This window comes from Schistocerca nitens, chromosome 2 (genome assembly GCF_023898315.1).
Source record: "Schistocerca nitens isolate TAMUIC-IGC-003100 chromosome 2, iqSchNite1.1, whole genome shotgun sequence".
In the NCBI taxonomy this organism is placed as follows: domain Eukaryota; kingdom Metazoa; phylum Arthropoda; class Insecta; order Orthoptera; family Acrididae; genus Schistocerca; species Schistocerca nitens.
Window position 1 is genome coordinate 126921162 of NC_064615.1, and position 72089 is coordinate 126993250.

Sequence of the window (72089 nt, forward strand, 5' to 3'; positions counted from 1 at the left end):
GCAGCAGAGTGGGTATATGACATGGCTGCTTTCACAGGTGGCTGCAACCTCTATGGGATAGGATAAGCCTTTGAGTGTAAAGCCCTGACAAATGATAGAGCCCAGTTGTTCCAGTCAAGGGTGATAAGAGCTGACAAGAGACACATTCCTTCATAGATGACTCGGACAATGGCATGAGAATTGGGGATTTGTGAGGATATAGCATGGAAAACCTGTTTGTGGACTAGGTCTGGAGGTTATTGCCTGTCTGTGGAAACCTTTGTGAGGGCTTCAGAATACTAGACAAGAGAGTTCTCATCACAGCAGATATATCATCCATTGGTGGCTAGGCTATATAAGAGAGATTTTTCGGTGTGGGAGGGATGATAGCTGTCGAAATGCGGCACTGTTGTTGGTGAGTCGTTTCAACGTGGACAAATGTATGGATGGAGCATTTGGAGAGGTCGAGGTCAACGTCCAGGAAGATGGCACTTTGGTTATAGTAGTACCAAGTGAAACAGATGGAAGAAAAAGTGTGGAATTCATGGATGAATGTAGATAAGGAGCCGGCCGGAGTGGCCGTGCGGTTCTAGGCGCTACAGTCTGGAACCGCGTGACCGCTACGGTCGCAGGTTCGAATCCTGCCTCGGGCATGGATGTGTGTGATGTCCTTAGGTTAGTTAGGTTTAAGTAGTTCTAAGTTCTAGGGGACTGATGACCACAGCAGTTAAGTCCCATAGTGCTCAGAGCCATTTGAACCATTTGTAGATAGTGTGTCTTAGCCCTGAGTCCAGATCATGAAGATGTCATCAATGAGCCTGGACGAGACTAGGGGTTGGGAGTTTGTTGAGGATAGGTTGGTTTCCTCTAGATGACCCATAAACAGGTAAGAAGTTACCATTTAGGCGCCCATAACTGTGATACAGATGTGTTTGTAAAGGAAAAGTAGCTATGTGTCAGGATGTCGTAGGTAAGGGCTTTAAGGAATAAAGTGGTGGGTCTAAAGGACGTTGGGAGAGAGAGTGTTAGATAGCTTCAAGGCCATGAGGGATGCTGGTGTGTAGGGAGGTGACATCAATAGTGATGACTAGGGTTCCAGGACCCAAAGGGGTGGGACTGGGGAAAGTGAGTGAATGGAATGATTAGTATCTTTGATGTGTCGGTTCGAGTTGTTGGCCACCAAGAGAATAAGTTCTCTCAGTGGGAACACAATAGTCAGCTACAATGGAACATCCAGAATTGTCGGTTTTGTGGGTTCTGGAGAACATGTAGAACGTGGGTGTGTGAAGTGTTGTTGGGATACCGAGGGAGGTGGACTCTAAGGTTCAAGAAGGGATCTATAGATTTCAGTGGGGACTGGAATGTGAACACTCTGGAAGAGCTTGTAGATAGAGGAGTCATGCAGTTGGCAGAGACCTTCTGTCAGGTAGTCACTGTGACCCATAACGACATTAGTGGAGTCATTGTCTGTGGGGAGGATGATTAACTATTTTCTGGTTGTGTATGATAGTCTGTTTCTGCCAAAATGTTAGTGCTCTTGATATATGACCTGGTGAAGGATGATTAGACCAAGTTAGAGTTCAGGAATTACTGGAAGCTGGCTAGGATTTGGTCAGGTGGGAAGGGGGAGGGTCGTGGATGGATCGTTGCATGAACTGGGAGAGGCAACGTTCAGTGTTGGTATTGGAGAGATTGGTGGCAAAGAAGTTTATTTTACTCTAGCTTGTCAAAGGATAATTCTGAAAGGTAGCAAGTTTTCTTTCTTGTTTTTATGCATATCGATAATTCAACGCTTCTGATTAATCCAAATGTATAAAAGTACTTTTATGTGATACAATTAAAAATTAACAATTTTAGTATTTTTTTCTTTACTTATACTGTGAAACCTTGCTTCTTGCCAAATATAGTGATTCTAGGTCATAGGAAGTACCTTAGAGGTTTTGATGAGTGAGTTTGTGAGTTCCAAATTATGATGATGATGATGACGATGATGATGATGATGATGAAATGGCTGTACCTTTTGACTGTATCAATTTAGAAGCTTAAAATTTTTACATGGAAAATGGACCATAGACCTTAGTAGAGGAGATGTCCTGATTACATCACATAGTATGATTTACTTTTTACTTACTTGGAACTGATCAACTCTACCAGAGCACACATGAAGTGCTTTGCCATCTGTGCCTTTGTGGCTATTTTGGGTTTTCTTGCAGGAAGAATAGCATGTGCTGGTTTATTAGGAAGTGTTGTGAGATGACAGTTGAGAACTATTTTGAAGCATTCAATGTATCTGAAGACTTCAGCTAAGTGTAAGGATTTATCGTTTTAAAGTATATGTTTTGAAATCAGTATTTCAATTTTAATTTATTTAATACATAATATGGTTTCCAGTCTATGCTAGTTTCTTTTCACGATGTGTAGGCTTCTCATTATTGGATAGTTAGCGGGTAAGCAATATCAGGACTCAATTAGTTATCTCATACTGACAAATTTATTTTAGACATGGCAACTTTTAAATAATGCGAAGAAGCGGAAATACTGGAATCAACAATCAATAATCGAAGCTGCTAATGCATTTAAGGAAAAAGATAGGGTATTTAAAAGCTTCGTTTGAGTATAATGAGCCGAAATCAGCCCTTTAAACTGAGTAAAACATGAAACAAAGAAATGTAAATGATGTAATAACTATGACGTTTAGACGAAAATGTATCCTGGGAGATGGACTGGAAGAAGAGTTATTTAAGTACTGCAAGTTCATGGACAGCATGTATTGTGGCTTAAGGTCATATGACAGTAGGCAACTAGCTTTCCCAATCGCTGTGAGAAACGATATCGGTCATCCATTTCCACTCTGAAAATGAGTGACAGGGAAAAATTATCAACGAATTTCTTAAAAGCGACATCTATCTTTCAGCTTGAGAACACCGTTCACATGCTAGAGCAAAACGCTTCCCCAAGAAAACGAAGATTTTTTTTTGACGTACTAAAGACGGAGCTAGAGAAAGTAAATTTCATTCTGCCGAAAGTGTGTAATGTGAACGAAAATGTAATAACTATCGTTCAGGGTCAGCAGTCAAAAATCATTAGTGTTAAAGGGAAGAAACAAGTTGGAAGTCTGTCTTCTCTTCCTGCGTGAGTGTGGGGATGGCATGTTCATTCCACATTCCTCTTTTTTTATAGTCTTCCTTCGAAATAACATGAAGGCTGAGCAACTGGCTGGTTGTCCTCCAGGAAGTATAGCTAGCTGTCAGCCTTCTGGATGGATTCAGCTCCATATTTCCATGAAGTAATTTTATCATTTCTTGGAGTATACAAAGCTGACTTCAGAAATTCCAGTAGTTCTCATCTTGAATGGGCATTTCTCCCAAACAAGGGCCATCGATGTCATCTACCTAGCACGAAAACGTGGAGTTATTATTGTGTGTCTCCATTGGCATATAACCAAAGGTTGCAGCCACTGGACGTGTCCTTTATATGTCCTTTTAAGACTAAAATGAAATTTTAATCCTATTAGTTATCCACAGCTTCATTTTTTTTCCTTTGCTGAACTTTCTGGTTAACTCTTTAGGAAAGTTACTTTCAACTATTGACACACAGTAACTGCGGAATATATTGAATTTCACATTAGAATCTCTTTCTATAAATACCTAACCCATACCACGTCTTTTAACTTATTGTCGAAACATTGTATGATGATCTCACTATTAAACCGCACTGCCTCGTAAGAACATGCCTTATAGCTATAAGGTGCTACATTGATTATTTTCGATAATTGTGGATCATCAAAGACACAGTAAAGAATTTGGTACATATTACTTGTTTCATCTCGGACAGTGTGTATAGAAATGTTATCAGTAAGCGTCCTGTTATCTTGCTACACATGAGATGGAAAATTTACTTCTGAAATCAATTTGTAACAGCCAAATAATGATCCCAGTTCATCTTTCCTGTCTGAATCTTTTAAGAAATCTACATCAAAATCTTCACTAACTACTGATTGTTTGTTTTTGTCTGACAGTAAACACAATAATGAGCCTAGATTTCTCATAAATAACTGAATGTATTCTAGAAGTGATCTGAAGACTGTTGCAATTACAAGAGACGTATTGTGCAGTTACAACACACAAACACATGCTTATAGATTCTGATTTGCACAAAAACAACTTGTTTCCAATATTTTTAAATTTATGTCCAACTTTTACATAGTCTAGGTTTCAATGTCTCCTTTTTTCACGTTAATTTTACGCAAAATTGAAGCTAAACTATTATCCCTCAATTTAAATTCTCAATACCCATGGCTACAGGGTGTTCAGAGATACATAGAACATCTATCACTGTTGAATTTTCCTCATATTACAGATGTACAGAAGCTCAACTACCTTGTTTCTCAACCCCCTAATGTTCTGACGAGACAAACTATTTCTCTTTTGTGGAAAGTCTTACATAAAGTATGAGCCTGTTCTGTTCTAATTTTTTTCAAGATACTCTTGCCCACACTTTAAAGCACTGTAGGTGGTGATATATGGCAGACTGGTATATAGAGAACAGTGAAACATCACCTTTCAAAAATTTATGAATTACTGTGCTGATAAACCCCTTACGTTATTTGATTTTCAAACAGCAGAGCAAAACTGTACGTACTCAGACATTACTCTCTTTACTTATTCTGATCAACACTAAACTGACACACAATATTTTTAGCGCAACGCAATCTGACTTTCAAAAATCCCTACAAAAGAATATCCCTGACTAACAATAACCTATACCTTTCATGAATCACTTACCTCACAAATATCTTCGTTACTCGAACTACTGCAATACAGCGAGCGCCACTACTGCCAGCTAAATAAAAGAGTCTAACAACTGAAGACACTAACTACTGATAGGCTTAGTTAGCAAATGAAAGATTTTGATAAAGAACAAACAAGGTATTTACCTTAATGGTGTTCAAAAGTCATAATATATACATCGGTTCATGACATCCAGTCTTACAAATTTACTCTCTCTGATGAACACACGTCCAGATCATACGCTCTCAAGTCTCCGCCATCTCACTCCCCAAATCCACCACTGCTGGCGGCTCACCTCCAACTACGCGCAGTTCACATCCAACTGCCCAACACTACAACAGCGAATATTCCAACAATGCCAACCAGCCACAGACTGCCCACAGCACAGCCAGTGATTTTCATACAGAGCGCTACGTTACGTTACCAACATAAAAACCTATCCAGCCTACTTACATAGCCCCCATGCTCCCCCCAAAAAATTTTACAAATTGTTTTGGGCAGTGGCCAATAATGATTTGATAAAATTTTTCATAATTACAACAACAAAGATATCAAATGAACACTCTTATTGATGTAATGTTGGTCAAAAGCAAAAATTGTTCTCATAAAGACAGTCCTGATCGTTCATCACAGTAGTAAATGCATTGCACAAAGTCTGATCAGAAAAAGAAAATGCACGCAGATGTAGTGGATTTCCATGTAGTCTTGCAGACGCAGTGTTGTCCTTCCAACGGAAAGACAGCCAACAGGTAATGGGCCACAACAGAGCAAACCCACCGCAGAGTCAGTCGAAGTTTTGAAGAATATTGGTAGGTAGGTCATCACAGAGCAGACCCACTGTAGTCCTGGTAGAGATTTTGGTATTGGTGGGCCATCAAAGGTACAGATCCACTGCAGTCCTTGTAGATACGGCCAGCAGCCATCTGTTGCTACTGTGCAGGTGCACAATCACCATCGAAGAGTCTTGAAGACAATATAGCAAGTCCATAAACCACCACTTGTGCCGAATGAGATTTTCACTCTGCAGCGGAGTGTGCGCTGATATGAAACTTCCTGGCAGATTAAAACTGTGTGCCCGACCGAGACTCGAACTCGTGACCTTTGCCTTTCGTGGGCAAGTGCTCTACCATCTGAGCTACCGAAGCACGACTCACGCCCGGTACTCACAGCTTTACTTCTGGCAGTATCTCGTCTCCTACCTTCCAAACTTTACAGAAGCTCTTCTGCGAACCTTGCAGAACTAGCACTCCTGAAAGAAAGGATACTGCGGAGACATGGCCTAGCCATAGCCTAAGGGAATGTTTCCAGAATGAGATTTTCACTCTGCAGCGGAGTGTTCCCATTCATCTTCATCTACATCGTCTTCCATTTCCATAATATTGTAGTTAAGTACGTCGCCCTTGTATAGACCCTCTAGTCTATATACTCCTTCCACCTTTCTGCTTTCCCTTCTTTGCTTACAACTGGGTTTCCATCTGAGCTCTTGATATTCATACAAGTGGTTCTCTTTTCTCCGAAGGTCTCTTTAATTTTCCTGTAGGCAGTATCTATCTTACCCCTAATGAGATAAGCCTCCACATCCTTACATTTGTCCTCTAGACATCCCTGCTTAGCCATTTTGCACTTCCTGTCGATCTCATTTTTGAGACGTTTGTATTCCTTTTTGCCTGCTTCATTTACTGCATTTTTATATTTTATCCTTTCATCAATTAAATTCAATATTTCTTCTGTTACCCAATGATTTCTACTAGCCCTCGTCTTTTTACCTACTTGATCCTCTGCTGCCTTCACTACTTCATCCTCAAGGGCTACCCATTCTTCTTCTACTGTATTTCTTTCCCCCATTTGTGACAATTGCTCCCTTATTCTCTCCCTGAAACTCTGTACAACCTCTGGTTTAATCAGTTTGTTCACATCCCATCTACTTAAATTCCCACCTTTTTGCAGTTTCTTCAGTTTTGTTCATATCCTCTTTGAAAATAATTATTCTTCATTGTACACTACTCATTTTGGCCCAAATCTTTTTCATATAACTTCTCAATGCATTTCTTCCAATTCATCACAACTCATTCTCTTACATAGCCTACTCCCTGTTAAGCTAACTTAAATCTACTGAGGCAATGCAACAGCACAAAACAATTAACACAAACAGCAATGACAAAAAATGTAAATTGGCAAAGCAAGCAGCAGTATATCTAAATTAGCAAAGCAAATGCAACATTGCAACTAATATGAGCCAATTTGCAGCAACAAGAAAAATAAATCAGTAGTGAAACTGGCTTAAAAGAGTAATACAAGTGAAATTTAGTAGCACTATGCCTGGCAAACAGCAGCGGCAAATGCTATAACTTATACCTAAACAGCAGAAGATATATTACAGTAAATATGCCCATGTCTAATACCTATGGCTATGTCTAATACCTATGTCACATCTTAACACTAGAGTGATGCATCACGATAACATACTCTAGCAGACAAGTTACCAAATCGTAAAAAATTATTTATGCAATTCCTGTGAAGGGAAATGTCTATTTGTGTTCCTGTTTTCGCGTTCCGCGATTGTCAGTGTCAATTTCTAATTCTTGTAACAGTCCCTGAAAAGCTTCAATGTCGTCTTTGCAACGTCCTGCCGAAATAATATGTCGTAAATGTTCAGACAATTTGATTAAGGGAATGCGGATGAGTTCTGAGGGGCTGTATGGGTTTGACAGATACTGATTCTTATGCAAGATGTCTTCAAAATATTTCACAAGACTTGAAAATTCAGATTGTTCAAAGTGTTCCATCATCATGACGCTATGTTTTAGGTGATCTTGAGTAGCTTGAGACCAATATGCTGAGAGGAAGGCATGATAAAATTCTCCTTCACTGTGACAATCATTCATGACCGATCGCCACAGACTACATACAGCACAGACAGTGATCATATAGAGCGCTATGTGGCGTTACCAACATAAAAACCTAAACAGCCTACTTGTAACAGTGCTGGTGCGGGAATAACTGTTTCAAAGCACATTGTTTAGGGCACAATCATGAATACGAGGCTCCGCAGCAGATCATCCCTTGGTGCTCCAATGTCAACCCAACAACATTCTCGTTTGTGATTGTAGTGGACATGGTACTATCAAGATAGAACTGTGGATCGACAGAAGTGTGTCGCCTGGTCCGATGAATCACATTTCTTGTTAAATCGGGTTGATGGTTGTGTCCAGATATGTGTAAGGCAAATGACTCCTCTAAAGACGTATCGCAGCACAGCGAAGACTGGTGAGGATGGCATTATGCTATGGCAGGGGGTGGTGGCATTCACGTCAGCATCCATGATGTTACATGGCAGTTTATCCACGAATTGTTACGGAATCTAATTTATAATATAATATGCACATCCCAATAGTCAGTACAGTCCTTTCTGTAATGCTGCATGAAAACTGCAGACAAGAGTCACTGCTTCTAATGGTTGCACAGGTAGTTACTATTTCTCTACCTTCCCTGTTACTACTGTGAGGGGGACCTCTTATTTTCTGTAGCCTTGGAAGCTTTATGTAGCAGGCTCCGGAAATGGAAATTAACTTAAAAGGACTAGAGATTCTTACGTTTCTTCGATCCTGAAAGCAGCCCTCCTGCCCAGGTAAGGCACAGAGAATGTCCTGTCACCACACGGAAGGCAGTTTGGGGGTGTCCTGTGGCCTCTGTGCCATAAAAATGCTTTTTGTGAGACACTAGAAGGGAACCCGTTGGGAATGATAACATCTGAAGCCTGGTCTAGCACTCAGAATGGGAGAGTGTGGGATCGCCGTTTTTCAGCAGCCACACGATGAATGGTTCAAATGGCTCTGAGCACTATGGGACTTAACATCTGTGGTCATCAGTCCCCTAGAACTTAGAACTACTTAAACCTAACTAACCTAAGGACATAACACACATCCATGCCCGGGGCAGGATTCGAACCTGCGACCGTAGCAGTCGCGCGGTCCACACGATGAAAGAAATTTCCTTTACATCCGTGTAACAGGGCCTCTGATTGGCTAGTAATAACTATTTCAGCAGAAGGCGCGTTTTCCTGCATGAGCCTATGTGCAAGTCCTTTGACAGGCCAGGGTTAGAAACATCTCACGGAGTGGGAGTGATTTTCTGTCTTCCTTCCTGTGCCAGACCGTCGTTCATTATCCATGATAAAATCTGCGATAGTGGGAATACTTAACTTATTTACTATTTATTATTGGTTGAAACTCGCAAAGTCTACTGCGATTGGTCGGCGAGGTTCCTACGCAGCAGAACCAACCAAATTTTGGAGGTTAAGTCAGAGAGACATTCTGCGGGGCAACAGGGAATAGACACTTGCTGCTGAGGAATCGCAGAAATGGATGCGTCCATTTTAGGGCAGAGTACAGAGCGCGAACTGCGGTTAGAATTTACTGCCGTTACTGCCACCGTCTTCCACATTCCCGTCATATAAGAGTGGTAAGAATGATACAGCGATTGCGATAACTGTGTCAAGCGGGATGCAAGGCTAGTTACATCAGTGTTTCTTTGCACAGTTTTAACGTTCACTGACAGCTAGTAACCATGCATTTTGACGATTCTGTGGGTCCTGATACTTTTCCCAGTTTTTCTTTAAACTCCAAACCATGTTCATTGTCATTGGCCACATCTGTGATCTAGATTTATAGATTCCTGTTATGAAACTTCCTAGCAGATTAAAACTGTGTGCCGAACCGAGACTCGAACTCGGGTTCGAGTCTCGGTCCGGCACACAGTTTTAATCTGCCAGGAAGTTTCATATCAGCGCACACTCCGCTGCAGAGTGAAAATCTCATTCTAGATTCCTGTTATGTTTCTATGTATCCACCCACCTGTGCCAAAGGCAATATTTAATAATTATAATTTTTTATCTTCATATATAATGTTTACATACAAAATTCAGCGGGTTATTTATTTTTATTTATATTTCCTGTGGTAATAAACCAAATTGTTGTTGTGAACGCTAGTTTCCCTGTAGTTAGATGAGCCCTTTCATTAACATACCCATATGTGGTGTGGCACTCGTATTTCCATGCTTAACTGGGCCAACCCTAGTAGTTTTCCTTCAATAACATGTTACTGTTGTGTGACATTATTTTCCTTAAATCTGCATGAGCTTATGGTGCGATTCCCCTTCCTATAGGTCAGATCAGCTGATGCCGCACAATGGCACCTATGGCGTTTATGGATGGTCTCATGACAGCTTTGGACTTCTCTAACATCAATGTGAAGTACCTGTATCCCTCCATGCTTGATATCTTCCCTAACCACGATGGCGTGTGCGATTCGAATAACTGTCCATGTCACAACGCCAGAATCATGCTGAAGTGGTTTGGGGAGCATGATAGTGAACTCATATTAATTCGGATGATCTGAAGCCGATGGAACAGTTCGCCGCATTCACGTCCACAAACCAACGCCCTGTAATTTATAGGAATCGCATGATCTGTAAATAGACCTCTGGTGCCAACTGTCACCAGAAACCTACCAAGGACTTTTCGAGTCCATACTACGCAGAATCGCTGCTGTATTGCGTTACAAAAGTGGAAAGTCAAGTTGTTAATGGGACAATATTAATGCTTTGGCTCATCACTGTACATGGTCACCAACTCTACGATACTGTAAAGTGGAGTTTGTTACTTAAATGAATAGAACAAATTTAACAGCTAATTCCGATTTTGGCATTACTCAGAGGAAAAAGAGTTTGAAAAACTAAGAAATGTAAGCTGTGAACATTATCAGCCACAGTAGCACAACGTTCTGCTAGAGACGCCACAACACAATGTCTGAGCCCATTGATAAAGTGTAGTACCGTCCGGTAGTTCATTTCCTGCATTTGAAAGGGACCAGCGTTGCAACAATCCGTTCTGCATTGGTGAAAAAGTACCTCAGCAATTACCATCATGTGACACATCGTTTAGATGTGACACACGCTTCCATTGTTGTCAAAGAAGTTTGAATGACGAGGAACGAAGAGGCCCACCCGTCTCTTTGTGAATTGTCGGGAATCACCTGAAGGACCCTGGCAATCGAAAACTGGCGTGTCAGAATCGATTGATAAAGGAAAAAGTAAAACTCAGTCCTGGGCCAGTGGGGTTCACATCAAGTACTGCTCTATAGTTCTGACAATCAATTGGCTTCCCATCATTCTGAACTTAGAGTGAGCATATTTCGGATTTCTACCTATTTTTAAAGGTAAAACAAATAAATTTTGAGGATTTTCTCGTCATTTTATGTGTGATGTCAGAGTGGCGAGAGGGAAAATGTTTAAACTTTAGTGTCAGGGGTTATTATTTGAACATAACACTAGTGGACTTAGGACACATTAGTAGACATGACAGTGACAAATAAAAAGTTTTAAAGTAATCTCAGAAACAACCTGTTTAAGCTGTAATGTCAGAGGGACAAATGTTTAACCTTAGGAGGAAAGAAAGCTTACCATTCTTGAAATGAGGTAACACAGTCCTATATGGTATATATTTAATTTCCTACCAAACTTTAACTTTGGCTGACAACTATTTAAATGGTGGCCTCAGAAGGTAAAACTCTGGAATTTTAAAAGTGATATGTCTGCTGTAAATGGACATACATGTCAGAGTGAATAATAGCTTGGGGAAACATATTAAGTAGGTTGCATTACTTTTCTGTTGTCCTAGCAAATTGCATTCTCATGTCGTAATGACTGTGCCAGTATCCCAGGAGTGCCATCTTGGATTCTATACTTATCGTAAGTGGCTTTCTTCCACAGTGATGTCACAGCAAACCCAATGGCCATCCTTTTCTGTTGTCCTAGCAAATTGCATTCTCATGTCGTAATGACTGTGCCAGTATCCCAGGAGTGCCATCTTGGATTCTATACTTATCGTAAGTGGCTTTCTTCCACAGTGATGTCACAGCAAACCCAATGGCCATCCTGAATTCTATATTTAGCGCAAATGCCTACATCCACCAGTAGGACTATACAGCATCTTGGAATTTTGAACTATCCACCAGTTTATACTTAGCACAACAGCCCTACTTCCACATTGAATCAAAAGAGTTGGGGAAAACGCTGTGGCATAATTGAGGGGGTAAATCTGGCAACAATGTGTGAAGTCTTAGGGAGAGTGGGGAAATCTGGCAACAATGCAGAGCACTACAAACTCTCGTTATCTACCTGCTGAATAAGTCACATTAGCTGCTTGTTTGGACCATCAAATCTTGTCTCATATCTCCGAGACCTCCGCCTATAGTCAAGACGGCGCACTGTTGCTAGCTTACAGCTGTAATGCGCTGACTGCCGCAGTCGAAAATAGTAACTGTCTACAGAGTTGTAATAACACTGAGGCGTATTGCCATAGAAATGTTTGCAAAATCGCATTATGTTACTGTTTGTGTAGGCCTGTAAAGCTACAGCGTCCAGCCGACTGCAATTGTCAGGGATCAACTTACACCGACTCAACTACAGTCACGCAGCGTTGGGAGAAATATGTCGCATTGAAGGCTGAATATGTGTACAGCAAAAGAACTGACCCTATCATGATATTTCGTGGTTTCAGCTTAATTATCCAGAGGTGATATTTAAAACCTTATGGCTACCCGTCGTACGGTGGCAGCACGTAAATTGTGGAGCCGTTCCCTGTATACTCTGGTTCCCTCTGACGCTGGTGTAATATTTGTTGCCATGACGTCCTTCTTGCTCACTTCTGGCTCCCACCGCCATTATTCTTGGCACGTCAGCTTGCAAGCCATCCGTCTTCTTTTTCCCGCCGGCATTTCTTTCCGCACGGTGTGATTTCTCCAGGAGCTGCTACGGAGTCCCCCAGTGCTCCCTTTATTCATCTTCATGCGTGACTTGGAAAGGCACGTGCTTCACTCTGGAGCTGCTGGAATCCAGCTGTAGGCTGTCCCGTTGTGTCCGGTTTTCTTTTCTTGTTTTCTTGACCCGAAAGAAAGGCCGACGTCGCAATGGAAGCTTGGCTACACTTTCCGGAAACGTACTGTGGAGCCCTCGTTCATTCTTCCTGTAACGCCTGAAATACTGGCTGCAAACGTCATACATTTTTCAACTAAGAAGAAGTGAGAGAAATACTGAAGTAATGCAACGGAATATATGACACTGCTGAACACACAGAAGTTGTTTTGACAGTGGTGATAATTCTATGCCAAAGAAATTGGAAAACATGAAATGCAATGGATTCAAATGGTTCAAATGGCTCTGAGCACTATGGGACTTAACATCTTAGGTCATCAGTCCCCTAGAACTTAGAACTAGTTAAACCTAACTAACCTAGGGACATCACACACATCCATGCCCGAGGCAGGATTCGAACCTGCGACAATAGCAGTCGCGCGGTTCCGGACTGCGCGCCTAGAACCGCGAGACCACCGCGGCCGGCAAATGCAGTGGACACCAGACTATTAGTCTCAGTTCAGATGCAATTAAAGTTTTTTTTTAAGAATCATGGATAATAGATTGGAAAACGCAACGGAGGAGAATTTGGCTGTTGAACAGTTTGGCTTTAGAAGGAATACAGGCACAAGCTATTTAACAAAACTCCTAAGAATTTTGTGAGAGAGGTTTATTAAGAAGGGAGGAGATTTAAACATGTCTTTTATAGATCTGGAAAAGATATTTGACAGTGTACTTTCAAATAAACGTAGAATCATAATGAAGGAGGGAGAGAGTAGACTATAAAAGCAGACAATTTATAAACTCATTACACTTTAATCTGCAAGTTACAGTGAGAGTTGCAGGAGAATGTACCAACTTGAAACAGATCTGCTGCTGTTCTCGACTACAAAATATGTTCTGTCTTCAACTGTAATTGCACTTTGTGTCAGCATGCAGGGTTTGATGCAATGTTTTAAGATACTGTTTAGAATGAAAAGCTCAAGATGTTCTTACTTAATTTTTGTACTCAAGATCTCGTAGAAACTTCATTTAGAGATGCTATTGTGGTCCTGGAAACTTGATTTTTATGTGGTACCGGTGGAATTATTGATTGTAGTATTCTCTATTAATCAATTTCAACATCCGTTTTCGCTAAATACTTCAGTTTCTTTATAACTTCTGTGCTTAGCTACAAAACACGCACACTCATACCACTCCACTGTAGAACTGTTTCTTCCACTCTCTCTGTGTGCACTGATAACTATCTTGACCTAAAACTCTTCAGAATTATAAGTAACATACAGAAGTAGTAAAATACGCAGGTGCACGTTAGTTCACATAAAATAGTGATTTTCGTTTTATGTTTTTTTATACTCGTTACAATAGCTGGAATTAATACAAATTAATTTTCTAAAAAAACAAATAGCTGGTTTGAAAGTGACAAGTACACGGACATAAAATTTATTTATTTATTTATTTATTGTTCCATGGGACCAAATTAAGGAGAAGTCTCCATGGTCATGGAACGAGTCAATACATGAAATTATAACACGATATTAGAAACAGATAAAATGAAATATAAAAAAACATATTCAGGTGACAAGTCGTAAATTTAAATAAAGAAAATCAACAATGTAACACTGGAATTTGCTTAATTTTTTCGCTCTTCCAGGTGCTCCTCGACAGAATAGAAGGAGTGAGCCATGAGGAAACTCTTCAGTTTAGACTTAAAAGAGTTTGGGCTACTGCTAAGATTTTTGAGGTCTTGTGGTAGCTTATTGAAAATGAATACAGCAGAATACTGCACTCCTTTCTGCACAAGAGTCAAGGAAGTGCATTCCACATGCAGATTGGATTTCTGCCTAGTATTAACTGAGTGAAAGCTGCTAACTCTTGGGAATAAGCTAATATTGCTAACAACAAACGACATTAAAGAAAATATATACTGTGAGGGCAATGTCAGAATTCCCAGACTATTGAATAGGGGTCGACAAGAGGTTCTCGAACTTACACCACATATAGCTCGAACAGCCCGTTTTTGAGCCAAAAATACCCTTTTTGAATCAGAAGAATTACCCCAAAAAATAATACCATATGACATAAGCGTATGAAAATATGCGAAGTAGACTACTTTTCATGTTGAAGTGTCACTTATTTCAGATACTGTTCTAATGTTAAATAAAGCAGCATTTAGCTTCTGAACAAGATCCTGAACATGGGCTTTCCACAACAGCTTACTAACTATCCGAACGCCTAGGAACTTGAACTGTTCCGTCTCACTTATAATATGTCCATTCTGTCTGATTAAAATATCGGTTTATGTTGAATTGTCAGTTAGAAACTGTAAAAACTGAGTCTTACTGTGTTTTAGCATCAAATTATTTTCCACAAGCCATGAACTTATTTCATGAACTACGTTATTTGATACTGTTTCAATATTACACACAAGATCCTTCACTATTAAGCTGGTGTCATCAGCAAACAGAAATATTTTTGAATCACCTGCAATATTAGAAGGCATATCATTTATATAAATAAGAAACAGCAGTGGCCCCAGCACCGATCCTTGGGGAACGCCCCACTTAACAGTGCCCCATTGGGACTGAACATCACTACCACTCTCAATATTGCGGAGAATTACCTTCTGCTTTCTGTTCTTAAAGTAAGAGGCGAACCAATTGTAAGCTACTCCCCTTACTCCATATTGGTCCAACTTCTGCAGTAATATTTTGTGGTCAACACAGTGAAAAGCCTTCGTTAAATCAAAGAAAACACCTAGCGGTCGCAACCCTTTATTTAATCCGTCCAAAACCTCACAGAGAAAAGAGAATATAGCATTTTCAGTTGTTAAACCATTTCTAAAACCAAACTGTACATTTGACAGCAAATTATGTGAATTTAAATACTCCAGTAACCTTGTATATACAACCTTCTCGATAACTTTAGCAAACACCGATGGCATAGAAATGGGTCTAAAATTGTCAACATTATTCCTGTCTCCCTTTTTATAAAGTGGCTTCACTACCAAGTACTTTAATCGGTCAGGAAACCGACCACTCCTAAAGGAAAAATTACAGATATGGCTAAGTACTGGGCTAACATACGTAGGACAATACTTCAGTATTCTGCTAGATACCCCGTCATTCCCCGAGAATTCTTGGTCTTTAGTGATTTGATTATTAACTCAATCTCCCTCTTGTCAGTATCATGGAGGAGCATTTCAGGTAACAGTCTCGGAACACTTTCTTCTAAGAGCGCTATATGATTCCCTGTTGGGACTAGGTTTCTATTTGGTTCACCTGCTATATTCAGAAAGTGATTATTAAATACTGTAATATATGCGACTTATCAGGACATTCCCACTATGCACTGATTCTATATCCTCGACCTGTCTCTGCAGACCAGCCACTTCCTTTACGACTGACCATATAGTTTTAAGTTTATCCTAAGACTTAGCTATTCTATCTGCATACCACATAATTTTTGCCTTCCTAATAACATTTTTAAGCCCCTTACAATACTGTTTGTAATGGGCTGCTGCATTTAGATTTTGCCTCTTTCTAAACTTCTGATATAATTGCCACTTTGTTCTACAAGATATTCTTATCCCTCTAGTCAGCCACCCAGGCTGCCTGTTTGTGCTAGTACCCAGTTTTGCACGTTCTAACGGAAAGCAACTTTCAAACAGCTCGAGAGAAGTCTTGAGAAAAGCATTATATTTATCATCTACTGTTTCAGCGCTATAAACATCTTGCCACTCTTATTCCTTGATAAGGTTTACAAAGGTCTCTACAGCAACTGGATCAGCTTTCCTAAACAGTTGATAACTATATTTAACATGTGTTGCAGTACAAAAATCTTTTAGAGTTAAAATTTGTGCATCATGATCTGAAAGGCCGTTCACCTTTTTGCAGACAGGATGGCCTTCTAGTAATGAGGAATGAACAAAAATGTTGTCTATGGTTGTTCTACTGTTCCCTTGCACTCTCGTTGGAAAGAATACGGTTTGCATAAGATTATATGAATTAAGGAGGTCTACGAGCATCCCTTTCCTTGCACAATCACTTATACAATTAATATTGAAGTCACCACATACAACTAACTTTTTGTATTTCCTATAAAGTGAACCAAGAACCTCCTCTAGCTTTAGCAAAAATGTTGTGAAAGCTGAGTCTGGGGATATATAAATAACAACAGTTAGAAGTTTAGCTCCGTTAAATTTAACCACACCTGCACAACATTCAAACACCTTTTGAGTGCAGTACTTTGAAACATCAATCGACTCAAATGGGATGCCGTTTTTCACATACATGGCTACTCCCCCACACCGCAAAGAGCTGCTCGAAAAGCTGCCAGCCAACCTGTATCCTGGTAAAGGAAGCCTCTGAATTACCTCCATATTTAAGAAGTGTTCAGATATACCAATAATTTCAGAGTCAACATCTATAAGCAGTTCACTAACGTTATCTCTAATACCTTGTATATTTTGATGAAATATACTAATTCCTTCCTTTGTCAAAAGTGGTTTCTTTGTTAGAGAGACTTCCCTTAAGCAGGAATACCTATCAGCTGACTTCAATCTAAAGAAGGTGCACACAAACTTGACTTAAAAGTAAATCTGTAATGATTTAAGTGATCTTTACATAAGAAAACGACAAGATGGACTAATCGATACCCAACAAAACGAACTCCAGTACCTCTGAAAACTTTAAAAACTTTTCTGAATCACGAAAATGAATAAGGAAAGTCTGCTGCCTGCTCGCTAATCTTTTCTGTCTGTACTTAGAAAATACAATCGAGCTAAAAAAGGCAGTAGGAGAAAATGGCGGAAATATAGGAGAAAAATATGGTGGTTTGCAGATGAGATGGTTCTTGTAACATCGGATGAAAAGAGTTGCAGGATAAAGTGGATATCACTGAAACTACAGGAAAACACCATCGTATTAAAACCCATACAACAGGAAGATAAATAACGCCACTAGGAGAAAATAAGGGCAAAGATAACACTCAATGGAGAAACTTTGAAATATATATCTAAGAAGAGGAACAGAAAGCGCTTGGAAGTACAGCGCAGAGATTAAAACCAAGACAGGAGTGATGAAAGAGACATTTTGTAAGGAAAGGAGAGCTTTCTGCAGCAATATGGAGAAGAATTTGAGGAAAAGACTGATGAACTGTTTTGTACATAGTGTCCTGTATATGGCTGAATCGTTGACAATATAGAAGAACGATAGCTCAAGGCTGGAGGCTTTTGAGTTGAAGACGCGGTGGAGGATGGAAAAAGTAAGTTTGCTGGGTAGCGCGAAAAATGAGGAAGTGATGAGAAGGGTTGGATAGCAGACAGTTACTGAGTGCAATGGAAAGAAGGAAGGGGAACTGCATAGGAAATATCTTAGAAAAGAAGGATGTGAACATAAAAAACAATCTTTGAAGGCTGTGTGGAAGTGAAGGTGAAACGAGGAATAGATATCAGACTCGGGATGATGTACTGGAGGAAAGCACGTACAGCAGCCTTAATGAGTCATGGATCGCCTGAACAGGAGAGCCAAAGGCCCTGCTAATGTAGCATAAAACTGATGATCTTAATAGATTATCCATCATACAGGTAAGTAAATGTATCACTTCTTGCAATACATTTAAAAAATAATTGATTAATTAAAATAAGAAATAAAGAACATACATTTTTATTAATAAAATTTGCTACTACGACGGTCACTACAAAAGAAATGTACACAAATTTTGTAAAAATACAGTTTTCATTCTGCATGTGTGAAAGTTTTACAGTGTGTAGATACATCGTTCCCGCTTGTTTTCAAACTTAGTTTAACCTGTTCCTGTGAGTGGTACCGTCACAGCATGTCTTCAAGATGGCTGCTACACTTGACGTTCGTCAGAAGTAACATTCTGTCATAGAATTCCTGTGCTGTGAAAACGAGACAGTGGGAAACATCCACAAGAGGTTCAAAAAAGTGTATGGAGATGCTGCTGTCGATCTCAGTACAGTTAGTCGGTGGGCAAGCAAGTTACGTGATGAAAGCGGGCACGGCAATATTGAGGATTGTCCTCGCGGAGGCAGGCCTCGTACTGCACACACTCCAGACAATGTGCAGAGAGTTAAGGAATTGGTGACTGCTGACAGATGCATCACAGTGAGCGAATTGTCACGCTACGTTGGGATAGGGAAGGAAGTGTTTGCAGAATACTGAAAGTGTTGGTGTTAAAAAAGATTTGTGCCAGGTGGGTTCCCAGGATGTTGACAGTGGCTCACAAAGAAACAAGAAAAACGGTATGCAGCGAACTTTTGGAACAGTGCGAGAATGGTGGAGATGAATTTCGTGGAAGAATTGTGACAGGTGATGAAACATGGCTCCATCATTTTTCACTAGAATCGAAGAGGCAATCAATGGAGTGACATCATGGGAATTCACCCAAGAAAAAAAATTCAGAACCACACCTTCTGCTGCAAAAGTTATGGCTACAGTGTTTTTTGATTCCGAAGGACTCTTGCTTGTGGATATCATGCCAAGGGGAACCACCATAAATTCTGATGCATGTGTGCCGACACTGAAGAAACTTCCAGCTCGACTGAGTCGTGTTCGACCACATCGGCAAAAGCAGGATGTTTTGCTGTTGCGCGACAATGCGCGGCCACATGTCAGTCAAAAAACCATGGAAGCGATCACCAAACTCGGATGGACAACACTGAAACACCCGCCTTACAGTCCTGACCTGGCTCCATGTGACTATCATCTCTTTGGGAAACTGAAAGACTCTCTTCATGGAACAAGGTTTGAAGATGATGACTCCCTTATGCACGCTGCCAAACAGTGGCTCCAACAGGTTGGTCCAGAATTTATCGTGCGGGTATATAGGCGCTGGTGCCAAGATGGCGTAAGGCTGTTGACAGGGATGGAAACTATGTGGAGAAATGAAAATATTGTTCCTAAAGGATGTATCTACACCCTGTAAAACATTCAAACATGTAGAATAAAAGATGGATTTACAAAAAAATTAGTGTGCAGTTCTTTTGGAGTGGCCCTCATATATACACCGATGAGACGAAAAATTGTGAGCACCTGATCGATAGTTTGTTGGTCCACCACTCGTGTGCAACACAGCAGCGATTCTCCATGCCTTGGATTCGACAAGTCCTTAACATTTTTCCGGAGGTATCTGCCATCAGATGTCCTCACAAAGGACACGGAATTCCAGTAAATTGCGGGCCGATACAAATTTTTTCCATCGGGTTCAGATAAGGAGAATTTGGTGGCCAAGATACCAACGTGATTTCATTACATGGTCCTTAAACAACTGCAGTTTGCTTCTTGGATTGTGTACTCGTGAACCCTGTCATCACCAAAACAACACGAAGAGAGCTTCTTAAGAGGGGAATTGCAGGGCGAGTTATAATTCCAAAAGCACCAGTCAGCGATGCAAATGCCCGTAACAGAAAAATGTGATTCCGAAGCCATAAAACCGGGAGTATGGAACGGAGGATGAAAGTCACTTGGTAGGACGAGCCTTGTCTCACACTGTTTCCAAACTCCGGGCGAGTTTACGTCCCACAAGTGATAATTTGGTCAGCCATATCCTGGTATTCCTAGGGCACTGAGGCTACTCTGCAAGGCCGAATTACTATTTTTGTTTCCCAATGGCGATGCTGTGTTCCAAGACGACAGATCCTCTGTCTACACAGCTCGCATCGTTAAGGACTGGTCTTGTGAGCACATGTGTCGCATTTCGCCTGGCCACTACAATCACCAGATCTCATCATTATTAAGATTTCGTGATCTTCTTTGGAAAGAAGAGTGAGTGACGCTATCTACCTCCACAGCCGTTACCTGGCTGGGCCACTATTCTGCAGGAAGAATGGAATAAGATTCCCTCCAAAAGCTATACAGGAGCTGTATGTATCCATTCCGAGACGACTAGAAGCTATCTGGAACTTTGACCAATTATTTGCTGGATTTATTCTAATCTCTGTCTGCCTCTAGAGCCGGCCGTGGTGGTCTAGCGGTTCTAGGCGCTCAGTCAGGAACCGCGCGACTGCTCTGGTCGCAGGTTTGAATCCTGCCTCGGGCATGGATGTGTGTGATGTCCTTAGGTTAGTTAGGTTTAAGTAGTTCTGAGTTCTAGGGGACTTATGACCACAGATGTTGAGTCCCATAGTGCTCAGAGCCATTTGAACCACTTGTCTGCCTCTAGAGGTTTTATCCTCTACTGTGCACTGGCCTTTAGGTTCTTTCCTGATGTCTTAACACATATGCTATCATTCTGTCCCTACTCCTTGTCATCGTTTCCCACATCTACCTTTCTTCGCCGAGTCTGCGGAGAACCTCCTCATTCCTTATCAGTCCAACTGATTTTCAACATTCAACTGTAACACGGCATCTCAAACGCTTCGATTCTCGTCTGTTCTGGGTTTCCCACTAACCATGATTCACTAAAATACAATGCTGTACTCCGAACGTACATTCTCAGAAATTTGTTCCTCAAATAGAGGCCTATCTTTGATACTAGTAGTCTTCCCTTGTCCTGGAGTGCCCTCTTTGCCTGTAGTAACCTGTCCTCCTTGCTTCGTCCGTCATGGGTTATGTTGCTTCCAAGACAGCAGAATTCTTTTACTTCGACGACTTGGTGATTCTAAGTTTCTCGGTATTCTCTTTTCTACTACTTCTCATTTTTCTTATTTCCTGTTTACTCTCAGTCCATGTTCTGCATTTATTAGACTGTTCGTTCCATTCAGCACATCCAGTAACTCTTCTTCACTTTCATTGACCACACCGTTATCAGTGAATCTCATCTTTGATATCTTTTCACCTAAAAATTTTAATCCCGCTCTTGAACCTTTGTTTTATTTCCGTCATTGCTTCTTCGACGCATAGACTGAACAGTTGGGACACAAGACTGCAGCCCTATCTTAAACCCTATTTAAAGTGAGTATTTCATTCTTGGTCTTAGAATCATATTGATCCCTCTTGGTTCTTGTACATATTGCATATCATCCGTCTTTTCCTGTAGCTTACTCCTATTTTTCTCCGTATTTCCAACATTTTATACCATTTTACATTGTCAAACGCTCTTTCTCTGTCAACAAACCCTATGAACTTGTCTTTGACTTTTCTTGTCCCGCTTCCACTATGAAAATGAAATGTCGTGTGGCTAGGGTCTCCCGTGGGGTAGACCGTTCGCCTGGTGCAGGTCTTTCGAATTGACGCCACTTCGGCGACCTGCGCGTCGATCGGGATGAAATGATGATGATTAGGACAACACAACACCCAGTCCCTGAGCGATGAAAATCTCTGACCCACCCGGGAATCGAACCCGGGCCTTTAGGATTGACATCCCGTCACGCTGACCACTCAGCTACCGAGGGCGGACGCAATCCCATAATTGCCTTTCTTGTGTCCGTTACCTTTCTAAAGTCAAACTGATCATCATCTAACAGATCCTCAGTTCTAATTTTCATTCTTCTGTATATTATTCTTGCCAGTAGTTCGGCTGCATGAACTGGTAAGCTGATTGTACGGTACTTTTCGTACTTACCTACATGTGCTATCTTCGAAATTGTGTGGATGGTATTTTTCCGAAAGTCTAATGATATGTCCCCATTCTCATAGCTTCTACACATCAACTTGAATAGTCATTTGGTTGCCATTATTCCCAATGATTTTAGAAATTCAATTCCGATGGAATATTATCTGTCCTTTCTGCCTTATTTGATATCAAGTCTTAAAGAGTTGTTTTAAATTCTGACTGTAACACAGAATTTCCTATGTTTTCCTTATTGATTTCACTTTCATCTCCTATCAAATCACCAGATTAGTCCTTACCCTTATTGTTGTTGTTGTTGTGGTCTTCAGTCCTGAGACTGGTTTGATGCAGCTGTCCATGCTACTCTATCCTGTGCAAGCTTCTTCATCTCCCAGTACCTACTGCAACCTACATCCTTCTGAATCTGCTTAGTGTATTCATCTCTTGGTCTCCCCCTACGATTTTTACCCTCCACGCTGCCCTCCAATACTAAATTGGTGATCCCTTGATGCCTCAGAACATGTCCTACCAACCGATCCCTTCTTCTGGTCAAGTTGTGCCACAAACTCCTCTTCTCCCCAATCCTATTCAGTACCTCCTCATTAGTTATGTGATCTACCCATCTAATCTTCAGCATTCTTCTGTAGCACCACATTTCGAAAGCTTCTATTCTCTTCTTGTCCAAACTATTTACCGTCCATGTTTCACTTCCATACATGGCTACACTTCATACAAATACTTTCAGAAATGACTTCCTGACACTTAAATCTATACTCGATGTTAACAAATTTCTCTTCTTCAGAAACGCTTTCCTTGCCATTGCCAGTCTACATTTTATATCCTCTCTACTTCGACCATCATCAGTTATTTTGCTCCCCAAATAGCAAAACTCCTTTACTACTTTAAGTGTCTCATTTCCTAATCTAATACCCTCAACATCACCCGACTTAATTCGACTACATTCCATTATCCTCGTTTTGCTTTTGTTGATGTTCATCTTATATCCTCCCTTCAAGACACCATCCATTCCTTTCAACTGCTCTTCCAAGTCCTTTGCTGTCTCTGACAGAATTACAATGTCATCGGCGAACCTCAAAGTTTTTATTTCTTCTCCATGGATTTTAATACCTACTCCGAATTTTTCTTTTGTTTCCTTTACTGCTTGCTCAATATACAGATTGAATAACATCGGGGAGAGGCTACAACCCTGTCTTACTCCCTTCCCAACCACTGCTTCCCTTTCATGTCCCTCGACTCTTATAACTGCCATCTGGTTTCTGTACAAATTGTAAATAGCCTTTCGCTCCCTGTATATTACCCCTGCCACCTTTAGAATTTGAAAGAGAGTATTCCAGTCAACATTGTCAAAAGCTTTCTCTAAGTCCACAAATGCTAGAAACGTAGGTTTGCCTTTCCCTAATCTTTCTTCTATGATAAGTCGTAAGGTCAGTATTGCCTCACGTGTTCCAGTATTTCTACGGAATCCAAACTGATCTTCCCCAAGGTCGGCTTCTGCCAATTTTTCCATTCGTCTGTAAAGAGTTCGTGTAAGTATTTTGCAGCCGTGACTTATTAAACTGATTGTTCGGTAATTCTCACATCTGTCAACACCTGCTTTCTTTGGGATTGCAATTATTATATTCTTCTTGAAGTCTGAGGGTATTTCGCCTTACCCTCATAGAGGCCTCCAATGTACTCTTTTTACATATCCGTTATTTCCTCTCAGTTCAACATAGCAATTGCCACTGCACTTTCAATATTAACACAATTGCTTGACTTTTCTGTATCCTGAGTCAGTCCTTCCAACGACAACTTATTTTTCGATTTCTTGACATCTTTCTCACAGCCATTTCGCCTTAGCTTTCCTGCACTTCCTGTTTATTTCGTTTAAGAGGTTTATATTGCTATATTTCTGTCCTTCCCCGAACATTTTTGTACTTCCTTCTTTCACCGATCAATTGAGATGTTTCTTGTGTTCGACATACATACTTCTCAAATCACCATACGGTGTGTGTTGGAGGACTATTAGTCGTTTTCCTTCTTGTTCCACGCGCAAGAACGAGAGGAAAACGACTATATATACCTCCTTGCAATCCCTAATTTCTCGTACCTCATCTTCGTGGTCCGTACGCGAAGTGTAAGTTGGTGGTAGTAGGATCGTTCTGCAGTCAGCTTTAATCGCAGGTTCTCTAAATTTTCTAAATAGCATTCCTCGAGAAGAACATCTTCCCTCCAGGGATTCCCATTTGAGTTCCTGAAACATCTCCATAGCACTTGCGTGTTGTTCGAACCTACCGGTAACGAATCTCGCAGTCCGCCTCTTAATTGCTTCAATTACTTCTTGTAAACCGACCTGTTGTAGATCCCAAACACTCGAGCGGCACTGTATTACAGGTCGCACTAGTGTCCTATATGCGGTCTCCATTACAGATGAACCACACTTTCCTAGGACTGTCTCAATAAACCAAAGTGGACCATTCGCCTTCCCCACAATAATCCTCACACGCTCTTTCCATTTCAGACCACTTTGTAACGTTATGCCCAAATATTCAAAGGACGTCACTGTGTCGGGCAGCACACTAGTAACGGTGCATCCGAACATTACGGGTTTGTTTTTTCTACTCACCAGAATTAACCTACATTCCATTCATCACACAAACTAGAAATTTTGGTCTAAGTCATCTTGTATCATCCTTCAGTCACTCATCTTCGACACCTTCTCGTACACCACTGCATCATCAGCAAACAACCGTAGATTGTTGCTCTTCCTGTCGGACAGATCAAAATAACAGCGCTCCTGTCATAGTACCCTGGACCCTCCTGTTGATACACTTGTCTCAGGTGAACACTAGCCGACGATGGGAACATATTTGGTTCCATTACCTATCAAGTCTTCGATTCAGTCACATATCAGAGAACCTATTACGTATGCTCGTACCTTCGTTAACAGTCTGCTGTGGTGAACCGTATAAAATGCTTTTCGGAAATCTAGACATATGGAAATTGCCTGTTGTCCTTCATCCGTAGTTCGCAGTATCTCACGTGAGAAAAGGGCAAGCTGAGTTTCACACGAGCGATGCTTTCTAAAACTGATGCTTCGACGGAAGGCTTTCGGTCTCTAGGAAATTTGTTACATTCGAACTGAGAACATGTTCTAGAATTCTGCAGCAAACCGATGTTAAGGATATTGGTTTGTAATTTTGTGGGTCCGTTCTTTCACCTTTATAATATACAGGACTATATTCTGTTCCGGTTTTCTAACAGTCCATGTTTCAATACTATACAATGCTGTGCTCCAAACAAACGTTATCAAAAATTTCTTCCTCAAATTAGGGCCTATGTACGATATTAGTAGACTTCTCTGGACCAGGCATGTCCTTTTTGCGATTGCTAGTCTGCTTTTTATGTCCTTCTTACTCCGTCCGCCAATGGTTATTTTGCTACTTAGATATCATAATTCCTTAAATTCATCTACTTTGTGACCATCAATCCTGATGTTAAGTTCCTCGCAATTCTCAAGTCTTCTACTTCTCATTACTTTCGTCTTTCTTCTATTTACTCTCTGTCCATATTCTGTACTCATTGGATTGTTCATTCCATTCAGCACAGCCTGTAATACTTCTTCACTTTCACTGAGGGTAGCAATGTCATCATCAAATCTTATTACTGATATCTTTTCACCTTGAACTTTAATTCCACACTTGAACGTTCCTTTTATTTCCATCATCGTTTCTTCGATATACAGTCTAAAAGGTAGGGGCGAGGAACTATATTCGTGTCTTACACACTTATTAATCCGAGCAGTTTGCTCTTGGTCTTCCACTCTTATTCTTCGTTCTTGGCTCTTGTGCAGATTGTATATTACCCGTTTCTACCTACAGTTTACCCCTATATATAGATATATATATTTAAATTTCGAACATCTTGCAGCATTTGATATTGTCGGACGGTTTTTCCAAGTCGACAAATCCTATGAACGTGGATTGGTTTTCGTTAGTCTTGCTTCCATTATCAAACGCAATGTTAGAACTGCCTGTGTGGTACCTTTACGTTTCTTAAAGCGAAACTGCTCGTCATCTAACACACCCTCAATTGTTTTCCATTTTCTGTAAATTATTCTTGTCAGCAATATGCCTGCCTGAGCTGTTATGCTGATCGTATGATAATTCTCGCACTTGTGAGCTCTTGCAGTATTCGGAATTGTCTGAATGATACTTTTCCGGGAGTCGGATGGTGTGTCGCCAAACGTACAGATTCTGCACATCAGCGTGAGTATTCGCTTTGTTGCACACTTCGCCAAATGAGCTTAGAAATCCCGACAGAATTTAATCCATCCCTTCTGAATTAGTAGATCTTAAGTCTTTCAAATTTCTTTTAAATTCTGATTCTATTACTGAATCTTCCATCTCTCCTGATTTGACTGCTGTTTCTTCTTCTATCACATCAGACGAATCTTCCTCCTCATAGAGCCCTTCAGTGAACTTTTTTCAGGGTAAGAAATGAGGAGGTTCTGCGCAGAATAGGAGAGGAAAGGAATGTATGGGAGAAACTAACAAGAAGAAAGGACAAAATGACAAGAGATCTGTTAAGACATCAGGGGATAATCTCCTAGAAACTAAAAGGAACTGTAGGAGGTAAAATCTGTAGAAGGAGACAGAGATTAGAATACATCCAGCAAGTAATTTGTGACGTAGGTTGCAAGTTCTACTCTGAGGTGAAGAGGTTGGCATAAGACAGGAATTCATGGCGGGCCACTTAAAACCAGTCAGAAGACAGATGACTCAATATAAGTACATATATATATACAGGAGTCACCTACACCCACTGTTTCTTTTGAGTGATTTTTCTTGTAGCATACTTGACTCCCCAACATCTGTCACTGCCCATTTTAAAGATCTCCACTTCTCTTCAGTTGAACCACCTACTGTGTTATTCTTTATCCCATTATCCACATCTCTAATAAACTTCAAAAGTGTCTCATCATTCCTCAGGACTTGAAAAGTGCAGAAGAATTTTTTTTGTAATTATAATTATATGTCGGTTAAAACTAACAGCATTCTCGTCACTTTAAATTTAATCATGATATCCAAACATCTCCATACCCTTCTAACAATCATCCTCTTAGAAAACAAAATCTACTTTTATCCCAATGTATCAAAAATTTCTGACGGAAACAGAATGGAGTCAGGTCGATTCATGTTCACTGCCCGACAAAAAATGTGAAGCACCGAGAAGACATGATTGTATGTCAATCTAACTTTTTGTACAAGAACACACTACAGGCAGATATGTAAATGCTTACAGTTGCACTGCTCTGTTGCAAGTAGAAGGACCACGAGATTGCGTTTGTGTTGTTCGTGTTTAGTCTACTTAGTGGCCGTGGTAGGGGTTATAAGTCGTGCGGACAGTTTCAGATGTGAGTAATCATTGTGAAGGATATACAGACGCGGCGAACTCATGTGAAACAGCGCTATTATCATCTAATTGAGTTTGAAAGGGGCCTCATTGTAGTCTCCATCTAGCCATCTGGTCGCATCGTGCAATATCCAAATTTGTGGGGTATTGGGATGCGACAGCGGCGTGATGTTGGACTGCATGAGAGCGTGGAGACATTAATATTCGTCGTCAAGGTCACAGTCGACCGCTTGTTACCACCACAATGGAGGATAGCTATACCGTGCGCCAAGCACGTTATGACCCCTCCACATCTGCACGTGCCTTCGGAGAACAAGTGAAGTGCTCCGTGCAACACTCTCTATGATTATCCACCATTGACCGGAGACTAGCAACAGGTAGACTGGGGAATTACCGCCCCATGTGTGGGGTGCCGTTAACGCCACAACACAAGTTGCTGCAATTGGAGTAGTACCGTGACCGGCAACCATGTACTGATGATGAATGCCGTCGCATTGGGTTCACCGAAAAATCGCGGTTCTGCACTTACTCACATGACCATGGTGGCCCAGTATGGTGGCGATGGGGAGGGATCCCATTGGAGACACACAGCAGTGTTACTCTTGGCGTCGTAGTGTGGGGAGTCATCAGTTACGACTTCACGTCACGGCTGGTAGCCATTGAGGGAACTCTGACAATACAACGAATGCCACGGACGTCCTGCGTCCTCAGGTATTATCTTCCAAGCGACAGAACTGCGGCGCCACTTTTCAACATGACAATGCTCGTCCACACAATACATGTGTACCTAAGAACTGTGTGCGTGATATTGAGATATTCCCACGCCTAGCAAGATTCCCAGATCTTCCTCCGACAGAACATGTGTGGGACCAGTTGGGACGTCACATTCATCCCAGTGCCAATGTCCAGGATATCAAGAACCGATTACAACAGTTGTGGACCAGCTTCCCTCAGTAGATGATTCAACGACCATATGACAGCCTTCCGAACGGAATCGATGCACGGATCCGGGTCAAGCTGGTGGAACGTCATACTGAGATGTGGGCTCTTACAGACAAATTTTTGAAAATTTGAGTCGATTTTGCAACTACTATAATAACATCACATAATCTCACAGCCCATGAAGTTTCGTTTCAATTTCTATTCCTCTTCTGAATGATTCTTTTTCTTTTTTTAGGCGTTGTACTTGAGCGTCCGGCACTTCCTGTCGAATCGTGAAAGTTTCCACACCTCCCCTACTTACTCTCTTACCAACACTGTAATTAATACTAGCTTCCCGAGTACTGAGACGACGAAGACGTATGTGCTGCAACGATCCTGTACCTGCTTATTGTTTGGACTCTGGGTGCTTGGACATTTTGGAACATTGTTGTTTCTGGAGCCTTTCAGGTTTAAGTAAAATGCACTCTTTTCGCTAAACTATCTTCAGTACGGTTTAGTTTTTATTGCAACAGCAGTCTCATTCTACATGGTATCTTGGATATTGAAGCAGACAGGTTAAGAGAAAATGGAATAAATTAAATGAATTCTCAATTGCGAATGAGGACTACCATCAGCTGTAGAATGGAAAGACGACAATGAAAATTCGTGCCCCACCGGCACTCGAACCCGGATTTTCCGCTTATCGCTAGCGGTCGTCTTACCATTTGGCTATCCGTGCGCGACTCACAGCCAGACGCATTGTTGATGACGTAGGGATGTTTGGGTGTGGCTATGTGTCGGGTACGGATGGCCAAATGGTACAGACGAACTCGCTCCACCTTCTCGTTCGGTTCCGGTTGCGGTGTCTCACATCTCACCATCGCTTGTCCATATGCGAACCTTTTTTGTGGAACACAGTTATGTACATATTGAACTACCGACTACCACGACGGCAACGGCACGTGTTATATATCACATCTTGACGACGGCCGAATAATGCCGTAGAGCGCCGCCAGCCAACAGTTACGTGGTCAGTGGTATGGCGTACAGTGCACCACCCACACCTTGATACAGGAACGAGCGCACTGTGGTGTCAGGTGGTAAATGGGAAATACGTGACTCGTTCCAGGATGCATACAATTCATATGGTGGACGAGCCACTGTGTCCGCAGTGCAATGTTATAGACACAGAGTAACATCGCCTGACATGCGGGCCTTCGGCGGTCGTGTGGTGTTTGGTCCAAAAAAATGATCGCCTTCCTCCTTCGGGTGGTGCCGCAAGCAATAGAACCACGGATACTACTTTTCCCAGATATGACGTATTATCCCCGAACAAAGACAAACGCAGTGACTTGGATTCGAGTTTTGAGTGTGCTTTATCTTTTCCGAGACGGCAGTAAGAATGTACTCGACTTTTGGCTCTTACTACAAGAACGTCACTCACAGCTTATGAGACATCCGAGATATCAAACATATTACGCAAATTTTTTAGGGAGTGCCTTGCTTGATCCCCCACCCAGTTGGGGTGTCCCGGGTAGGAGAATGTAATTATTGCCTATAATTATCAGAACAAGAAAGGACCAGGACAGTGGAGAGGATCCACCACCACACGTGAAGACGTACCCGACACCAACGAGAGGTACAACGGGATTAGCGAGGTACGCGCCCAAGAAGAGGAACGTGGTCTGTTATTGTTTTGTACTGGCAGAAGCAGGATATTATTTTCAATATTAGGTAAGAAACGTCCACTTATTTACGTTCCCCAGAAATATTTTATTTTATAAAGGTCATTGTCTTATTAAAAAACCTGATAGAAGCAGTTTATGTTCGTTATTGTCAACAAAAAAAAAAAAAAAAACCTGGTTAGCGTTCAAGCCCCATAATCGCTGGATCGCACGATCGAGTCCCGTTCGTCAGTTTTTTTTATTTCTAACACAGTCATTTTCTTTACTATTTATATTACAATTGATCTAATGGGAAAAATACGTGTAATCGGATGAACGTTTCTTAAATTTACAATGCAAATTTAAAAAATGGAAAGGCGACAGCTCGCGATAAGCGGGAAATCCGGGTTCGAGTCCCGGTGGGGCACGAATTTTTATTAACGTCATTCCATTATACAGCTGACGGTCACCCTTATTCGCAATTGCGAATTCATTTAATGCATTTCATAACGGCTGCACTCAACACAGTGTTCCACGTACTCATATTTAAAAGCATTATTACAATGATGTTATCGTACTTACTCATGTTCAGTGTAGCAATGTAGTAACGATAGCAACCAGTTTACACCCATCACGACGGAAATATGTCAGTTTGTCAATTATTTGAGAAAAATTTATCGGTATTTCCAAGATAAATGACCTTGTGGATAACATCAGAAGTTTACTGAGGCTTTTTGCGGATGATGCTGTAATACATAGAGAGATTTTAACAATGGAAAATTGTACTGAAATGCAGGAGGATCTGCAACGAATTGACGCATGGTGCAGGGAATGGTAGTTGAATCTCAACGTAGACAAGTGTAATGTGCTGCGAATACATAGAAATGGTTCAAATGGTTCAAATGGCTCTGAGCACTATGGGACTCAACTGCTGAGGTCATTAGTCCCCTAGAACTTAGAACTAGTTAAACCTAACTAACCTAAGGACATCACAAACATCCATGCCCGAGGCAGGATTCGAACCTGCGACCGTAGCGGTCTTGCGGTTCCAGACTGCAGCGCCTTTAACCGCACGGCCACTTCGGCCGGCACATAGAAATAAAGATCCTTTATCATTTAGCTACAATATAGCACGTCAGCAACTGGAAGCAGTTAATTCCATAAATTATCTGGGAGTAGGTATTAGGAGTGATTTAAAATGGAATGACCATATAAAATTAATCGTCGATAAATCAGATGCAAGACTAAGATTCATTGGAAGACTCCTAAGGAAATGCAATCCGAAAACAAAGGAAGTAGGTTACAGTACACTTGTTCGCCCACTGCTTGAGTGCTGCTCGCCGGTGTGGGATCCGTACCAGATAGGGTTGATAGGAGAGAGAGAGAAGATCGAACGGAGAGCAGCGCGCTTCGTTACAGGTTCATTTAGCAATCACGAAAGTGTTACGGAGATGATAGATAGACTCCAGTGGAAGAGTCTGCAAGAGAGACACTCAGTAGCTCGGTACGGACTTTCGTTGAAGTTTCGAGAACATACCTTCACCGAGGAGTCAAGCAGTATATTGCTCCATCCTACGTATACCTCGCGAAGAGAACATGAGGATAAAATCAGAGAGATTAGAGTCCACACAGGTGCATACCGATAATCTTTCTTTCCACGAACAATATGAGACTGAAACAGAAGGGAGAACCGATAGAGGTACTCAAAGTACCCTCCGCCACACACCGTCAGGTGGCTTGCGGAGTAATTATGTAGATGTAGATAAACAAAGTGGCTAGTTAACTCACTAAATCCAGGCTCAAGACGGGCAATAAGGTGGATAGAGGCCTGGAGGAGATTTGATTGCTGCGAGAATAACCGTACGTTCCTCTGTCCCTGGTACGAAGCGGCAGGTTTGCGAGGACAGTGACCGGTAAACGTTCTAAATGATTCGACGCACAACTCGGGGAGGCGCTAAAAATGTCGCGTCACTGCTGTGTGACACGAATCTGAGATGTTGCTAATTGTGAGCCATTTGCTCGCTGTTTAAGACTCTCGACCAGGAAAAGACTCGCGAATGACATCGTCCTTGAAAGTGAAAAATTACGCTTCATTATCCCCGTAGCGGATCCTCCCCCCGCCCCCTCCCCCCGTCTCCTCTATAAATAGCGGTGCAAAGAGACAAGATGATGGGTCTAAGCCGTCGTATAGCACCATCAGTCATCTGCGTTGTGAATCATCAATCAACCAGCCATATTACCCGAAGGTCAACAAGCAAATTTAAAAAAAAAAAAACGTAGAGCAAGACAGGCAAATAAGGATTCTTAGGGTCTAGTAAACAGAGTGCCATACTGTATTTAACAATCACAAGCCTTCTACATCCGTAGTTACATCTGTACTCCGCTACACACCTTATCGTGTGTGGCAAAGGATACTTTCTGTGCTACTGCCACTTCAGTCCTTTCCTGTTCCAGCAGCAGGCAGCGCACGGGAAAACGACTGTTGGGAAGCGTTCGTGGTCTTTTTTGAAGATATACATTGGAAGGGGAAATATAGTGGTTAAATCATCCAGGAATATAAACTTTAGTAATTTTAATAGTAAACTACTCGGTGGTGCACAATGCCTCTCTTGTAGCGTCTGCCGGCCCAGGTGGCAGAGCGGCTGTAGGCGCTACAGTCCGGAACCGCGCGACTGCTACGGTCGCAGGTTCGAATCCTGCCTCGGGCATGGATGTGAGTGATGTCCTTAGGTTAGTTAGGTTTAAGTAGTTCTAAGTTCTAGGGGACTCATGACCTCCCATGGTGCTCAGAGCCATTTGAAACACTTTTTCTTTTTTTTTTTTTTTTTGCGTCTACCGCTGTAGATGGGTGAGCATCTAAGTGACGCTTTCGCCCTTATCAAATGTACCGGTAACGAAAGGAGCAGCTTTTCTTTGCATCTTCTCCACCATACTCCCCGTGAATCTCACGTGTACCCTATTATAGACCGACGAGCGTTGATCAGTTTGATACGGCAGGTGAACATAGCAAAACGAAAGCCGAAGTTTTCAATTTCGCGATTAAGAAACCGTCCACACATGAGAATCGTGCAAACATACCATCGTTTGACCAATGAACAGACTCTCGTATGGACCACAAGTAATAAGCATCCCTCAAGTAGGGAAAGAATTGAAAGAGTTGAAAACAAATAGTTTAATAATTTGTTTATTTGCAATGTTACATTTACACTGACACGATCTTGATTTCGGCGTCCAAGTGCCATTATCAAGCGTTTTGTTATATAACGCCTAAGAGTATGCCATCTAAGGCACTGTATAACACTTAAAACACTTGATAATGGCACTTTGAAGCCTGAATCATGATCGTGTAAGTGTAAATGTAACACAGCAAATAAACAACCGTCTAATGGCGGTACTGACTTTATCTTTAAAGTCAGTACCAGCATTAGACTGTTGTTTATTTGCACAAATAGGTCACCAAGTGCGGATGGAACCCCAATTCGGTTTTGCAAAGGGTACTCTACGGCACTGGCACCTTACTTAGCTTGAAATTATCATGCATCTCTCGCTAGCGCAAGGTCCCAAGCGACTAGAAAATAGCACAGGTGACTCCTGCATATACGAAGGGTAAAAGAACAGACCAGCAAAATTACAGACCAATATCATTAACATCGGTTTGCTGCAGAATCCTTGACCATACTCTCATTTCCAACGTAATAAATTTTCTTGAGACCGAGAAACTTGCGTGCACGAATCAGGACGATTTTAGAAATCCTCGCTTGTGCCCTTTTCTCACATGAAACACAGAAAATTGTGGATGAAAGCCTACAGGGTGATCCCATATATCTCGATTTCCTTAAAGCATTTGACACGGTGCTCCACTGCAAACTGTTAACGTGTTAAGAGCATATATAATAGGTTCCCAGATATGGGAGTGGCTCAGACGCTTTTTATGTAATAGAAGCCAATATGTTATCCTCGAAGGCGAGTATTCATCAGAGAATGGGATCGTCAAGACTACCCCAGAGAATAATAAGACGGCTATTATTTTCTAAATACATAAATGATCTGGCGGACAGGGTGGGCATAAATCTGCGGTTGTTTCCTGGTAATGCTGTTGTATATAGGAAGGTATGGAAGTTGTGTGACTGTGGGAAGATACAAGTTAGACAACCCGGCGGAAGTTCGAGTCCTCCCTCGGGCATGGCTGTGTGTGTTTGTCCTTAGGATAATTTAGGTTAAGTAGTGTGTAAGCTTAGGGACCGATGACCTTAGCAGTTAAGTCCCGTAAGATTTCACACACATTTGAAGATTTGAACAAGTTAGACAAAATTTCTAGTGGATGTGATGAATGGCAGCTAGCTGTAGATGTAGAAAAATGTAAGTTAATGTGGTTGAGCAAGAAAAACAAACTGGTAATGTTCGGGTACGGCATTAGTAATGTACTGCTTGTCACAGTCATGACGTTTAAGTAACTGGACGTGACGGTGCAAAGCGATATGAAGTGGAACGACCATGTAACGACTGTGATAGGGAAGATGAATGGTCGAGTTCGATTTATTGGGAGAATTTTGAGAAAGTGTGGTTCATCTGCAAAGGAGCCCTCTCATAGGATGCTAGTGTGACATACTGCAGAGTACTACTTGAGTGTTTGAGGTCCGTAACAGATCTGATTAAAGGAAAGCGTCGAAGCAATTCAGAGGCGGGCTGCTAGATTTGTTACCGGTAGGTTCAGACAGCACACAAGTGCTACGGAGATGCTTCGGGAATTAAAAGGCGAACCCCTGGAGGGAAGGCGACGTTCCTTTCGAGGAACACTACTGATAAAATTTAGAGAAACTACAGAAAGATATTCTACTGCCGCTAACGCACACATTCCGCGTGACGACCACTAAGGTAAGATATAACAAATTAGGGCTCATACACAGTCATATGGCCAATCGTTTGTCTCTCGCTCTATTTGTAAGTGGAACAGGAAAGGGAATGGCTACTACTGGTAGAGGTAACCCTTTGCCATGCACCGTAAGATGACTTGAGCAGTATATCTGAACATGTAGATGTATTGCTCAGCTACGAATCGAACGAGGTTTCGTGAGCTATCTCCGCTGGAGTGGAGTACGTGAGGAACCTATTAAAGAATTTCAGTCTGGTATGTGCCTTTCCGACGATTACATAGTTTCATGCGGTTGTTACACTTTAAATAACTCCATACAGATACTCTCAGGCACAAAATGGAGGTGACTGCGCCGGCCGAAGTGGTTCTATGCGCTACAGTCTGGAACCGCGCGACCGCTACGGTCGCAGGTTCGAATCCTGCCTCGGACATGGATGTGTGTGATGTCCTTAGGTTAGTTAGGTTTAAGTAGTTCTAAGTTCTAGGGGACTGATGATCTCAGAAGGCCGGTCGGATTGATCTAGCGGTTCTAGGCGCTACAGTCTGGAACCGCGTGACCGCTACGGCCGCATGTTCGAATCCTGCCTCGGGCATGTATGTGTGTGATGTCCTTAGGTTAGTTAGGTTTAATTAGTTCTAAGTTCTAGGGGACTGATGACCACAGATGTTAAGTCCCATAGTGCTCAGAGCCATTTGAACCAACCTGTGCCACGTGTTGATCTTCTGCAGGTCTTTCTCTAATTCGCTACAATTTTCTAGCGTTGCGACTACCCTATAGGTTGATCCCGTGTTGATGTAACAAACTTTCAGGGTTGATAGAGAAGGATAAATGTATCAATTTGATATAAGGATCCGGAAACGCACCGAGATGGAAATTCTAAACGAAAATCGTTATGATACCTCTGACAGTAGAATCTGGTAGTGGTTGTTGGTACGGCTGTAGGGTAGACAATCCCGACGAGCACTTAGATGTTAGGGTTGGGATAGTAACTCATCCAATTCAGATGGCGTACTGTGCACTGACATGAGCAGTCCTACTGTACAACGTTTGTACTGTGGAAGACTGTAGTCCGTGTCTACGTTTTAAGTACTAACGTCGATAGGGCTGCGGGCTTTCAAATATGAAATGAATGATGATGATGAGATGGTGTGGCCCTCGGCTAGGCACCCTCTGACTCAGAGCTGAAATTTTAAACGTTTCGGCTTGTTTCGTCGTCTAGGGGCTGGGATACGTAGTTGCCTCATTACAAGCCAAATACTGCTGAGTCTACAGTATACAATATGAATACCAACATGAATCGAATGGTCGAAGGTTCCTGTCACTCGGCAATTGCGAATTAATATAGAAATTAATAAATGAAAGATTGCAATTAAATAAAATATGCAGGTACTATCTTAACGACTTTAAATGATGAGTACGATAGTAGCAGTACTTTTGAGACTGCGGTATATTTCTGCAAAACACTCATTGGTGTCGATGGTCCAGCAATTAAATAAAATATAAGTTGAATAACAGGGAAACAATAGACTAATACTTCATGTAATTAGTTATGAACAACAACATAGCTCGCGAGATATTCACTTCTGAACGCATACTATCTCTTCACTGCAGAAGCCACGGAAATCACACAAGAGCACAGGTCGGCACTCCGAAATATTTCTATCCTCCGCGATCCCGCGCAAACTGCTCCACTGTCCAAGTTTTTCCGCCGACTGTGCGTCCGTCTCGCTGTACTTTCTGCGTCCAGCACTCACTCCTGTGTCCTCTGCCGTACTGTCCAGAACTGCCCACTCTGTGTCCTCTATCGAAACGATCCTCCTCCCCCACTTCCATACAGTCTCACCATTAACGAGCGCTGTGATTGGCTAGAGCGCTCCTTCCATGTCTCCAAGCCAACGTGCACTCACAGACATATTGAAACACATAGGAAATACTGGATTTACATTTAAATAACCTGAAACATGCTCTAACACACATTATTAGATCATAAAAAAATTAAATAAACATATATCAAAGGAATAGAACAAAAGGTAGGCCAGTAGCCTAATGTCTCTGTGCTTTCTAAAACACAGTAAATATTTAACCAATTTCTTCATGAATAGTATATATCGGATATAAACAAAGACATTGATGAATAAATATATTTATAAGCATGCTGCTAACATTTTTTCGTGTAACTGTGGAGTACTTATGGCCTGAGGCGATCAATAGTAATCGACCACTTTGACCTCCAATAACTCATATACTATTCAACTTACATGTCTGTAATTCATAGGTTTGTAAAGACATGTAGATCGACGAAATCGGAAGAGCCGTTTAGATTTTGGAAATTCGTTACTGAGTGTTACTTGTATAATTTACAGCCAGTTACTAAACTTTAAACTAATAAAGATATTGAAAATCTGATTACATCATCAGAATTGTTGTGCAAATAATGGTAACATACATGCTTCTTTTTGAGATATCATGATTCATCTGGCTACTATTAATTTCCATACGAACTGTGAAATGTCTGCCATGTTGGTTTCACAAAGTCCGCCATCTTTGGCACTCCCAGCATGCCTCCTCCGTCGACACAGCGTCACCATGGAATTCCCAGCCACGTGCGCGATGGACCACGTGGTCCGGCCGTTGTGTGGCATCACGCACTTGCTAACGAGCCAACTCTGAACTTAGAATATTTTCATGGCGCCACATCTCGCCCATTACCTCATAAGGCCTAACCAAATGGGGTTGTACACAGTGACGGAACTTGCACACATAATCTTCGTGTACTGGCAAGCAAATGGGAGCAGCTGAGAAGTGAAAACGTTGTCGAGGACGAAAATATCCTTGTAGAAGACATGCGGCTCTCACCATGTTTGGAAGACCATTCTAACGATTTAGTGAAATAGAGCAATTGGTACCACAGTACAACGACCAAGGTGGACGACGAGCTACACAGACACAGACTATCGACTTAGAAGATGCAGTGCTTGCTCGATGATGATGATGATGATCATTAGTGTTTTAGGGCGCACAACAGCGAGGTTATCAGCGCCCGTTCCCAAAAGTTCAATTCAGAGGCGAATTGTGAGAGAATGGGTATTGTTCAAATTCCAAGATTGGACACAGCACATCAAAACAGGGAGATAAAACTAAAAATAAAATAGCAGTACAAACAGGTAAAAATAATTAACGGTGGCTGAGTGACCACTTACAAATAATGGGTGACCAAACCACTGGACAGCACATTAAGACTTCAATCCCAATATTTTGGGAAGAAGGCCAGACATCACACAAAAACGTAAAACTCTAGCGACACTCGCCTCATTATTAGTTAAAAGAGAGGGTAGGTCTGGTGGGAAACTGAAATCTTCCCTCAAACCCGCATATAAAACACACTCAGTTAAAATATGTCGTATCGACAGCTGTGTACCACATGTCTGACATGTTGGTGGCTCCTCACGGCGTAACAGAAAACCATGTGTCAAAGGACGATGTCCTATTCTAAGCCGTGTAAGGGCTACTTCCTCAGCGCGTCGTTGTCGGAAGGAGGTGAGCCACGGTCGGACAGAATCCTTCACCGCTCGCAACTTATTATCCCTCACGTCCAGCCACTGAGCCTCCCACCAACGCATGACCTTCCGAGTCACGAAAGACGTAATGGCCTGCAGGGGGACGGAACAGCGAGCAGGAGGTGGGATGGAGCAAGCCTCCTTGGCAGCCGCATCTGCAAGTTCATTTCCAGGAACCCCTATGTGCCCTGGAACCCAGCAGAAAATTACATCCTTACCCTGCTGTTGCAAGAGCAGGAGTACGTCCTGCACCTCTTGCACCATCCGATCTGCTGGGTACATCTGTTCGAGAGCGTGTAGAGCACTTTGGGAATCGGAGCAGATGATGAATTTCGTGTCACGATGTCGGCGCATATGCTCTAATGCTTGCAGAATGGCAAACAGTTCTGCATAGTAAACTGAGAACTGCTCTGGGAGCCCTATCCGATGGACAGTATCGGGAAACACAGCAGAGCAGCCCATTAAATCCCCCTGTTTAGACCCATCCGTGTAAACAGTAATAAAATCGGAATGACGTTCTAAAATCTCAGTAAGTTTAATTTTAAAAAGGTGGTCCGGGGTACAATACTTCCTGTAAGCAGCCAGATCAAGAAGTAATCTTGGCCTTTGTAGTCGCCAGGGAGATCCCCTACTCCATCCCTGGTGGAGTACCTTAATGCCCTCCAGGTGTACTGACTCGAGACTCTACTTTGCACAGATGCCAAACGGCTTTGTTGCCGCCGGACGGTGGCGGAAGAGACGTGCCAGTGCCGGCTGGGAAAAAGTGTTGGACGCCAATGAAAGAGGAGTGGACTTGGCCCTGTACGCGTGCCGTACCACGAGGAGAAGACGCCGAATGGACAGCGGAGGCTCTCCCGCCTCGACACACAGACTAGCAACTGGACTCGTGCGATAAGCCCCCGTTGAAAGCCTAATACCATCATGGTGAATCACATCCAACATTTTGAGGTAGGAAGGTCTTGCAGAGTGAACGAGGCACCTGCAATCAGCACTTGATCAGTCGCGCGTGACATGAATGTTTGGCAAAATATTACAGGAAATGCTGCTACACCAGTACCATCCACAGAAAGTGCATAATTTGACTACCGCTGACTTCGGATCTCGTATCGTGTTCAGCCAACGGTTCTAGCTACACCTTACAGTCGATCCCCACTTTCCTGCAAATGTATAAGGGACGATAAAAAGATTTCAGTTTGAAGGCGTTATTGCCGCGTATGCGCCACGTAACGTAACTCTGACGCTGGTATATTAGCACCGTAGGGCTTAGTGTGGCATTCGTACCTTTCCGATGCGCGTGAGATAAATGCGGGAATGTGAAATATGTCGACGTTATTACCAAATGCGTCCAAACAAGACTGGCTTGCTGTTATTATTTTCTTAGCTGCCGAAGGACGAACACCGGTAGACATCCATCGGAGAAGGATGACAGACTAAAGGCCGAAGTACCAAATGTCTTTTCCCAAAGCTGTTTCACAGAGGAAGACTGCAGTGTAGTTGCTTCTCTAGATTGTCGCACAGGTGACAAAATGTTAGATATGGAAATAGATGACAGAGGGATAGAAAAATAATTAAAATCGCTCAAAAGAGGATAGGCCGTTGGACCTGATGGGATACCAGTTCGATTTTACACAGAGTACGCGAAGTAACGTGCCCCTGTTCTTGCAGCGGTGTACCGTAGGTCTCTAGAAGAGCATAACTTTCCAAAAGATTGGAAGAGGGTACAGGTTATCCCCGTTTCCAAGAAGGGACGTCGAACAGATGTGCAGAACTATAGACCTATATCTCTAACGTCGATCAGTTATAGAATTTTGGAACACGCATTACGTTCGAGTATAATGACTTTTCTGGGGACTAGAAATCTACTCTGTAGGAATCAGCATGAGTTTCGAAAAAGACGATCGTATGGAAAATTGTAATGACATGGCGAAAGAACTGCAGAAGATCGACGGTTGGTGCAAGAATTGGAAACTGCTCCTCGACATAAACGAATATTCCGCATAAATACAAATAAGAAGGAACTGTCCATTGTGTTACACGTTTGCAGAACCATTACTGGAAGCATTTGATGACGATGATGTAGATGCACTGCGTCTTAAGGCCACAAGTGGCCCATCGGGACCATCCGACCGCCGTGTCATCCTCAGATGAGGATGCGGATAGGAGGGGCGTGTGGTCAACACACTGCTCTCCCGGTCGTTATGGTGGTTTTCTTTGACCGGAGCCGCTGCTATTCGGTGGAGTAGCTCCTCAATTGGTAGCACGAGGCTGAGTGTATCCCTAAAAATGGCAACAGCGCATGGCGGCTCGGATGGTCACCCATCCAGGTGCCGGCCACGCCGAACAGCGCTTAACTTCGGTGATCTGACAGGAACCGGTGTATCCCCTGTGGCAAGGCCGTTGCCACTGGAAGCATTTACTTCCATAAAAATCTATGTGTATGCATGCGGTGCGATCTGAATAGGAACTATCACATGAAACCAATGGCTGGCAAGGCAGTTACAAGACTGAGATGCATTGGAAGAATCCTCGGGTAATGTAGCCCATCAACAATGGAGATAACTCACAAAACACTTGTTCAACCAGTACTTGAATATTGCTCGTCAGCCTGGGATCAATACCAGGCAAAATTGGCAGTAGAAACAGAGGTTCAAAGTAGAGTAGCGCGTTTCGACTCAGGTTCGTTTAGTAAGCATGAAATGTCAGGGAGATGCGCTGTCAACTGAAAGGTCAGGCCCTGCAAGAAATGCATTCTACATGACGGTGTGATTTGCTGTTAAAATTCTGCGACCGCACGTTCCTAGAAGGGTCAACCAATATCTGGCTTCCTCCTACGTATACCTCGCGAGAATACCATGAGGCTAAAATCAGAGAAATTCGAGCTCACCCGGAGGTTTACCAGCAGTCTATCTTCCAACGAAACATTCGTGACAGTAACGGAACAACAGAAAAGTGATAGTACCCTCCTCCACACACCGTAAAATGTCTACCAGGATATAGATGTAGATAAGAAGCATGATTTGTATTTTGCCATGCGCCTACTGCCCGTTTTCATTATAAAGCATAATCAGTGACTTGAAAGGTGAGCATTTACCCTGTACATTTATCAGGTTTCGTCCAGAAATTTCACCACTGTACTTTTAGCTAATAGTAGGTTATGATACTTTTACCTTTATGTACAGAGAGTGAAGAAATAATACCGCGAAACATTACGGTGAGGAAACAGCAATTACGCCAACGAGCGCAGACGTTATAGGGTCAGCGCCTACCGTTGGGCCACCACTTCGGCAGCTAACGAGATTACTCAAGCTGGCCGACAACGAGCGGAACTTCTCGCAGAGGGCCCAAAAGCAGTGCGGACGTTGCATGGTGGCTAACAACAGCATTGTACAGCGTCCAATATCACATTTCCTGCCGATGTATTCCTGTTGACAAACGTTGGCCCCTGTCACACTGGCAATTTGAAGCGTCACTGAATGACATTTCTGAACATGAGTTCATATCCTCAATTTGCTTCTCAAGACACCATAGACAAAATAGAGAAATTTCTCCTTATCTTTTCGTTACACCTAGCATATTCATTTCATAAAAGTGATGTTGCTTGGGCACCACGCGTATGTTTAATGGTTGCTTTAATGCCAAATATACACTTTGTGCTGCAGCACAGAAATTGTATTTATCATCTGTTTGTGTTCTGGTTTCATGGGTGCGCTTGTGTGTGTGTGTGTGTGTGTGTGTGTGTGTGTGTGTGTGTGTGTGTGTGTGTGTCAGTGTGTTAGAGAGAGATATATATATTGCACATACACACATCAAAAACGTTTTGCATCACATTGGCTCCGAGAGTTCCGGAACCTGTACAGAACTGTGGAACAGAGATCAACATAAACATCGTTTCCTCCCTTTTTATTGCTCATGAAAACCACACATTGCTTGTTGTACCACCATACAGCGAGACCTTCAGAGGTGGTGGTCCAGATTACTGTACACACCGGTATCTCTAATACCCAGTAGCACGTCCTCTTGCAATGATACATGCCTGCAGTCGTGGCGTAGTATCATCAAGGCCATGGTGGTTCAGATTGTCCCACTCCTCAACGAACATTCGGCTTATATCCCTCAGAGTGGTTGGTGGGCCACAGGGTCCATAAACAGCCTTTTCAATCTATCCTATACATGTTCGATACAGTTCATGTCTGGAGAACATGCTGGCCACTCTAGTCGAGCGATGTCGTTATCCTGAAGGCAGTCATTCACTAAACGTGCACGATGGGGGCGCGAATTGTCGTCCATGAAGACGAATGCCTCGCCAATATGGTGCCGATATGGTTGCAGTATCGGTCAGACGATGGCATTTACGTATCGTACAGACGTTACGGCGCTTTCCATGTCCACCAGCCGCGTACGACGGCTTCACATAATGCCACCCCAAAACAGCAGGGAACCTCCACCTTGCTGCATTTGCTGGACATTGTGTCTAAGGCGTTCAGTCTGACCGGGTTGCCTTCTCCGACGATTGTCTGATTGAAGGCATATGCGACACTCATCGGTGAAGAGAACTTGATGCCAATCCTGAGCGGCCCATTCGACATGTTGTTGGGTCCATCTGTACCGCGCTGCATGATGTCGTGGTTGCAAAGATGGACCTCGCCATGGACGTCGGGAGTGAATTGCGCATCATGCAGCCTATTGCACACAGTTTGAATCGTAACACGACGTCTTGTGGCTACACGGAAAGCGTTATTCAACATGGTGCCGTTGCTGTGAGGGTTCCTCCGAGTCACAATCCGTAGGTAGCGGTCATTCACTGCTGTAGTAGCCCTTGGGCGGCCTGAGCGAGGCATGTCGTCGACAGTTAACAGTTACTGTCTCTCTGTATCTCCCCCATGTCAGAACAACTGCATGGGGGCTTAATTTATTATGCAATAATTTTTGTAGCTGTGTGTCCGGTTACGAAGTCTCGTAACCGGTTGGCCCTGACTAGTATTAGTACGCAATCTGACTGCATAAAATAACAATAAAGAATGAAAGGAAAGTTCCGTTAACACAATTGATTAATTAAGTCCCCCGCAACTATAAAAGCTACGAAACAACAAAGCACAAGTGTAACTGTTCTGTGTGTGGAAGTGTGATTCAACGTACATGTATCTGGAACGGTTCTTCCTCAATACGACAAGATATTTTAAACACCATTTACAATGAACTAATTGAAAAACCAGAAATACTATAATTGCACATAGAAACCAGAATTACAAGTCTAATACATGAACACGAGCCAGATGCTTTGTTGACTGAACCTGTGACCAAGAGGCATTGTCATTAAGGAAATGTGAAATAATTTTTTTTTTACCTCCATATATATTGACGAAAAATACACTGTGATCATTGCAACATCCTCCATCTACACATTACACCAACCGAACAGCATCTACCGTCTCGCCCAACAGAACAACAACTGCACACAACATGCTCTCAACTAGTACTGCTCTCGACATCCTCTCAACAAGCACTGCCCACGGCAACCTCTGAACTAGTACTGCTCCAGTGGAGGCGGCGGAATAATAATCTTTGGCGCAATCTCTGGCGCTGAGACTCAGTGTAGACACCTTTCATATGCCCCTCCTCCACGGGCTAGAATTTGATGGTATTTTTTCCAGCATTGGTGGTGAAAATACCACCAAATTCGTACAAAAAAATACAGACAAAAATAAAAGATGATATTAATAAGTAAATATCACATAACGAAATAAATTTTGGCATTGCACTGACCCTTCAGTAACCTAATATATAAAATACAGTAAGGAATACAAATGCTTGCATACATGTGATTTTACATAATAGCTTACACAAGTATCATTTGTCAGATTGGTTAAACAATTCAGCAATGGCACCAGCAATGACGAATAGGTGCATATAAGGGTCTCATAACATTTCATAAACAGTAAATACACAAAAAATCAGTTTATACAAATATTCACATAAAATCCTTTCAATAGTCCAATAAACAAGTAGCACTCCTCAGAGTAGTTGACAGTTCCAACAGTAGCACCCAGCAATGGTCAACAGGTGCAAATAGCAGTCCCATAACATTTCATCAGCAGTATTTAAACAGCTCCAACAGTGGCTCCCAGCAATGTTGACAGGTGCAGACAGCAACAAGTGCCATTATCTCAGTAGAAGCAGTTCCATCAGTGGTACCCAGCAATGTTGACAGGTGCAGACACCAACAAGTGACATCATTTCAGTAGAAGCAGTTCCATCAGTGACACTCAGCAATGTTGAACAGGTGCAGGTAACAGTCCATAATACTCACTATCAATAATTAAACAGTTCATCAGAGTTCATCAGCAGAAATTAAACATTTCCAAGTGGCACCCATCAACGTTGAACAAGTGCAGGTAACGGTCCATAATACTCACTATCAATAATTAAACAGTTCATCTGAGTTCATCAGCAGAAATTAAACATTCCCAAGTGGCACCCGTCAACGTTGAACAAGTGCAGGTAACAGTCCATAATATTCACTATCAATAATTAAACAGTTCATCTGAGTTCATCAGCAGAAATTAAACATTCCCAAGTGGCACCCAGCAATAATAACAGGTGCAACTACGAATAACAGTTTGAATACACACACAATTGCTTTTACAAAAATTTTATCAATGCTCTTACACTAAACATACAAATTATAACAAACACACAAATGATATCAGATAATTGTCATATTAACTATTACTAATACACAAATGTCAGTAAACATATAATATTTATGGGTTTCAGTGCATGCCACAACAAACAAATAAAATAATATTTAGCAGGTAGGTCGGTACCAATTATTAGGGATTAGGAAAGGAAAACAAACAAAACACACACACTCATCTTTGTAATTGAATAGTGTTAACTGTGTAAATGCAATTCTGTCAAAATTTGATGTTCAACATGTGTATCAAGTAGTAGTGGCAACAGTGTATAACAGTCAATAATAGTTAGTCAACGTCATAGTCATCATGTCAAGACCAATGTTTGCCAAGCCAAATCAAAATGTACGGTTGCTGAACAACTGTCAGTGTGCCGATATATGCAAATACTTCCTCTCTCCAAAAATAAATAAATAAATAAAAAATTACACTGCTTATTGATTCAACAAAGTGTGTGTGAAGGCAATCTTCCTTCCATTTGAGTGTTCTAGACTGCCATCTTCATGCTCCTTGTTCCATATAAACCAACTAAAAAAAAGGTCCTCATTTACTTTACCTCTTATCCACCAAAACTCCAATAATCATCAACATCACATAATCTTAATACTTCAATAATACCACTTACATCGATACATATAAACCTTATCATCAATATCATTTACCTTACCTCTTGTCCACCAAAACTCCAATAATAATCATCAACTTCACACAATCTCAATACCTCCACCCAGCAATGGTGAGCAGGCGCAGACACCAGCAAGTGACATTATCTCAGTAGCAGCAGTTCCATCGGTGGCACCCAGCAATGTTGACAGATGCAGACAGCAACAAGTAACATTATCTCAGTAGAAGCAGTTCCATCAGTGGCACCCAGCAATGTTGAACAGGTGCAGACAGCAACAAGTGACATTATCTCAGTAGAAGCAGTTCCATCAGTGGCACCCAGCAATGTTGAACAGGTGCAGACAGCAACAAGTGACATTATCTCAGTAGAAGCAGTTCCATCAGTGGCACCCAGCAATGTTGAACAGGTGCAGACAGCAACAAGTGACATTATCTCAGTAGAAGCAGTTCCATCAGTGGCACCCAGCAATGTTGAACAGGTGCAGACAGCAACAAGTGACATTATCTCAGTAGAAGCAGTTCCATCAGTGGCACCCAGCAATGTTGAACAGGTGCAGACAGCAACACGTGAGATCATCTCAGTAGAAGCAGGCGAGATCTATTTACGAAATTTCAGTCACCAACTTTCTTTTCCGAATGGGAAAATATTTTGTTGAGCCCAACCTACATAGGTACGAATGATCATCAAAATAAAATAAGAGAAATCAGAGCTCGAACAAAAAAGTTTAGGTGTTCGTTTTTCCCGTGCGCTGTTCGGGAGTGGAATGGTAGGGAGACAGTATGATTGTGGTTCGATGAACCCTCTGCCAAGCACTTAAATGTGAATTGCAGAGTAATCATGTAGATGTAGATGTAGACTCTTCAATACGTCGATACATATAAACCTTATCACCAATATCATTTCACTTCCATAACAACTGTTTCCTCTAGTCAGTCTCCTCGAACAAGTACAGATAAAATCCTTGTGCAAACTTCAATTCATCATCCCATACAATCCGAAGACACAATGTCCACACACAACCTCTGTGTAATCCACCTGACCCAAATCTTCTACTCATTATGAATTATAAAATACATTTTGGTTACCTTGTCCATCATTAAATAAAAGAAATGCAGTGTGTACACCACTTCAAGAATCATGGCAAAACAGAAGCAAACATGTGGAGTATTTTTTTTTTGTGTCAAGTGTCACTTGCTTTTTCAATTGCTCACGAAGAATGCAGGGTAATAACTGTCAATGGTCTAAACCTAGTGTTGCTATTTCATGTCGTTAGCTTCCTTTCTATTAGCATAAATTTATACAGCTTCCATAAAACCTCCAGCTCATGTGACTCCAATGAAATTTCTTGTACCAATGTCGTTCGTAGAATTATAGCAGTTTATTTTCTTATCTTAAAATGTAAAGCACTCAGCGTAAGCAAAACATGCAATAGCGAGTAAATATACCAGTAGAGAACAGAATGTCAACAAGTGGATGTAGCACAATCCCTACAACGAGGCTCTGCCAAGCGAACAATCTATAATTAATACCATAGTGTGACCTAAACTCCATGTTCGTACACAGTGTATCTGCATTTCTATACACCAAACTAAAGAGTAGTTATGACAACAAAACAGTCGGCCGGTGTGGCCGTGCGGTTCTAAGCGCTTCAGTTTGGAACCGCGCGAGAGCTACGGTGGCAGGTTCGAATCCTGCCTCGGGCATGGATGTGTGTGATGTCCTTAGGTTAGTTAGGTTTAAGTAGTTCTAAGTTCTAGGGGACTGATGACCTCAGATGTTGAGTCCCATAGCGCTCAGAGCCATTTGAACCATTTGAACAACAAAACAGAAATGTGTAAATATGTAATCCATACGCAAAGCAGCAAGTACATATCTTACATAATAAACAGGTCATTAGCATCATATCAGCATAATCAAATAAATGTTCATATGTAATCTTAATAAGTAAACATGAAGGCGCAAGCAGATGACTTACATACATAATCATATCAGAACAACTAATCAGATGACAATTATAATTTAAATAAATAAGCACAGCAGGCACATAATAAAAAAATATGACATCAGTGAAAAGCAGAGCAGCCAAGAGATGCATAATATACACAAGTAACAACCCTGTTCATTAATAAAACATTGTCAAAATCAGTTAACACAAAGTATAAATCTCGTAATCGCGAGCAGCAAATTACGTATAAGGTACATACCTAAGTAGAAATATGTTACCTGACAGATAAACTCAATTAATAGTTATCTTTTTAGTTTATTACTTTGTTCTTTGAAATTACATTCTTCCAGAAATTTTCTCGATAGCAAGTCCTCTTAACGTCGGACACACACAGAATTTACCTGAAGTTCTTAAATACTTTATACAACTGTATCCTGAAAAAAAACTGAACGTTAATAACATAATTTATCAAGTCACTATAGCCACTATAGCTTTATACTGAATTTAATCGGAGAAATTAGACTGTGTATTTGTTTACAGCTGTCAGTGCATTCGCACTGAGCGCTCGATCAGCTGTAGGTACGCGTGACGTAGGAGGTAATTGTTTGCGGCGCGCAGACTGACTGTCGCTTTGAGTATGTGCCGCCGCCAAAACACTGTGCTCCTTATATTCCCTGCGTGTTTACATGTAACTGTTAGTTTCTCAAAAGTATGTCACTCCACAAAATTTTTAACGTTCGATATATGATGTATTCCCTTAGAGCGCCGAGATTTAAGAGTTTCTACTTCGACAGTGTTATCATGAATAATTTTGCGAACTCTATATGGACTGTTATAAAGCAGAAAAAATTTGCGACACAAGCCTTTTCCTTTGTGAGACAAACGATGAGACTTAATTAACACCTTTTGACCAACTGACAAGGTTTTTAAACGACTAGGACGTTTAGCTGATTTCTCTCTTCTAGCAGCCGCAGGCACAATATTTTTTAGAGCCAGGTTGACAACTTCAGAATGCCGCAGTTTCCGTGTAGGCGGAAAAGGGACGATTTCAGAAATGCGATTTGTTGGTGCTTTATTTTTTAATATCAATATCGGCGGTAAAGTAGTTGAATCATTAGGGAGTTCATTCAGAATGTTTTGAAAAATATGAAGATACTGATCCCACGTTCTGTGGTTCTGATGACAATAAAGACGACACAATTTATTGATTTCCTTCATCCATCTCTCTGAAGCGTTAGATTGAGGGTGAAAAAGTGAAATGAAAATTGGTTTAATCTTACGACACCGTAGAGTACGAAGCCAAATTTTAGAGCGAAACTGTGATCCATTATCTGATATAACTTTATCAACAAGACCCACTTCTTTAAGGAAATGTTTGATGAAAGCCTTAGATACTGAACGAGATATTTTGATGTCAATTCCACTGCTACCAAAATGTACGCAAAACCATTAGTAGAACGAACCACTGGACTGAACAAATCGACTGCAGCCATCTCCTTTAATTTCGCTGGAATGATAGGAAACAGCGGTGCTCTGTGAGAAATAGTTGGCGGCATAGCCTTTTGACATAATTTGCATTTGGCAAGAACAAATCGAATACGTTTTTCCATATTACTGAAGTAGCAATTTTCTCGTAATTTATGAAAGCATTTTCTGGGACCAAAGCGTGCGTAGCTGAAATGTGTATACCAAAACCTAATATAATTTGTGTACTGTGTAATGCAACAATAACAAAATTAGCAGAAAATTCATATCCTTGACAAATGAAATTTAAGTTGGTCTGTTGTTTGACCTCCACACTTTTTCCCGAAATAGCTCCTCGAATTGTAGTTTTAGAAACAGGTAACACGGGAAAGCAATAGTTCTTACACATATACGGAAAACTGATTCACTAATAACATTCAGTGGGCTCCCAGAATCTAAAACTGCAGTGAACTTATTCTTACCCACACATACTTCAATAACAGGATGTAAAAATGCGTCTACATTATTTTCCTTTTCGTCTAGCAAAATTTCTGTCATGTCTTCCATGCGTACGTAGTGTAAAGTCGTAGCGTCATTACTTTCTGAACCGTCTATATTGCTGCCAGAAGCCGAAGCTACAAGTCATTGTCGATTGCTTGCGTCACGTCTTTGATTATTCGCATCATTTCGCGGATCAATTTCTACGGTTTGCACCTGTCTCTCTGAAGTTCTGTCACGTGGAGGATGCCAATTAGGTCCCTCTTGTCTGTTACATGTAAATTCTTGGTTGTGTCTGTTATTAAAATTTCTATTTTCCTGGCTATCTGCATGACTACTTCTTGTGTAATTTCGACTGTCACTTCTGAAATTATTGTTATATCTACTACCCTGGTTATTTCTGTAGTAAGAATTTCTATTACTGTATGAATAATTTCTGTCTTGATGATACCGGTTACTGTTTCCGTATGATTGGTCATTCAGGTAGGAATTTCCGTTATTATAATTGTCTGTGTAATTTCTGTTAGAACGTCTGTTATTGTCATAAGGCTGGTATCTATTGTCCTGTCTGTTTGTCTGCCATTTTCAAAATTACCGCTATAACGTCCGTTCCGATCATTATCCCTTTTCTCTGAAAATCTATTGTGATTACCGTTACTGAAAAAAGTACAAGAAGTTCCGTCGTTGTTGTCATACTCACGTTCTTGCAGCAAAGTCTTAAAAGTTTCAATGTCGTCTTTACATCTTCCACCTAAAGCAATGTGTCTTATCGATTGTGGCAGCTTAGTTAAACAAATGCGAATTAGTTCAGTCGGGCTATAAGGGTTGGAAAGGAATTGATTCTTTAGAATCATGACTTCAAAGTATTCTGCTGGCGTGCGGAACTCAGACTGTGTAAAATTACGCTGCATAATAAGACTATGTTTGACTCTGTCTTGCGTGTTTTCGGACCAATATGCCGATAGAAATGCATGATAAAAATCATTTAAATTATTACAATCTCTAATAAGTGCGCGCATGCGCGTCGCCGGTTCGTTTTTCGTCAATATCCTGAAAACTGTCACTTTTGGGTAAAATAGTCATATCCAGTTATTCTTTACTGCCTCCTTTTCTAGATAGATTGATAGTTGAAGAGTTGTTTTGATAGATACAAAGAATAGTAAAAGAGTAGGCAGCAGTGCAGAAAACTAAAAAGGAAATAGCACCACTACAGCTCGGGGCCCTGTGCACGCTACGGCACATATTCACTTAGTGTAGTGAATCCCCTGAGGACCTAAATAGCCACACATAAATTCCAGTTTGTGACTTAGTGGCCAATTTGGTGGAAGTGCGTACATAAATTGATCTAACCATGAACATGGATGTATGTCATTATTAGAATTGCGAAAGGTCTTAAATTTCCGAACAGTTAAAAAGTGTTTATAGACAAAGTTTTCGCCCTGTGGCGACAAAGACCTACCGCGTCTGTCCCAGTCCGAATGTCGATTATTGTCAAGTTCGCGCGCCTGGCGCTCTCTTCTTGCCTCTCGTAAATGAAATAAATTATTTTCTTCAAACCCCGCTGCTATCGGTGATTCCAAATTTCTTTTACTGTCTTTTCCTACGATTTCGCTTTGAATTTGTTTAACTTGCTTTCGTAACGCCTTAAATTGCCTTTTAACGCGTTCATTAAATTTTCTCTGATTTTCAACATGTTTATTTATATTCTGATACTCTTCTGTTTCTGCGAATGGCAATGGAGCTGTATCATCTGAATCTCTGTCCCCATTTAAACTAAGATTTGCCAATTTATCTGAAATCTCCTCAACTCTTTCCGATAAGCCACGTATTTGTTCTTTCTGTTTATTTACGTCTTCCGTAAGTGTCGCGACTCGGGTTTCAGTATTGACACAATTAGTAGTCAACTGTTCATATTGTTGTGTTAGGTTATTTATTCCGTTATTTGGTACGGTTTCCTCAATTCTTTCAAATATTTCTTCCTTATCGTGTGCACGTTGAAGATTTAACTCTGAAAATTTTTGTACTATCACGCAATCTCTTTCTTCCTGTTCTCTATCCTGTTCCTTTTGTTTAATTTCTATTGAAATCAATCTATTATTGTGAGCATTCAAAATCGGTTGTACTTCTTCTCTAATTTCTTTCTTTAATTCATCTTTCATGTTTTTAAACCATGTCTCTATTCGTGAGTCTAACCGTGTTTCCATTGTTCCCATCTCTGTTGTTAATTGAGATCCAAACTGTGATCCCAAATTTAATATTGCACTCATCAACTGCTCCATATTAACTGATTCGAAATTCCTTTCACCCCTAACGTTTCCCGTAAAACTAACTTCCTTCGTCGTAGCTGTAAAGCTATATGTGTTCGATACAATTTCAGAATCTTCTGTCGTTAATCTCGTATTCTGTGAATTTTTTGATTGTGAAAAGTTTTGAACTGGTTCCGGACTATTTTCTTAGCTTATTAAATTGTTTTCTACTTCATTATTCATCATACTGTTCTCCTGTGTTGGCGAGTTCGCCATGTTAACAATTTTGTTATTCTGACTATCCATCATTTTTGCCTTTTTCATCGTTCGTGTAATCATTTACAAAACATACAAAACTTGTCACTACACGAAAACTACACACAGTATAACACTTTATCACCAACAATACCATTCACACAAAATGCTTCCCGACCAACACGATTAACGAACAATTAAAACCTTCATAATTGCACAAAATTGTCAAACCCGTATACGAGACATCAAAAATTAAATTCTGCAAAAATACCATTAGAAGAATGACAAGACAACTACAAATGTTCAATTACCAAATCTACACATGCAATATAGACTACAATTACTAAACTACAAATTACTACAACAATACTACTGTCTGCTATTTTTACTATCAGAAGGTTCCAAGGGACGATCCTGGCAGGGTCGCCACTTGCATGGGGGCTTAATTTATTATGCAATAATTTTTGTAGCTGTGTGTCTGGTTGGCACTGACTACTATTAGTAAGCAATCTGACTGCATAAAATAACAATAAAGAATGAAAGGAAATTTCCGTTAACACAATTGATTAATTGAGTCCCCTGCAACTATAAAAGCTACGAAACAACAAAGTAGAAGTGTAGCTGTTCTGTGTGTGGAAGTGTGATTCAACGTACATGTATCTGGCATGGTTCTTCCTCAATATGACAAGATATTTTAAACATCATTTACAATGAACTAATTGAAAAACCAGAAATACTATAATTGCACATAGAAACCAGAAGTACAAGTCTAATACATGAACACAAGCCAGATGCTTTGTTGACTGAACCTGTGACCAAGAGGCATTGTCATTAAGGAAATGTGAAATAAAAATTATTTTTTTTGTACCTCCATATATATTGACGAAAATACACTGTGATCATTGCAACATCCTCCGTCTATACATTACACCAACCGAACAGCATCTACTGTCTCGCCCAACAGTACAACAACTGCACACAACATCCTCTCAACAAGCACTGCCCACGGCAACCTCTGAACTAGTACTGCTCCAGTGGAGGCGGCGGAATAATAATCTTTGGCGCAATCTCTGGCGCTGTGACTCAGTGTAGCCACCTTTCACAACATTTCTTTGGTTCACTCCGAGACGCCTGGACACTTCCCTCGTTGAGAGCCCTTCCTAGCACAAAGTAAAAATCCGGAACCGAACGAACCGCAGTGTTGACCGTCTAGGCAAGGTTGAACTACAGCCAACACGAGCCGTGTACGTCCTTCCTGGTGGAACGACTTGAACTGATCGGCTGTCCGACGCCCTGCGTCTAATGGGCGCTGCTCATGCATGGTTGTTTACATCTTTGGGCGGGTTTAGTGACATCTCTGAACGGTCAGAGGGACTGTGTCTGTGATACAATACCCATAGTGAACGTCTGCCTTCAGGAGTTCTGGTAACTGGGGTGATGCAATTTTTTTTATATGTGTATGTACACTCTTTTCTCGCAGGGCGCCTGACAGCAGTGTGGACGTTATTTTGTGGCGAAAGACAACACTGTACAGCGCATAATACCACCACTGCCACTGAGGTGTTGGTTCAAATGGTTCAAATGGCTCTGAGCACTACGGGACTCAACATCTTAGGTCATAAGTCCCCTAGAACTTAGAACTACTTAAACCTAACTAACCTAAGGACATCACACACACCCATGCCCGAGGCAGGATTCGAACCTGCGACCGTAGCAGTCCCGCGGTTCCGGACTGCAGCGCCAGAACCGCTAGACCACCGCGGCCGGCTGAGGTGTTGGTGTAACGACAAACGTTGACTCCTATCACTTCGGCACTCTGTAGTGTCACTGATGACATTTCTGAACATGGGTTCATAACCTCAGACTATTTCTCAGGACACTGTCAATAACTTCGAGAAATTTTTCCATGTGTTTCGTTATACCTTGTATATTCATTTCTTAAAAATGACATTCCTAGGGCTCTACACGTGTTACACATGTGTTTGCTTCAATACTAAATACACACTTTGTGCTGCAGCACAAAAACGGCATGTATCACGTATTTGTGTACTGGTTTCATGAGTGTGCGTTTGTATGTATGTATGTATGTGAGTGTGTGTGTGTGTGTGTGAGAGAGAGAGAGAGAGAGAGAGAGAGAGAGAGAGAGAGAGAGAGAGGGAGGGAGGGAGGGAGAGAGATTGCGCATATGTACGAAGAGTTGCATTTTCTTGTTACTCAAGCACCTAGAGTACATACTATGTACAGTCGTGGACAAAACGAGCGAGACCCCTCGCCTTTTCGTTATGCTGATCCGCACAGCGTTAAATTCTGCTACACAACATAACAGGCAAGGCGACGAAGTCCTACCAACATACTATGCAAGTTCGCTCAGCTGATGTGCTAAGATAGCTAGCACTGGAGAAATTCTCGCTTCGAAGACGCCAAAGCATCGTCCGCCACCACTTCGTGGGAAACTAAATACTTCAAGTATAAGCCAGTGTGTTGTATTCGCATATCTGTGACTATGACTTAGATCTAAAGTTGGTTATGGATAGTACGTATGCTCAGACTGCGAACCTAAAATCACGAATAAAGACAAGGGGAAATGAAATATTCGTCGTTCCCCATCCGTAACATCAAATATATTTTAGTTATTCTTTTTTAAATGAACTGCGCAGAAAATCATTCACCAGAAGAGAATAACTTTTTAGTAACACCAGATGATATTAACAGCTTGCCGGCGCGGGTTAGCCGTGCGCTCAACGGCGTCATATCATCTACATCTACATCTACATTTATACTCTGCAAGCCACCCAACGGTGTTTGGCGGAGAGCACTTTACGTGCCACTGTCATTACCTCCCTTTTCTGTTCCAGTCGCGTATGGTTCGCGGGAAGAACGACTGTCTGAAAGCCTCCGTGCGCACTCGAATCTCTCTAATTTTACATTCGTGATCTCCTCGGGAGGTATAAGTAGGGGGAAGCAATATATTCGATACCTCATCCAGAAACGCACCCTCTCGAAACCTGGCGAGCAAGCTACACCGCGATGCGGAGCGCCTCTCTTGCAGAGTCTGCCACTTGAGTTTGCTAAACATCTCCGTAACGCTATCACGGTTACCAAATAACCCTGTGACGAAACGCGCCGCTCTTCTTTGGATCTTCCCTATCTCCTCCGTCAACCCGATCTGGTACGCATCACACACTGTTGGCCAATACTCAAGTATAGGTCGAACGAGTGTTTTGTAAGCCACCTCCTATGTTGATGGACTACATTTTCTAAGGACTCTCCCAATGAATCTCAACCTGGTACCCGTCTTACCAACAATTAATTTTATATGATCATTCCACTTCAAATCGTTCCGTACGCATACTCCCAGATAGTTTACAGAAGTAACTACTACCAGTGTTTGTTCCGCTATCATACAATCATACAATAAAGGATCCTTCTTTCTATGTATTCGCAATACATTACATTTGTCTATGTCAAGGGTCAGTTGCCACTGCCTGCACCAAGTGCCTATCCGCTGCAGATCTTCCTGCATTTCGTTGCAATTTTCTAATACTGCTACTTCCATGTATACTACAGCATCATCCGCGAAAAGTCGCATGGAACTTCCGACACTATCTACTAGGTCATTTATATACATTGTGAAAAGCAATGGTCCCATAACACTCCCCTGTGGCACGCCAGAGGTTACTTTAACGTCTGTAGACGTCTCTCCATTGAGAACAACATGCTCTGTTCTGTTTTTTAAAAACTCTTCAATCCAGCCACACAGCTGGTCTGATATTCCGTAGGCTCTTACTTTGTTTACCAGGCGACATTGCGGAACTGTATCGAACGCCTTCCGGAAGTCAAGGAAAATAGCATCTGCCTGGGAGCCTGTATCTAATATTTTCTGGGTCTCTTGAACAAATAAAGCGAGTTGGGTCTCACACGATCGCTGTTTCCGTAATCCATGTTGATTCCTACAGAGTAGATTCTGGTTTTCCAAAAACGACATGATACTCGAGCAAAAAATATGTTCTAAAATTCTACAACAGATCGACGTCAGAGATATAGGTCTATAGTTTTGCGCATCTGCTCGACGACCCTTCTTGAAGACTGGGACTATCTGTGCTCTTTTCCAATCATTTGGAACGTTCCGTTCCTCTAGAGACTTGCGGTACACGGCTGTCTGAAGGGGGGCAAGTTCTTAAGCGTACTCTGTGTAGAATCGAATTGGTATCCCGTCAGGTCCAGTGGACTTTCCTCTGTTGAGTGATTCCAGTTGTTTTTCTATTCCTTGGACACTTATTTCGATGTCAGCCATTTTTTCGTTTGTGCGAGGATTTAGAGAAGGAACTGCAGTGCGGTCTTCCTCTGTGAAACAGCTTTGGAAAAAGGTGTTTAGTAATTCAGGTTTACGCGTGTCATCCTCTGTTTCAATGCCATCATCATCCCGGAGCGTCTGGATATGCTGTTTCGAGACACTTACTGATTTAACGTAAGACCAGAACTTCCTAGGATTTTCTGTTAAGTCGGTACATAGAATTTTACTTTCGAATTCACTGAACGTTTCACGCATAGCCCTCCTTACGCTAACTTTGGCATCGTTTAGGTTCTGTTTGTCTGAGAGTTTTTGACTACGTTTAAACTTGGAGTGAAGCTCTCTTTGCTTTCGCATTAGTTTCCTAACTCTGTTGTTGAACCACGGTGGGTTTTTCCCGTCCCTCACAGTTTTACTCGGCACGTACCTGTCTAAAACGAATTTTACAATTGTCTTAAACTTTTTCCATAAACACTCAATATTGTCAGTGTCGGAACAGAAATATTCGATCTGATCTGTTAGTTAGTCTGAAATCTGCCTTCTATTACTCTTGCTAAATAGATAAACCTTCAACTCTTTTTTTTATATTCCTATTAACTTCCATATTCAGGGATGCTGCAACGGCCTTATGATCACTGATTCCCTGTTCTGCACTTACAGAGTCGAAAAGTTCGGGTCTGTTTGTTATCAGTAGGTCCAAGATGTTATCTCCACGAGTCGGTTCTCTGTTTAATTGCTCGAGGTAATTATCGGATAGTGCACTCAGTATAATGTCACTCGATGCTCTGTCCCTACCACCCGTCCTAAACATCTGAGTGTCCCAGTCTATATCTGGTAAATTGAAATCTCCACCTAAGACTATAATATGCTGAGAAAATTTATGTGCAATGTATTCCAAATTTTCTCTCAGTTGTTCTGCCACTCATGCTGCTGAGTCGGGAGGTCGGTAAAAGGAGCCAATTATTAACCTAGCTCGGTTGTTGAGTGTAACCTCCACCCATAATATTTCACAGGAACTATCCACTTCTACTACACTACAGGATAAACTACTAATAAAAGCGACAAACACGCCACCACCGGTTGCATGCAATCTATCATTTCTAAACACCGTATGTGCCTTTGTAAAAATTTCGGCAGAATTTATCTCTGGCTTCAGTCAGCTTTCTGTACCTATAACGATTTCAGCTTCGGTGCTTTCTATCAGCGCTTGAAGTTCCGGTACTTTACCAATGCAGCTTCGACAGTTTACAATTACAATACCGATTGCTGCTTGGTCCCCGCATGTCCTGACTTTGCCCCGCACCCTTTGAGGCTGTTGCCCTTTCTGTACTTGCCCGAGGCCATCTAACCTAAAAAAAACGCCCAGTCCACGCCACACAACCCCTGCTACCCGCGTAGCCGCTTGCTGCGTGTAGTGGACTCCTGACCTATTCAGCGAAACCCGAAACCCCACCACCCTATGGCGCAAGTCGAGGAATCTGCAGCCCACATGGTCGCAGAACCATCTCAGCCTCTGATTCAGACCCTCCACTCGGCTCTGTACCAAAGGTCCGCAGTCAGTCCTGTCGATGATGCTGCAGATGGTGAGCTCTGCTTTCATCCCGCTAGCGAGACTGGTAGTCTTCAGCAAATCAGATAGCCGCCGGAAGCCAGAGAGGATTTCCTCCGATCCAAAACGACACACATCATTGGTGCCGACATGAGCGACCACCTGCAGATGGGTGCACCCTGTATACTTCATGGCATCCGGAAGGACCCTTTCCTCATCTGGAATGACTCCCCCCGGTATGCACATGGAGTGCACATTGATTTTCTTCCCCTCTCTTGCTGCCATATCCCTAAGGGGCCCCATTACGCGCCTGACGTTGGAGCTCCCAACTACCAGTAGGCCCACCCTCTGCGACTGCCCGGATCTTGCAGACTGAGGGGCAACGTCTGGAACAGGACAAGCATCCATCTCCGGCCGAACATCAGTGTCACCCAGAGACAGAGCCTGAAACCAGTTCGTCAGACAAACTGGAGAGGCCTTCCGTTCAGCCCTCCGGAATGTCTTTCGCCCCCCTGCCACACCTCGAGATGACCTCCCACTCTACCAGAGGTGAGGGATCAGCCTCAATGTGGGCAGTATCCCGGGCAGCCACAGTCGTAGTCCGATCGGGGGATGCGTGGGACGAGCTGGCCGTCCCCGACAAACCCCCATCCGGACCCCCACAGTGATGCCCATTGGCAACAGCCTCAAGCAGTGTGACCGCAGCTAACACTGCCTGAAGCTGGGAGCGAAGGGATGCCAACTCAGCCTGCATCCGAACACAGCAGTTGCAGTCCCTATCCATGCTAAAAACTGTTGTACAAAGTACGTCTGAACTAATCTACAGAGAGCACAAACAAATTGACACAAAATTTAAACGGTTATTAAAATACAAGATTGCCTAGTAAATGCAGTAATGCTGCAACTTGCGCACTGCTGACACACTGCTCGGCGGCGGAAGGAGACTACGCGAATTTACACTATTCAGGTACTAAAACGCGATGCTACAACTCTCAAATACTATAATACGCCCGAAATTTATGAATTTAAACAATGCAAGTACCAAAAACACGCAAAGAAATTAAGAATTAAATTATGTAACAAATGAGTGAGCTAGGAGTATACGAGTTTCTGCTGGCAGCTGCTTATCCAACGGCGGCAGGGAGGACACTGGCTGTGACCAACCGACACTGGCCGTTCAAAACAAAAACAGAAGACAGACGACTACGTGAATTTACACTATTCAGGTACTAAAACGCGATGCTACAACTCTCAAATACTATAATACGCCCGAAATTTCTGAATTCAAACAATGCAAGTACCAAAAACACGCAAAGAAATTAAGAATTAAACTATGTAACAAATGAGTGAGCTAGGAGTATACGACTTTCTGCTGGCAGCTGCTTATCCTTCCCCGGGCATGGTTGTGTGTTAGGTTAGGTAGGTTGAAGTAGTTCTAGATCTAGGGTACTGATGACCTAAGCAGTTTGGTGGCAGAGTTCTTAGAGCCATTTTTTTTTACATTTCGCGTAAATTTTCCTTACATAAACGGCCGTATCTTTAGATTGCGTTGACACAGCTCATTTTTTTTACGCCGCCATCGGACCGTAGCCCGCAGGAAGTGCGATACATTTCCGCTTATTATGTCCACCCGTACTCGAGGTAAACGGATTTTAAGGGTTGGGTAGACAGATAGACGGTCAATAAAGTGAGACTAGTTGGGTTCCATTTTTACCGATTTACGTGACGAAATCCTAACAATGAAAATAGCTACCACATTTACTGAAGATGACGGCTGCATAATAATTTCCCCTACTCTTTATTCGAAGTGTTCTAGCTGCAGTCGATAAATCAGCATATTAATCGTAGCTACGCTTTCGATCCAAATCCCGTTCACAGGAATGCAAATAAAATCCATTTGCCTACACACGTGGTAATTCAGATTCCACTATTAATGCCACCGCGTTTTAGATGTGCGAGCATCCCCATTACCAGCTACCTTAAGGAACACTTCGGCTAATGAACGTTTTCTGGCCGTGGCACGTCTAATGGAGTATTCGAAACATTGTAGAATACGTTTGGCAGCTACGTCGCCGTTTATTTCCTGGGGTGGTGCAGAATTATCGTACTAAATTTACCCGCTAATAACAGTTTTTTTGTTATTTCGATAAACATCCCGAATGATTGTCACATAAGCGGTGACATAAAGGTAGACAATTCATGTTTCTGAGTCCAGAAATCTGTATGCAACAGAAATTGCAGATCATTTGCCATTTTCATTGCGAAATTGCCGGCTTATTCATGTCTGGGGTGATAATAGAGGGCTGTTTGCCTAGGTTGTCTGCTAGCGTAGTGATAGGTGTTTGCTACTGCCAGGGAGGTCTGGTTTGTTTTCGGTTATAAGCTCGATGGTGGCATATAGCCTACCAGTAAAGGAATTTTAAGAATTTCTTGCGCCCCCAATACGTTTTATTACTACCTGTATTCTGTACCGGCGCCCTGTGGATGTCGATATGAAATACATGTTACTGCCTACTTTTTCCGCTTCTGTCAATAGTTGAACTGACTTTAATGTGGCACTGAATGATTTTTAACTGAATTTCGTCATGAATCTTCACGCATTGCTAAATTTGCACACTTTCATGGTAGGTCAGCAACCATCCAGTATGACTGGTCTGAACGTTGACACAGACCATTTCGCGGCCGAATGCGCATAATATTTTGCTAATTCGTAACGATCTGGGGTACTTTGTCTTACTAAAACAGTTATGTTATCTCGATAAGTTGAAATTCATTTTTATTAGTACAGTTCATACTAATTAGCGTTTCTTCTTTCATTTATATCTTATATTTAGGTGTTGTGGTTAACGCACTAATAGTCTTACACATGATTGAAAACAGTCTGACAAATTTCGGATAGTTTTCTAATTTCACGCCTGTGCATAGTACGTTGGTAGCACTTCGTCGCCTTGCCTACTATGCTGTGTAGCAGACTTTAAAGCTGAGCGGATCAGCATAGCGAAAAGGCGAAGGGTCTCGCTCGTTTTGTCCACGACTGTACTTACTAGTGCAGGTACAACATTCAGGTTGATACATGCCTACTTGTTGCAATAGATCCGCTTTAGGTTTTGAGTGTGCCTGAATTCACATGAAGAGGGAACACAGTTTTGTATGTTTCTGTGACACATTGATAAGTAAGTGTCAACAATCTCTGGCTGTTTCGCAATTTTGTCTCTCTATCCGTTTTCTTGATTGTTAATTTCAGCAAGGTTTTCTGTGTATTTTATGTGTCTTAGGTCTATTTACTCAATAAGTAGTTTTAGTGGGCAATTGTGTTACGTAAATATATTTCCATCTCTTCCAAAATGTTCATTACTGGTTCTTCGGATCTTACGTATAGAATCTAAATAGCTCGTTCTAAATCATTTGCTATGTGTTGTTTGGTATTCAATTGGTGACAAGCCGCTGTATCTAAAGTGTTCGCGATATCTAGTCCTGAAGTTTCTACTCCTCTGACCTACGTAGAACTTCTCGCAGTCTTTGCTTTGAAATCTGTTTAAGCCTAGGTTCGAGTAAATTGGTAATTTCGTTTTATCCCATTCAGTGTGTGAACTAAGAGTGTGTCGTGTTTGGTAAGCGAATCTTATGCTTGTATTTTTTAGTAGAATAATAAACCTACCGTTAGAATACTATTCTATATAAAAAGAACTTACAGTCCTACAATACGTGACACAGCAAAATGATTATAATCCACAAACAGTCGCTCAACTATTCAGCAGACATATCAAACCAGTAAAAGAAACTATACGAAAAAAAGTACCACTTGCAACTGAAACACCAGTCAAATAGAAACTCAAATACATACCTACTACATACTTGGAAAAGATATCTAATAAAATTAACTCGCTACTAAAAAAATACAAACATAAGACTCGCTTAAGAAACAGGACACAACCTTACTTCACTAATTGTATCGGGTAAAAGAAATTGTCAGTTTACTCTAACCCAGGCATATACAAAATTCAACTCAAAGACTGCCATAAGTTTTACGCCTGTCAGACGGGTAGAAACTTTAGTATTAGATACTGCGAACACATTAGATACAGCGACAACAATCCATCTGCTTCTTTCCAACGATTAAAAACCAAACACCTTACAGCACATAATTTAGAACAAGCTATCCAAATTCTACAGGTAACATCCGAAGGACCACTAATGAAAATTTTGGAAGAGATGGAAATCTATTTACATATCACAGCCACACACTCAAAATACTTGTACTTACTCAACAAACCGACCTAAGACACACAAAATACACCGAAAACTTTACTGAAGTTAACAGTTATGAAAACGGATGGAGACACAAAATTGCGAAATAAACACAGAGCACATAATACTGTCGGCGATACCTCTAGCAAAGATTACCGAAAATACAGCATGCTAAACAAAACTATTTCATACCATACAGTGTCACTGGTACATCTGTCAAACAAGTTGTCACAGAATTATTGCTATAAAGAAGAGGAAGACAATTTGAAAAAAATTATCAGGTAAAGAATCATACCTAATATAACGAACCATTATTATTCCATGAACACATTCAAACACAGAGGCAGAGACAGAATAATGGAGCGTAATTGGTTCAAATGGCTCTGAGCACTATGGGACATAACTGCCGAGGTCATCAGTCCCCTAGAACTCAGAACTACTTAAACCTAACTAACCTAAGGACATCACACACATCCATGGCCGAGGCACGATTCGAACCTGCGACCGTAGCGGTCTCGCGGTTCCAGACTGTAGCGCCTAGAACTTCACGGCCACTCCGGTCGGCGGAGCGTAATTAAAACGTAGACAAAACGATAGAGCCACAATAACGTATGGATGTCAAACCCATTTGACGTATGTAACAAATTTTATGATAACGTTTTCTAATTAATATTTGCCTATAATATTAGGGATATTGTATCAAACTTCAGTCCTGAGACTGGTTTGATGCAGCTCTCCATGCTACTCTATCCTGTGCAAGCTTCTTCAACTCCCAGTACCTACTGCAACCTACATCCTTCTGAATCTGCTTAGTGTATTCATCTCTTGGTCTCCCTCTACGATTTTTACCCTCCACGCTGCCCTCCAATACTAAATTTGTGATCCCTTGATGCCTCAAAACATGTCCTACCAACCGATCCCTTCTTCTAGTCAAGTTGTGCCACAAACTTCTCTTCTCCCCAATTCTATTCAATACCACCTCATTAGTTACGTGAGCTACCCAGCTTATCTTCAGCATTCTTCTGTAGCACCACATTTCGAAAGCCTCTATTCTCTTCTTGTCCAAACTGGTTATCGTCCATGTTTCACTTCCATACATGGCTACACTCCATACAAATACTTTCAGAAACGACATCCTGACACTTAAATCTATACTCGATGTTAACAAATTTCTCTTCTTCAGAAACGATTTCCTTGCCATTGCCAGTCTACATTTTATATCCTCTCTACTTCGACCATCATCAGTTATTTTACTCCCTAAATAGCAAAACTCCTTTACTACTTTAAGTGTCTCATTTCCTAATCTAATCCCCTCAGCATCACCCGATTTAATTTGACTACACTCCATTATCCTCGTTTTGCTTTTGTTGATGTTCAGCTTATATCCTCCTTTCAAGACACTGTCCATTCCGTTCAACTGCTCTTCCAATTCCTTTGCTGTCTCTGACAGAATTACAATGTCATCGGCGAACCTCAAAGTTTTTACTTCTTCTCCATGAATTTTAATACCTACTCCGAATTTTTCTTTTGTTTCCTTTACTGCTTGCTCAATATACAGATTGAATAACATCGGGGATAGGCTACAACCCTGTCTCACTCCTTTCCCAACCACTGCTTCCCTTTCATGCCCCTCGACTCTTATAACTGCCATCTGGTTTCTGTACAAATTGTAAATAGCCTTTCGCTCCCTGTATTTTACCCCTGCCACCTTCAGAATTTGAAAGAGAGTATTCCAGTTAACGTTGTCAAAAGCTTTCTCTAAGTCTACAAATGCTAGAAACGTAGGTTTGCCTTTTCTTAATCTTTCTTCTAAGATAAGTCGTAAGGTTAGTATTGAATCCACTTACAGATAATCTGACGATGGCTATTTCGCCGTAATAGGACTACTGTAACGAATAAAACGATCTGACTTTACATCGTTTTTGGAATATTAATTACATTGGTAATTCTTGGTGTACCATATCCTTCACATTTGTTTGGTGGTGACAGCGCGTACGTGCCTGTCAGATGTCTTTCGATCTGCGCTGCGGCACTGTGTATTCTTACGCTATCTATGTTTTGTTTCCTCTGCAGGTGCTATTTAGTTGTGTGCTTGAGGTGGTCTAATGTATACGTATCGTGTCTATTGTTTGTGGCTATTTGTTAGAGTGCATACATCTCCCTCTTTTTTGTTTGTGTACTGTTAAATGTACCGTATGTAGCATATGCATCAGCTGTAGATACCATTGGATGCGAAGCGTAATAATGTGTCTGTCTGTTGGTTTATTGTATACTGGCTGTTCTATTTATCTTGGTCACTGTAAATAACTTTTTGTCCACAACGAAAGTAAAAAATGTATGAAGCAAATGTTGCTTAGCTACGAGGGGGACACTAACCAGCTTTACTGCCATTCTTGTAGCTTTGTGCATTACGGAGATGAGAACAGCAGTACGTCTTTTTAAATAGCGTCCTATATTTTCTATTCATCCACGTCCTTTTCTCAAGCCCTGTTCAAAAGTGTACCATTCATTTAAACACAAGGTTATTAAAAACATAACACAAAACTGGCTTTGACTCTCCTGTACTAATACACAGGTAACGTAATTCGTTCACTTACTGGAGTTGACAGGAGACATACGTAAACACAAGGAAAATACACATTGGTCATTCAAACAATCACATTCAGTTGAAGGTAGCCTAGTGGCCTTATTTCATTTCTGATACAATTGCTCTGTGCGCACATTCGCTCGCACGTGGCATCTCCAAAGGTGCGTACAGTAGTCGAGCCTAGCCCACAGTGTGCAGCGCTCTTTGAGCCGACATGTGGGAGAGGGAGTGGAGAATGTTCAGGAATTCTTTCCGGGATCACGGAGAAAGCGCTTGGCGCGAACTATAGAAACTTTCGAGTGAGATTTCTGTTCCTGAGTCTGACGACATCGTATGCTGTGTTCTTTGGTGGCGTCTCGTTGTGCTTTGTGTGTACGATACTCTGCTGTAGTTAATTTTTTCTATCATTCCCAACAGGGTTATTTCTTCCAGTGGTCTTGAGCGAGACGCTTTTACTTATTATATTTTGTAGGGATTGCTGTTTTGCTGTTTTAATATGGAATAATAACACATAGATTCCATCAGTAATTTTGGAAAAGTGTGACCACATGTTGTTGTTGTGGTCTTCAGTCCTGAGACTGGTTTGATGCAGCTCTCCATGCTACTCTCTACTTTGCAAGCTTCTTCATCTCCCAGTACCTACTGCAGCCTACATCCTTCTGAATCTGCTTAGTGTATTTATCTCTTGGTCTCCCTCTACGATTTTTACCCTCCACGCTGCCCTCCAGTTCTAAATTGGTGACCCCTTGATGCCTCAGAACATGTCCTACCAACCGATCCCTTCTTCTAGTCAAGTTGTGCCACAAACTCCTCTTCTCCCCAATTATATTCAATACCTCCTCATTAGTTATATGATCTACCCATCTAATCTTCAGCATTCTTCTGTAGCACCTCATTTCGGAAGCTTCTATTCTCTTTTTATCTAAACTATTTATCGTCCACATTTCACTTCAATACATGGCCACACTCCATACAAATACTTTCAGAAACGACTTCCTGACACTTAAATCTATACTCGATGTTAACAAATTTCTCTTCTTCAGAAACGCTTTCCTTGCCATTGCCAGTCTACATTTTATATCCTCTCTACTTCGACCATCATCAGTTATTTTGCTCCCTAAATAGCAAAACTTCTTTATTACTTTAAGTGTCTCATTTCCTAATCTAATTCCCTCAGCATCATCCGACTTAATTCGATTACTTTCCACTACCCTCGTTTTGCTTTTGTTGATGTTCATCTTATACCCTCCTTTCAAGACACTGTCCATTCCGTTCAACTGCTCTTCCAAGTCCTTTGCTGTCTCTGACAGAATTATAATGTCATCGGCGAACCTTGAAGTTTTTATTTCTTCTCCGTAGATTTTAATACCTACTCCGAACTTTTATTTTGTTTCCTTTACTGCATGCTCAATATACAGATTGAATAGCATCGGGGAGATGCTACAACCCTGTCTAACTCCCTTCCCAACCACTGCTTCCCGTTCATGTCCGTCGACTCTTATAACTGCCATCTGGTTTCTGTACAAACTGTAAATAGCCTTTCGCTCCCTGTATATTACCCCTGCCACCTTCAGAATTTGAAAGAGAGTATTCCAGTCAACATTGTCAAAAGCTTTCTCTAAGTCTACAAATGCTAGAAACGTAGGTTTGCCTTTCCTTAATCGATTTTCTAGGATAAGTCGTAGGGTCAGTATTGCCTCACGTATTGCAGCATTTATACGGAACCCAAACTGATCCTCCCCGAGGTCGGCTTCTGTTTTTGCATTCGTCTTTAAAGAATTCGTGTTAGTATTTTGCAGCCGTGACTTATTAAACTGATAGTTTGGTTATTTTCACATCTGTCAACACCTGCTTTCTTTGGGATTGGAATTATTATAGTCTTCTTGAAGTCTGAGGGAATTTCGCCTGTCTCATACATCTTGCTCACCAGACGGTAGAGTTTTGTCAGGACTGGCTCTCTCAAGGCTGTCAGTAGTTCTAATGGAATGTTGTCTACTCCCGGGGCCTTGTTTCGACTCAGGTCTTTCAGTGCTATGTCAAACTCTTCACACGGTATCATATCTCCCATTTCACCTTCATCTACCTCCTCTTCCATTTCCATAATATTGTCCTCAAGAACATAGCCCCTGTATAGACCCTCTATATACCACATAGGCGGCTGTATCCACTAGGTATGTGCCATTTCGCACACCTATTTTATCTAACCAGCTTTTTTCAAATGGAAACGAGAGTATACACTTCTTCATAGGTGATATCTTGTGAGGATAATTTCTACGTCTTACGCCACAATGCTTTGTGCGATTCTTTTGTTGGACGTAGTCAGAGACCACGTGATTTGAAGGCTTGTTTCCCTTTGCAAACCACCTCACGCGTTTGCTTTTTCAGTGCTAATGTAGACTTATTGCTGATTAGTTTTCGTAATGATAGTTCTTGTCATTTATCTGCGAGACACTGAATTTTTCTTTAAATATATATATGTACAAAATAATTTCAGCATAAAGAATGGTTTTGCCTTGAATCACAGTAACATCTGCCCATTACCCATTACCAGAGACCATCATGAGCCTGCCACAGGCTCTGAGTATTCTAAAAATAATTTAACAGTCGTTCCTGTCTTTGATACAACCTCCCACACCAGCAAAACAATGTTCATGTTTTTTATATTTTCAGCTTCATTAAGATACGTTCAGCGAGCTGTGATCCGTGCGGTAAAAGTCTTTGTGTGGGTGGAATTGAGTTGCGACTTGTGGGGGCAGCCAAAGATGTATGAGTGGTTCAAGTTTACTTTGGGCTTGTAGATTAACCAGGAAAGATATTATAAGTGACAGCCAAAAGATAGCGAAAGACGCGGAAAAAAGTAAGTAAACTGTTTATTATTTCAAAAGTAATACCCATAACTGTTAATAAATTTATACCACTGAGAGAAAAGATGGTCAATGCTAAGAGGTAACATACCAAAGATGTTAGGGCTCACATGCGGTTCCTCTTCGTCGAAATGTCTTGGCTCAAACTCGTCTACGGGTTGAACCGCACGTGTCGCATTACACGCCCTAAACTAGACACTTGTGACGCTTTGGTTAAATTGTCTGGCTGATGGCAAGTTTGCGAAATACAAAGTTAATATAACGTATAATAACAGTAATAATAATATCGGGAACTAAATTAACGACCAATAAATTATGTATGCCTCACAGTCGCGATTTAGTTAGAATAATGTTTATTCAGAAAGCAAACTAATAGTGAAAGTGGTCGTATTTAGAGTTACTGTTACACTCGAGCGCATATCCATTTGACACAGTTCGATCGTTCACAATCTCATCGCGAAACGCAAGTCCGATACTCCACCTCGTCATTTGCACGAAAAGTTTGAGTTCACACCAGGCGCGAGGCTGCTCACCGCTCAGACACTAAGTCCCGAGATACCACACAACGCGATATTTCCTACGTCGTTTCACTTCCTAGCTGCCTAAAGACCGACCGTCCATTTTCGCGTCTGCATCCGAGCTGTTCACTTTTTTGTCTCCAGCCGAACTGTCCATCTGCTCGTCCCCGGCCGCGTTTCCCGCGCGCCGAACATCCTCGCTCAACTGACCAGGGCAGTTCCCTTTCCTGAAGCCGTCCATCTGATTGGCTACAGTTTATTCTACATTACTTTACATTTTAACATATTTAAATGAGGCTTGACCCCTGTCACGTTCTAAATAAAGTAACAGTAATATCCAATATATAATAAACTTTAAATTCTTTTACATATAAATAATACAATTCCCTCCTTAGCTTCGAATGTCATGGCCAGTAGCCTTGCACCAATGTGCTTTCTGATAAATAAATAAAGAACAAAAGTAAGTATTATGCACTAGCTTTACAACAAATAATCTATTACCTAATGATTCAATAAGGTGTCATGCTGTCATCATTCAATGTGTTTTGTGTGGAGGAAATGGTGATACGATGCTTAACTGAAAATACTGATAATTTAAATGTACTATATCTTTTAAACAAATAAAGTTACAGAGTTGATATTTACAACATTTGTCAACTTAATGATGCTCTTCTACACTACTGGCCATTAAAATTGCTATACCACGAAGGTGTCGCGCTACGGACGTGAAATTTAACAGACAGGAAGAAGATGCTGTGATATGCAAATGATTAGCTTTTCAGAGCATTCACACAAGGCTGGCGCCGGTGGCGACACCTACAAGATGCTGACATGAGGAAAGTTTCCAACCGATTTCTCATACACAAACAACAGTTGACCGGCGTTGCCTGGTGAAACGTTGTTGTGATGCCTCGTGTAAGGAGGAGAAATGCGCACCATCACGTTTCCGACTTGATTAAGGTCGGATTGTAGCCTAACGCGATTGCGGTTTATCGTATCGCGACATTGCTGCTCGCGTTGGTCGAGATCCAATTACTGTAAGCAGAATATGGAGTCGGTTGGTTCAGGTGGGTAATACGGAACGCCGTGCTGGATCCCAACGGCTTCGTATCACTAGCAGTCGGGATGACAGGCATCTTATCCGCATGGCTGTAACGGATCGTGCAGCCACGTCTCGATCCCTGAGTCAACAGATGGGGACGTTTGCAAGACAACCATCTGCACGAACAGTTCGACGACGTTTGCAGCAGCACGGACTATCAGCTCGGAGATCATGGCTGCGGTTGCCCTTGATGCTGCATCACAGACAGGAGCGCCTGTGATTGTGTACTCAACGACGAACCTGGGTGCACGAATGGCAAAACCTCATTTTTTCGGATGAATCCAGGTTTTGTTTACAGCATCATGATGGTCGCATCCGTGTTTGGCGACATCGCGGTTAACGCACATTGGAAGCGTGTGTTCTGCATCGGCATACAGGCGTATCACCCAGCGTGATCGTATGGGGTGCCATTGGTTACACGTCTCGATCACCTCTTGTTCGTACTGACGGTACTTTGAACAATTGACGTTATATTTCAGATGTGTTATGACCCGTGGCTCTACCCTTCATTCGATCCCTGCGAAACCCTACATTTCAGCAAGATAATGCACGACCGAATGTTGCAGGTCCTATACGGGGCTTTCTGGATACAGAAAATGTTCGGCTGCTGCCCTGGCCAGCACATTCTCCAGATCTGTCACCAATTCAAAACGTCTGGTCAATGGTGGCCGAGCAACTGGCTCGTCAGAATACGCCAGTCACTACTCTTGATGAACTGTGGTATCGTGTTGAAGCTGCATGGGCAGCTGTACCTGTACACGCCATCCAAGCTCTGTTGGACTCAATGCCCAGGCGTATCAAGGCCGTTATTAAGGCCAGAGGTGGTTGTTCTGGGTACTGATTTCTCAGGATCTATGCACCCAAATTGCGTGAAAATGTAATCACATGTCAGTTCTAGTATAATATATTTGTCCAATGAATACCCGTTTACCATCTGCATTTCTTCTTGGTCTAGCAATTTTAATGGCCAGTAGTGTATATGAAATATCTATCGTTAATATCGATCAAAGCGTTCAGATTTTAGCATTCAGGTCTTTGTTACAAAACATGTTAATTTGATTTTAATAGTGAATCCTAAACTGTTATAGACATGATCAGTATTCAAGTTTTAGAGGGATCATCATGAAAATTTATGGAGGATGGTAGACTTCAATTACTGTGGCTTGATTCCCATCATTACTACAGAATTAAATAGTTTTCAAAAATGTTTCCCTTTATGACCGATCTTGGGTCCACCATATTTAACATTGCTACGTCTCCTCGGCCAGAAAAGCCTCATACTGGGTTTCCCTATGACATAGGTTCTCGTCTGTTTCACTCGCACACTACAGAGCTTAGGCCTCAGTAGACAATAGACGCCTGTGAATTTCCCCATCTCGTGGTGAATCTGCGCCCTTTGTGGCACACGGTCCTCGACGACAGGGTTCGTTTCACAATTCATATTGGCTGACTCTTTTGACCATATTTTTAAATGAGAGCGCAATGCTCGTTAACCTACAATGCCATCGTGGAAAAACGTTTGCGGTTGTACATATCCTTCATACGGTCCTGATCTCTCCCCATGCGATTTCTAAATTCTTGGAACTCTTAAGAAACACATTTGTGGCCATCAATTTGCTTCAGATGAATAGGTGCACGCTTGGTTACAATCGTGGTTCGAAGACAACGGCTGACATTTTTCCATTAAGGCACTGACCATAGTTGGGTAAATGTGTTAACAGCTATGGCGGTTCCTTTTGAAATAACAAATACTTTACTTACTTTGTTCGATCTGTCTCGTTTTCGTGTCTCTCTGCTTCACACTACTGAAAGTGAACAAGTCCGTGAACATGTCTGTCTCGTTCACATTTTATGTTCCCTTCTATTATTGTGGTTAGCTGTCTGTATATTTTTTCAGTAACTCTTTTCTGTAGTTTTGACCTGACAGCACAAACAACTGTCTTGCACGCGTTGTCCTACGAGGAATGACGTATCACTCCACATTAAAAGTCAAAGTCCTTTTCCACGGTTTTCTGTCTGTATATGAAAGTTAAACTCTGGAGACATTGAGACAGACAACCATCGGCTGTATAACGGAATGACCACAATGAAAATTGTGCCGGACAGGGACTCGAAACCGGATTTCTCGATTATCGCGAGCGGTCGCCTCACCATTAGGTTATCCGAACACTACTCACATCCAGATGCAAAATTTCATATTTCCATATCCGAAGGAACATTGCATCTTATTTCTGAACAACACAATCCTGCAGTATCTTATTTATCTCTCCCATGTACGGAAATATCAATTATGTCAATTATGCATGTGCGAATGCAGGTTGCAGACACATGACTAACGACATATATGGAAGATCGCATCCTGCTGTGAGTCCTGCTCGGATAGCCTAACTGCCGGCACAGTAGCTCAGCGTGTTCGGCCAGAGGCTTGGCTCCCTGCTGTAAAAAAGAAAAAGAAAAAAACACTTATTAAATGAATCAACGTCGAACTTGAGCGGGTTTCATGTGAGGTCCGCCCCCATTCAAATGCAACGAAAATTAAAGAACAAAACGCGAGAAAAAAGAAAACTGGTAAGGCAA